The sequence below is a fragment of the Phocoena phocoena genome, chromosome 11, assembly GCF_963924675.1.
Source record: "Phocoena phocoena chromosome 11, mPhoPho1.1, whole genome shotgun sequence".
NCBI classification, from domain to species: Eukaryota; Metazoa; Chordata; class Mammalia; order Artiodactyla; family Phocoenidae; genus Phocoena; species Phocoena phocoena.
In genome coordinates, this window is record NC_089229.1 from 48,158,830 (window position 1) to 48,230,918 (window position 72,089).

The following is a 72,089-nucleotide window of genomic DNA, read 5'->3' on the forward strand; positions in this document are numbered from 1 at the left end:
CCTTTTAATATATGGAACTCTGTGAGTGAAATATGTAAGGAATAAGACATTTTTCTTTTTAAAATGAAAGCTTTTAAATGTCCCATTCAAATATCAAGTATTTACGGGATTAGCAGACATCCCTAAATTAGATGGTATCACTAGTTAATTGCTAATATGCTCAGTGGCTGGAAACTATTTTGATAAAGTTTGAGTTAAGATTCATTTACAGATTTCAAAAAAGAACTGAATTACAGCACATCTAAGACAAACACTCATTATATAAAAAGAAAGTAGTATTTGAGTCCACTTCATTGAAAGATTTTTATGACCACAAGTACAACTGTGCCCTATTGTTTTAAAAATAATCTAAGTGTAACACCTGCCAAAGTATTTTCAATTCTTCCTCCTATACCTCAAACAGCTACTGAACACTGCCCAGAAGGCATACGTTCATAAGTAATATTGCTTGATTTACAAAATTCTTTCCAAAGGAAAAATTCAAAAGATGGTTATGTGGATATTCAAACAATACTAAGAACAATATCTGACTTCTTTCTCTCATCATTTCTGTAATTAATGAGCCTGCCCAAATGTTAAATTATGAAACCACGCTATGCAAAATGCACCCATTCCATTTAAAAAGAAGTTAAACCCATATTTATTTACTAGCACTGTTAAACATTACACAAAACACATTCAAGTGGTAAGTAATTATAATGCAAGCCCTTGCATGGCAATCCAAATTTATTGAACTACTGATGCTAAGTTATACAAAATTGCACCACTTTAATTAAGGCTTTTAGTTTACATTTGGCCACCTCAAAAGTAGTTGTAACATTAGGTTGGTCAATTTAAATACTGTGGCTCCCTGTTGGATAGACACACAATCTTTACACCCAAACGTTAATGCATACAAAGCAACAAGGCATTGTTAAATAAAACAGCAATAGTTACTGCAACTTAGGCCTTGTGACCAATTACACATGATTAAAATTACTTCCCACATTCACATCCACAGTACTCGTCCACCATTTAACATCTCAACCAAAACGTTACACATGTGAAACAATCACTAACAGGCAAAAATACTAAACCTGTATATTTGGTATTGCAAATACACTTATGCATGAGCAAGCAGGGGATTCACAGTGAGAATCTACAGCTGCAGAAGCCTGAAAATGATTTACAAAAATTGTTAAATCATTAAAAAATTGTTTGAAAATATACACTTCTTGTTGTAGACCCCCACTGTACACACAACTATAAACATTGTTCCCTATGTAAACAAAAAAGGAAACATATAATAAAAGATTTGAAGTCTGGACATTTCCTTCCCAACAGATATTAAAGGCAACGTCTTTAATCTAAGACATACTGAAAGGACTATCATATTTTAAAGACAAGATCACTGTCTCCACAGGTTTTTAAAAATTAAAAAAACTATATAGCTGTGTTAATCAAAGCGCTTATTTGTACAATACAATGATAATGACCTTGAATTTCTTAAAAAAAATTACAATAAGCTACAAGTATCAAAGAAGCGAAGTTATCTGGAGTAGTCTATATAGGAGCTCTTTGGACTTTCTTTTATTATGCTAAAATAGTGGTGCTTTTAGGATTTACATTATTGTACTCTCCAATACAAAGTATAGGGCGTGTTAAAGTATACAGTACACCATTTTCATACATGTACAACATTGGTGGATGAAAAATGTCTCTTAGCAGTAATACTGGATTGTAGCCTCTGGTTTTACCAGCTGCATACTCTAGGACTATTATATAAGTAAAAATCTCTCTTGTGATACTGGAAAGTGATTAGAATGTGCAAACTGATGTAGTAGCTTTCATCCGCCTCTTAAAGGGTACCACCACAGAAAGTCCATTTAAGATGTTGGTAGGTTTAACAAAGTTGGAATGCTGGCACTGTTGAATTGGGCAACAGTTCTTCAGACCTGTCAAAATGAGAAAATTAAATTAATTGAAAACATGGGGTGTAAACAGCACACTAAAGATCCAAAGGACATATTAAGACAACAGTGCTGAAGTGTCAGAAATAAATATAATACAGGTTCTTATCCTCGTCATTACATTATGACCAGGTACCACGATTCATGGCAAAGCATGGGTAGACATTTTCATCTTTTTTGGAATGACTTCATCTATTCTGCTGCCTTCTTGAAAGTCAGTCAAATGTAAGTTGAGTGTACCTTAATGCAAATTTCTTTGTATTACCTTCCAAAGATTAAAAGCAAGGAAAAAAAAAAAAAACACCACATTAAAATTTTACATTAGGTCACCTTTACTAGAATTAGGATTATAAAACAGACATCAATATTAACAAAATGGCTGATCTGTAAGTGTTTACAACCCTAGAATTACATGAGGAATACAGAATGCACATCTAACCAGACTTTCTAGTATTAGAAAATCAGGACTTTTCTTCCCTACTCTTCCAATAAAAGTGGCTAAAAAGCTGGTGCAGAGAAGTGAACACGATAGAATTTATTTCACGAAGGCTCTCTACAGTTGACAGCTATATACTTTTTAATTCTACATAAACAGATTCTACCAACTCTAAGATGGATGTCAGAAAAGGCTGTTATTACACTAAAATCATACCAAATTAAACTTAAAAAAATTTGAGTGATGTAAAGAAGGTAAAATCAGAACTCACGGGTCTGTCATTTATTTATTTAACTTTGGATGATTTTCTGCACACATGCCTGGGCTAAAAAGATGTTTCTTTTTTTTTTTTTTAACTGGTTTTCTGGGAATCAGATTTGTTGCAAGCTTCAGAAACGTTGTTAATATAGATGCAGCTGATGAAATAATTTCCACAAATGCTTTGAACTTTAAGCCCTCGTTTGGAGTCTGAATGAGTTTTCTAAGTTTCCTAAATCTTAGCAGGTTGAATGTAGCAAATTGGAAAGGACAGATGGGAGTGTGTGAGCTCAGGCACATGTGTGCTGCTAAGAATGGGCACGTGGTTGGAAATGAGAGGATATAGAAAGTGAGAGGTTGTATCTCTAAACAGAAAGCCTTAAATGGAGAGTAGGAACAAAAACTCTAGAGAGATACAGAATCAGAGTTCTATGGTAGTATAGGGCCATTTAACACAGGAAGCAGCAGAGCTACAAACATTCAAAGTTCCCAAGGATAAGAGTACAGTAAGATATGGTTTAACAATACCTGGCAAACAGCAGCTAATAGGTAAGGGTTTACCGTGTGCCAGGCACTGAACTAACTGCTTTACAAGTATTAACTCATTTAATATGACTGTTTTCAAAAACTATGTTACAGTGTTGTATGCTCAGTTTTCCTTTGCTGTCTCATCTCAGGGTTGTATTTGTGGTTCTCTCTTCCTGGGAACTCTTCATCCCCTACACAATTTCTACTTATCCATCAGATTTCGACTTACATGTATCTCACTCTGACAGACTTTCCCTGAATCCACAGTTCACATCTGACTGGTCTGGTGCCCCAGTTAAATGCTCCAATAGCACCCATAATAGTGACTAATTATGGACTTGGGAGCCAGACCACAGTTCAAATTCTGTGCGATGTACTCAAATCACTAGATTCAATTCTGACTAGGCTATTCACTAATTGCAGGGCTTGAACAAGTAACAATCTTTCTGTGCCTCAGTTCACTCATCTGTAATATGGGAATTATAATAATTCTGCCTCACAGGATTGTTGTGAGGGTGCAATTAACATATATAGGCAGTACTTAAGAGTGCCTGGCACATAATATATAAGGGGTTTTTTATTATCAGTACCATGCTGGACTTATTCTGCAATAGCATTTATCATATTTTGCAATTGTTTGTCTAATTCTCCAACTAGACCTTAGTTAGCTTAAGGCAACAAAGAAGAAAGCAGAGAAGACTGGTTTTCATCACCACTGTATTGTCAACACAAACCAGTGACCCACTGAGGCATGAGTATATACTGGATAAACTCATCTAGAATTCTCACTTATGTGGAATACCTTACTTCTGATGATGATATATAAATGAAATAATTATTTTAATTACTAGGATATCATATTAACTCATATCTTAAAAAGGAAGTAACCATTTCTCTTTTAGAAAAGAAAATCCTATGTTTACTTTCTTAACCCTTAATAAAGTTGAGGTTAAAAATTAGAGGAAACAAACAAACAAAACAGAGGAAAAGATAAATCAACATACCTGGCTCAGAGCTACAATGCATTTAGTATATTAAAGCAGCTGACATGACGACTTTTTGCGGGCCTTCCCAGGCACTGGAGTTTTTCTGTTAATTTGCCGCACTAGGTCATAAAAGATCTGCAAACACATTAAATTAAAAAAAAAATTTACAAGGGAAAAAAGCCCCCAAAGAACTAAAAGTGAAAGAGTAAAATGAAAAAACTGAACTTTCCATGAACTTTTCCCCAGAAAGCAAATATTCTGTTCAGTTAAGGAATGAGAGTAAAGCCAGGTATTCTTATAATCGCCAAGTTCTTTTCTGTTTATTTTTTGGGAGGGCTAAAAATCGTTCTCCTTAAAATAAATATGGAGTTGAAGGAGCTGCAGGGATCTTAGTTCAGACAGAACATTTACTACCATCCAAAGAGAACAATTATGTACTCTTCTTCAACTCTATGTATCCTTAGTCTACAACATTATTTTAAGTCCCTTCAAGGCAACAACCGTTCATGCCTTTTTGAATGTCTTTGCCTTTTACATAACATCCTTCATATACCTGAAGACTTAATCTGTCTTCCCCACCCCTATTATTTTCTGTCCAGTTTTCCTTCATTTTATGGTAAATTCCACTGTACCCAGTATTTAATAAAGAGGCTCAAAGAGCATTATTGCTTATTAACATGCATTTACTTAACACAAGACTTCTGCCTATATGATCAACAAAGCACCCTGAGTACAAATTAACCTGGGGTTGTGTTAATATAGACTCATTATTTTCCATTAATTTTGAATGCTAAATTCCAAATCATGAGTTCTATTTCACCATACCTCATTAACATTTATTTTTGATTTTGCAGAGGATTCTAAGAATGCACAGTTGTTCCATTGTCTTGCTAAATTTTGACCTTGTTCCTTTCCTACAACTCTTTCATCTTCCAAGTCACACTTATTACCAACCAGAATCATTGGAACCTAAAAAGGGTGAAAACAAGTAAACAAATATGCAATATAAATTCAAATCAAAATTCAAATTAAAATATTTCTCAGGATTACTTTTTATACTATGCCAGAAAAAATGCTAAGTTAATAACGTGTAATAAAATTTACAGTTAAATATGAAAGCCTTGACAATGTTAATTTAAGAACTTCTCACATGAAATTTTTTTAGAAAACAAGCTATGATCTACTTATAAAAGAGGGTGAAAAACCCTTAAAATTATAACACAATGGACTTTTATTTTATTTCGGCCATACCGCATAGCATGCGGGATCTTAGTTCCCCAACCAGGGATTGAACCCGTGCCCCCTGCAGTGGAAGCTCAGAGTCTTAACTGATGGACCGCCAAGGAAGTCCCTCACAGTGGACTTTTAACTAATTATAGTAAGCAAAACACAAAACCTTTTTAAAAGGAAGTGCAAAAGGGTATACCATAAAAAGCCAATATATTCCAAAATTTTAAAATGTTTCTCCAAGGGACATAAATCAATTTAAAATTTTCTGGTTTTCTAACATGTATTTATTAAATACTCATTCCCAATTTCATAACACAAAAAGGAGAAATCTGGAAAGCCCCCAAAGCAGAACTTTTAGCTTCTCATACAGTGTATATTAAAAAGCCAAAAAGTAAAATCATCTTAATTTACTAAAAATCTAGACCTTATTAATCACGTGTTTGGATACATGTGATGTTTGTAATTTTAGAAGGACACTACAGGGAAAAATAATACTTATGCTGCAAAACTCCTATTAATCATTTAGAGATTTTGTCTTTCTAAAGAAGTTTTGGAAAAAATCCAAACTAGAAAATCAAGAATTTTGGCTTTTTAAGGAGCAGATATATAGTATTATATTAATAAATACCTGTTTAATGCAACTGACAGAAAACCATAGTAGTTACTAGAGACACTGGTAAACAAACAGCTTTACCGAGGTTGCTGTAAGTATGTCAGGGTCCCCCTAAGTTCTCCTGCTTTAGAAGTCCAGGAAATGGCAGCATTTCCCATAGGTGCCCTCAAGCTCTCGAAATATTTGCTATAATTAAACTATACATAGTACAGTGGTTCTTAAAAGTGAAGTGCTCAGACCAGCAGCATCAACACCATTTGGAAATCTGTTAGAAATACAAATTCTTAAGCCCTATCCCAGACCTACTGAATCAGAAACTCTGAGAGTGGGGCCTGGCAATCTAACCAGCTTTACAGGTGATTCTGATGCAAGATCAATTCGATGCAAGATGAATTTATATATAGTGTGATGAGGAATTAAAATAATCCATTTATAGTTTCCTAAAGGGATTAAACTCCATTATGGTATACTCTGAAGAGGCATGTAAATTTACATTAGAATCGAATATATCTGTTGCCTTTCTTTAAAAATTATTATTATCATTATACTCCTTCTGTCATAGTTGCTTGAGATCTGTTCATATGTTGTTTTGATTCTTGTTAAAAAGGCTCTTAAATCTGCCAGAAATGTGGCCAGAACATCATATGCTCTATTAGTAATATTTGCCACCAACACCTCTCCTTCTTCACCAAATGCATGATTTTCAAACAGGAAGGGTATAAAATTTATTTTACACAGGGGAGAGGAGGGTATTTCTCACTTTTTACATTATATATAGTGTTAAAGATATGTTTTTCCCCATCAAGGAAAAAGCTTTTGAAAAACAAACAAAGCCCCCCAAAATACATTAACTTTAAACTGGATTTAAATTCAAACCTTTAAGTTGGATATCACTATAATAAGGGTTTGAAACAAAAAATATTTATTTATTACGAAGCCAGCTTACATCATCAGTGTCTTTAACTCGAAGAATCTGTTCTCTCAGATCTTGTAAATCGTTAAATGTGGACTGTGCTGTGATGGAATAAACTAATGCAAAGCCTTGTCCGTTTTTCATGTACAAATCCCTCATTGCTGTAAATTGTTCCTACAGTAGAAAGAAAGAATCATTAAAAAGCAATAATGTTAAAAAAATGTTTTGACAGATAATTTGACAATTTTCGAAGTCTATAATTAGAGCTCAAAGAAGAATGCAGTAGTGTTACGTAACATCTCTTAAAATTACAGCCTGTGGCTATTTGAAAAAATCAGTATTTCAAGAAATATGTGTTTTACTTAAAAATAATACACCAGAGCAGATTTATGTGCAGTAAATATACTCAAGTGGAACAGAAATGTCCTGTGTCCAAATGCTACTTAAAGGCAGCTTTTTAATGTATCATAATGTGTAAGGCACCCAAATCAAATCACCACGTTACCCACAGCTAGCTCACAATGCTCTAGTTCTGGGGGCCACCAGCACGTTACCTGTATCTTGCCATTTTCCCACACTTTTCCTCCTTCACTAAACTGTAAGACTTTGAGTGTAAGAATACAATACACAGCACGTATCAGGTACTCAAACATTAGTTGAATGAATACCACATATCCAGAATAAATTTTCCCTTCACCTTCAGATACCAACAAATCTAGTTGGTCTGTAAATATATTGAAGGAGGAAAGATAATATTCAAAATACTTCATACAGCCACTGAGGAATAAATGTATACTCTAATATTATTTTCCACATTATTTAATAAATGGTAATACAGTTTAACTTGTTTTACAAGTACTAGTGGGACTATGAAAACTTTCATACAAAATTTCTACTTATTTCTTCAATAAATGACCCACTGCAATGGCAAAGCACACACACAAGAAAAGAATTCAAGAGGATAAGGAAAACAGCTTTAAGATTTAATGCAAGCAGTACTTTTAAATAAGCTTAACTAATGTTTGTCTACAGAATACTAGCATCTAAAGGTCAATACTGCACAAGCTGTGCATATACTTTGGTACTCTGTTTTACATACCGTTCCTGCAGTATCCAAGATTTCAAGCATACACTGTTGTGCATCTACTTCAACTTGCTTGGGGAAAAATTAAAATAGATGTTCATTTTTTTTAAACGTATACAAGACTACTTTAATATACCCAACAGCTAATATGATATTTAAAACAGAGACACAGATTACAGCAACTTCACAACTAATTTCAAGCAATACTCACTTTAACAAAACAGGAGAAAAAAAATAGCTAGAAAACAGGTCTACTGACCCCCAAACTGCATTAGGTGCAAAAACCATGTGTTCTGAATTTAACACGAGGATATCTATTGATACAAGATACACAAGATCCAACCTCAATATGAATCACTCAGCACTTAAATCTGGAGAGGAAATGATTTCAAAATAGCTCAAAAAATTATTTTAAAACCAGTAATAGTTCCAATAATACCAGAAGTAACTATCTCAATTCTCCCATACTTTAGATATACCTTCATTTCTCTAGATAACCACATCCCCTTCACCATATTGGAACAACAAAATTTCTGGGAGCAAGGAAGCAGAGGAGAGCTATGAAATAAATTATATATCCCTGCTACCCTTTTTACCTAACATTTCCTAGGGAACCAAGTTATATACATGGAAAGAAGAGTAATAGTGCCTCACTGCTGGGGTGCAGAAAGGGGTTTCCAGTTTGTTTTGGTAGACTGTGGACACAGAGGGAGGAACAGAAACACAATGTCTGCACAGCAGCAGGGGCCAGGCTGGTCACTATATCAAGGTGGGGGGTAACTCTCTCCCTGCTAAATAAAAAAATCTCTGCGCATTTATAGTTTTATTGTCACATGTTGTACAAGTGAACATATGGACAGAAATAAACCTTTCTACTATTATGAGCAGTGGAACTTTCTCAAGGAGTTGTAAGTAGGAAGGTTAACAAGACTTTTGTACTTATATCTTTATATTAAAAAGAAGGGAGCCTGAGAGTATTCAGTCTTTGGGGGGCAGGAAGGGGAGAGAAACATGGAGCTACCACTTGAAATGCACGGCCCAGCTCTAAGGTTAGTGTGTCAAATTACAATTTTGTGGTCAATATAAACTTAAAATTCTTTGAGAGAGAGAGATAAGACAGAGAACAAGAGTGACTGTTTAAAATTCTCAAGCTGGGGGGGCTTCCCTGGTGGCGCCGTGGTTGAGAGTCCGCCTGCCGATGCAGGGGACGTGGGTTCATGCTCCGGTCCGGGAGGATCCCGCATGCCACGGAGTGGCTGGGCCCGTAAGCCATGGCCGCTGAGCCTGCGCGTCCGGAGCTTGTGCTCCGCAATGGGAGAGGCCACAACAGTGAGAGGCCCGCGAACCGCAAAAAAAAAAAAATTCTCAAGCTGGTAAACACACAATGCCAGGAAATAATCAGGTGTGATCTTTCCCCACTAATTTTATAAATTAACTCTGCTTCTTCGTTCTACTTTGTAAACAACATTTAATAATTATTAAGCTAAAAACAAGAATTTATATTTATAGTAAAGTCAAAAGCAAAAGGTCTTCTAAAGTTAACATACCTTTCTATAAGAATCTTCTATCGTAGGATCATATTTTTCAACAAAAATTCCTTGAACAAACTGTACAGTCTGAAAAAAATTAACATACCATTATACCCCCCCAAAAGAACACATTCAATTCTGCACATTTTAAAGTATTGACTTCATATAGCTAGTTATACCATTGATTAAAAAAACATAACCGCAACTATATTTGAACATACACATGTGGTGGGAAAATTACTTCAGAAAGCTTTTTTAAAAAAATTAATAATCACCAAGCTCCTTACTGGTTAAGTCTAAATTTAGAGATCATATATTGAAAAATCATTAAATGGCTCCTGTTTCAGTCCTAAGGGCTTAAATTTGAATTTTAGTTAGAAAGTGGCTAATTATCTTGTGTACACACATATGTGCACACTCACACCTCCCCATTACTTTGGATATATTTACAAATGAAAAAGCAGTTCATGCTCCATTGTACACACTTCTCAGTTTGATCCAAGCATGTCAAATTCTGTGCTAGGTGTTTAAGTGGCAAAGTAAGATGGTCAATCTATCTTACTGTGGGGCTTTGCTAAACTCTGAACTGTGCATCAAGTTATTTCCCCTAAGTTTCTCTCCTTCCCCACCCACCACTGTCAAGTTGTGTCTTCTTTCTTGCTTTACTATTTCTTGATACATAAAACATGGTGGGACAGTCAAAGGTAATCTTTGAAAAAGTTTTTTATATAAGGTGTATTTAATTTTTGTAACAAAATTTGTATTGTAAGCCAACTCACAATGAGATGGACCAAAATTTATTCCTGTCTGGCTCTGAAATGCAGACACCCATTTATATGCACTGAAAGTCAGTCAGTTAAAGAACGGACTCACTTTGGCATAATACTTCTTTGTGTTAAATCTCTTTATGTGTTCTTTCCCTTCTGTGCTTAGTCCAAACTGTATTCTAGTCTGGAACCCATGTTCCAGAGAGAATATGATCTACCCAGATACAACTAAAAGTTGACTAAATCACAAGAAAAATATTATATTACTTCTAAAATCATTACGAGATTTCACCTTAACAAATAGATAAAGACAAATAAGCAAAACCTAAAACTCAACAGAAGAAGAACACGTCTTGGAGTAAATAGCTTGGGTACAGTGAGAATGTCTTACCAGAGCAGATTTTCCAACTCCTCCAGAGCCAAGAACGACTAGCTTATACTCACGCATGGTGCAAACCTGTAAAATCTAGTACCTTATTAAAGAAAAAAAAACAAAAGAATTCTTAAGTACTATCTTTGTATTCATGTCCTTCTTATATAAACAAGACATTCAAGCATTTATTTAAAATGACTACTATACCATATTAATATGGAGCATTTCATAAACAGACTTACTAAAGGATGCTACTGGTGGTGCCCTTTACAAAACATCAGAGGAGGAAAGAAACTGCAGAATTATAGACGTGACTTTTAGCCCTATCCTAAATTCGATTACAATAAAATATTTACTCCATCAAGAAAAAAAGGGAGGAAGGCTGAAAAACAACATTAAAGGGCATTCTGTTAGCTATAAGATGGCAGTGATAGACATGTTATCCCCCTTTACTGAACCATCTGCAACCCTGAATCACAAGTAGTTGAGTGCCTACTAAGTACAAGGATATACCCAATGAACAACAAAAAAATTCCTGACCTCAACTGAGCTAACATTCTGGTAAAGATGAACACGATAGGGGAGGGGTCTGCAGACAAATCCAACTCACTACCTGTTTTTGTACATAAAGTTTTACTGAAATACAGCCACACCCATTCATTTGTGTATTGTCAATGGCTGCTATCTTGTAATGGCAGAGCTAAGTCATTATAACAGAGGCTGTCTGGTTCACAAAGCCTAAAATATTTACTATGTGGCATTTATAGAAAAAACTTGCTGGTCTGAGATACATAAACGGTAAGTGAGTTAGCAGAGAAAGCAGACCAAATATATATTCCTGAAGTGGGTGTGGGGTGTGGGGTCGGGGGACAGATGGGGTGGCACAAGGAAACTGAAATGGTCAGGAATCAGAAGATCTCAAGAACACGAAAGCCCAGACTGAAAAAGTCTACTGAGTGTTCAGTATGCCGAAATGGTGGAAATCAAAACAAAATAAAACTGAAAAGAAACAATCCATACCAAGGCTCATCATTAGAAAATTTCAGTACACTAAGGAGAAAGAAAGAAAGATCCCGAAAGTTTCAGGGTGGGGAACAACATGAGAACACAAAGCTCCCACATTCCTAGAGAAAAATAATTGGCCAGTGGCCATGGTGCAAAAGTAGCCACCAGAATAGGTTTTAAACCTTCTTAATCAAGAAATGACAGTTCTTTAGTCATAGTAACACAATACCAGGACTGGTTTAAACACATTTAACCAACCAATAACCATTTGCTTCAGTGAATATGCTTCTGCAAACCAGCCTATTATTGATAGCCCCTTATTTCTGAAAGTCAGTCAGTTAAGAATGGACTCACTTTGGCATAATATTTCTTTGTGTTAAATCTCTTTATACGTTCTTTCCTTCCAGTCCATACTCTTAGAAGATAGCATTTGTTTTACCTATCTCTATATGCCATCTCTTTATTTCTTCTCAGGACGGCATGACTAATTCCAAGGACTTCTTTTCAAAAACTTCTCCTTCACTCCAACCTTTAAATACATGGATTATTTCCTGTGTTTTCTCCATTCCTTAATGGGGGGTGGGGGGGGGGTCAGGGAAGCAAATATAAAAACTACCAAAGAAGTCGGCTGCTGACTTTCTCACTTACTAGTTCCTACATTTCTAAACTTACTGAACCCATTATTTCCATAGACTTTTCTCCAGTTCCGGAACACTGTCTCCATAACTTTTGTGAACTGCATGGTTCTTACCAGATATGATTTTTAGGAAAAAGGATATGAAATAAAAGTGGAATCACCTTTCAGCTTTAAGAATATTCCACATGGTAGTCTGCATTTAATTTGGGACAAATAAATCTTTCTTTGTAAACATGTAACTCCAGTCAGGTTTATTTCTTTTAATGTAAAAAATCATTTAAAAATAGCATTACTGGGCTTCCCTGGTGGCACAGTGGTTGAGAGTCCGCCTGCCGATGCAGGGGACACGGGTTCGTGCCCCGGTCCGGGAAGATCCCACATGCCGCGGAGCGACTAGGCACGTGAGCCATGGCCGCTGAGCCTGCGCGTCCGAAGCCTGTGCTCCGCAACGGGAGAGGCCACAGCAGTGAGAGGCCCGCGTACCGCAAAGAAAAAAAAAGGAATACTTAGGTGATAATTCTACTCAGTTCCATGCACACATTAGCCAACCCCATGGACCTACATTAATATTTGAGAAATATTTAAAAATAAACTTAGGATTTTCATGAAAGATGCCTTCAAATAAATTTTTGTTTCTGAACCCATCTAGAGGGAATATGGTAACTTTGGGGCCAAGAATTTCCTAAACATCCCAAAGAGCAAACCAACTAACTTTAACACAAATAAAATTAGACTCATCTCCCTGCATCTTTTATCCTTTAGGTAGCTGGGCTGTGTCACTTTTTGATGCCTTGTCATTGTTTACCATTAACTTTAAAAAAAAAAAAAAAAGAAAAAAAGACTCACTTCAGTGAACACGCAGCAAAATGCCAACCAATCAGCAATTGCCTCACTTGAGTAACACTGCTTTTACTTGTTGACATTAACTCACTCCTGCCTTTGAAAGTCTGTGAATCTTTGGACTCTGAAATTCCCTAAAAACCCTATAAGACTAGCAATCTGCTCTGCTCAGGGGAGGCAGTATCAGACCAGGATAGCTTTTCCTTAAGTAATCAATAATTTCAGCTTTGTGTTTTCTGTTTATATATTGAATGGTGTCTCTCATTCTTTGGGACAGTCAACCTAAGACCCTCATTTGGCATCATTCCAAATGATGCCCTTAGACAAATAAGTGTACTGAATGGGCTGCCTGTGTCCAACTTCTTTGTTCTTTGATTTTCCTATCAGATGAGTCAATCTCAACAGTGACCGGTGCTCCAATCAGTGCTTGAGCTCACATTGCTAACTTTGTTACCCTAGGATTTGTACCAAGTAGGTTTTTGTATAAGGCAATTAGGCCTTTTGGCTTTGGCTTGGAGTGTCCTATTTGATAAATATTTTTGCCATTAGTTTATAATTCTTCAGCTACTTGCTCAAAATTTTGTCTCACATGTTTTGTTTTGTCCTGTACTGTCTTGCTTCCATTCATTGAATAAGGGAGTGCTCCGTGTGGAATGGATGGACACAGGCCTGAGAGCCTCCAATGCAATTCAAACTGGCCCCAAGCACTAAAGGTTAAAGATGAGTAACATCAGTGACCAACTCAGGCAAAGTTGAGTGATGGGCCAAACATCACCTCGGATCACTTAAACTTTCATGACAGCATTGCAAGGTCAATAACCATGGGGTTTATTATGTGGCACCTTCCTAACTTCTGCTTGATCAGGGAACCTGAGAATCTGTTTGTAAGGACACATTTGTTAAAAAAAATTTTAAGCTCTTTCTGCCATCTTTCTGTGCTGATATAATGGTGCACACGAAAGTCCTAGCTGATGCTCTCAAGAGCATCAATAATGCTGAAAGGAGAGGCAAGTGTCAGGTTCTTATTAGGCCATGCTCCCAAGTCATCATCCAGTTTCTGTGATAATGAAGCATGGTTACATTAGCGAATTTGAAATCAATGATCACAGGGCTGGGAAAACTGTTGTGAACCTCATAGGCAGGTCAAACAAGTGTGAAGTGATCAGTCCCTAGATTTGATGTGCAACTCAAAGATCTAGAAAAATGGCAGAAAAACCTGCTTCTGTCCTATCAGTTGGTTTCACTGAGCTGACAACTTCAGATGGCATCACAGACCATGAAGAAGCAAGATAAAAACACAGAAGAGAAAATCCTGGGATTCTTTTTCTAGGGATGTAATACAAACATGCAAATAAAATGCCTCAATGGGGACTTCCCTGGTGGTCCAGCAGTTAAGAATCTGCCTTCCAACGCAGCGGATGCGGGTTCCATCCCTGGTCGAGGAACTAAGATCCCACATGCCATGGGGCAGCTGAGCCTGCGCGCCGCAACTACTGAGACTGCACGCCACAACTAGAGAGAAGCCTGCACGCCGTAACGAAAGATCCCGTGTGCTGCAACTAAGACCCGACACAGCAAAGTAAGTAAATATTTGAAAATTTATATTAAAAAAAGATTTAAAACACTTCCATTATTACCCAGACAGTTCCCAATGTGCCTCTTCCCACTTAATTACCCCAACACCGTTTTCTTGATTCTAGTGATCTCTTTCTTATTTGCCAAGGCCATACCTCTTCTAGGAAAAACTTCTGTGTCTTTTATAAACTTCCAATCTAATCTCAACTTTTGCACTTACATTGGTAAATTACAAAAATGGTGACTTTGACAACTGCAACATAAACAACAGGACTTACGGCCAACTTTTTTTTTTTTTGCGGTACACGGGCCTCTCACTGTTGCGGCCTCTCCCGTTGCGGAGCACAGGCTCCGGACGCACAGGCCCAGCGGCCACGGCTCACAGGCCCAGCCGCTCCACAGCATGTGGGATCCTCCCGGACTGGGGCACGAACCCGCGTCCCCTGCATCGGCAGGTGGACTCACAACCACTGCGCCACCAGGGAAGCCCACGGCCAACTTTTAAAATGTCAAAATTAATACTTTAAGAGGAATTATAAATATAGAAAAATTATGAGACAAAAATAACATTCAATAATCAACTTCTCTAATTGGTATTCTGAAGCCTCAAAATAAAATGACTAAGATTGTCTCTCTTTACTCCCCTGCTCAAACCTTTGGAAACCTACCCTCCCTGAATCATTGTCTCTTTATACTATCCACAATACCCTTCTATTCCATCTGCTCCTTACCCATACCTCTGAAATGAACTACTTTTCTTGGGGGTTTCTCAGCAAAGGAAAAATTATACTAAACAACCGCCTCTTTAAGTTGCTGAAGTGGAAGTCAGAGCTATAGAAACTGAATTTAAAGACTGGTCTAGAATTTAGTTGGGAGTTATGCTTAAAGATTTTTCTAAATCTCAGGTAGAATGACCGAAATTTGTTGCAGAATCCCAACTTACTTACTAATTACTTAATTTCATCATAGAGGAAAAAGGTTAAAAGCAGCATGATAGGGCTTCCCTGGTGGCACAGTGGTTGAAAGTCCACCTGCCGATGCAGGGGATGCGGGTTTGTGTCCCGGTCCGGGAGGATCCCACATGCCGTGGAACGGCTGGGCCCGTGAGCCATGGCCGCTGAGCCTGCGCTTCTGGAGCCTGTGCTCCGCAACAGGAGAGGTCACAACAGTGAGAGCCTGCGTATCGCAAAAACAAAATAAAACAAAAAAAAACAAAAAAAGCAGCATGATAGTCAAGACCAGATTCAAACAGCCCAGCCTGTTTTAAAAAAAAAAAAAATTGGCCTCGAGAGAACAAGAACCTATTTAGGAAATACACTATTTCAGGGTTAGATTGGTCAACATTTAATATTGTAGACAAAACGAACACTACATGATAGGAAACAAAATAAATATTGACTCCAGGAAATTTTAAAGGGAGACATGTCCCTTCTTTCTGTAAATGGGCTCAGACCTGAATAGGAAACTGAAAATGGAAAATCAGAACATCTACAATAGTTGAGCATTTTCAGAGATCCTCACAGAGTAAACAAGCTAAAAAGAAAAATTAAACCAAAAGGTCTTTGTTTTCTAAGAAATGGGGGCCTATGGGTGAGGAAACTTGCACATACTGACTAAAAAAAGTAAACATTTTTGTGAACTGCATTTCTTAATGCGATGCCTGGGGTCCTACTTCCCAGTTGCTTCATTTACCCATAAATGAGTATTACTTGTTGCTAGAATGAGTCAGGTTCATCCATATTATTGCTTCTATCAGTAATTTGTGTTCCTTCTATCTCTTTATTATTGATAAAAAGCAGATCCACTGTATGGATATAGGTAACATTTTCTTTATCCATTCACCCGCTCATGGACATTTGGTTTGTTTCCAGCTTGTGGATATTATAAATAATGCTTATCAATTTGTTTTAATTTTAGTAACTCAACCAAGAATTTTTACTGCAGATCTCTAAGATCACAGGAAATTGAGAACATTTCAAATTTTGAAGTAGGAAATATGAAAGTCATCAATAGACTTTCAAATTTAAAAACATAGTGACAAACACATCTAACTTCCCAATAAGCAGCTTTCTAACAAGGAACACTGGTAAGTAACAACCACAAATGAACAGTCATTCTCTTTCATTAATTTTTTTGGCCAGTATTTCCTAATATGGACAAATGACCAAAATATTTTTATTTAAATCCTAATAAATACCAATGCTACGGATATTATTTTCCTTAAAAAAAAAAAAAAAGTCTAGCAGTATGAAAGCCAAGATTTGAGCTAATACCTGTTTTTCAAATCTGTGCCTTCTACTACACCAGCTTTGAAAAGCTGTTCACATATTCTAAGCCTGGGATAAAACGTGGATTTCATTATGAATGCCAACTCTGATTGACTGGCAATGACCATTACTTCGGTTTTAAAAATTTCATGCACAATTTTAAGATGGGTAGAGTTATAACAGAATTTCAAAGGGATTTGTGATAACCGCTGTTTGAGACATTGAGAACAATTGTTCTCTTTCACTGAACTCCAAAAGGGGGACAATTTTGACAGCATAGCATAGTGGTTCACAGCACCTAAGTTTTAAATCCTCGTTCTGTATAACCTTGGCAAGTCATGAAACCTTTCAGAGCTTCCCTTTCCTTACAGGGAAAATGGAGACAGTAATGCCTACATGGTAAGGTTGTGAGATGGATACACAAGAGCATAAACTCCACAAAAACAACAATTTTTTTCTGTTTTATAATATCCCCGAACCTCAAACAGTGACTGACTGTATGTGCTCAACTAATTAAAGAATGAAATGCAGTGATTTCCCTCAAGAGTACTTACACATAGTAATAATAAAAGATAGCTTTAAAAATATAACAGCAATGGTCTGGGCTACTGCTCAATACAGTGTAGCAGAACTGATGTTCCCTCAGTTGAGAATCACTGCTCTACCCTTTTACCTACTAGCTTAATAAAACATTAAGAATGCAGGAGAAGGGCTGCTATCCAGCTTCTGTCTAATTTAGAAAGTTTCTTCTAGTTAGGCAAAGAGGTACAATGCATAGCCTAAAACTGTTTTATACATTGCATAGCCTAAAACTATTTTCCAATCATATGTGGGTTTCTATCCTTAATTTAGTCCTCCTGTCACTACAACCAGTTTGGAACATGTTAAAATCAACTGAACTATATTATAATTCTTTAGCTATACTTACTATTTAAGCATCATCTAAGAGGCACTTTTATTTATTTATTTTAAACATCCTTATTGGAGTATAATTACTTTACAATGGTGTGTTAGTTTCTGCTTTATAACAAAGTGAATCAGTTATACATATACTTATGTTCCCATATCTCTTCCCTCTTGCGTCTCCCTCCCTCCCACCCTCCCTATCCCACCCCTCTAGGTGGTCACAAAGCACTGAGCTCATCTCCCTGTGCTATGTGGTTGCTTCCCACTAGCTATCTGTTTTACGTTTGGTAGTGTATATATGTCCATGCCACTCTCTCACTTTGTCACAGCTTACCCTTCCCCCTCCCCATATCCTCAAGTCCAATCTCTAGTAGGTCTGTGTCTTTATTGCCATCTTACCCCTAGGTTCTTCATGACCTTTGTTTTTTCTTTTCCTTAGATTCCATATATATGTGTTAGCATATGGTATTTGTTTTTCTCTTTCTGACTTACTCCACTCTGTATGACAGACAACCACCTCACTACAAATAACTCAAATTCGTTTCTTTTTATGGCTGAGTAATATTCCATTGTATATATGTGCCACATCTTCTTTATCCATTCATCCGATGATGGACATTTAGATTGCTTCCATCTCCTGGCTATTGTAAACAGAGCTGCAATGAACATTTTGGTACATGACTCATTTTGAATTATGGTTTTCTAAGACGCACTTTTAGAATACATTTTAACATCTCTGAAACTGGAATGTACCTTATAGCAAACTCCCTTGTCAATACAAAAAGCAAATTATATATCAGTATTTTTAATCATTTTAAAATGTAGTTTAGGGAGAGAGACTGGGAAATAACTCTCCTGTAAGTCTTTAAAAAACATTACTATGGGGCTTCCCTGGTGGCACAGTGGTTGAGAGTCCGCCTGCCGATGCAGGGGACATGGGTTCATGACTCAGTCCGGGAAGATCCCACATGCTGCTGAGCGGCTGGGCCTGTGAGCCATGGCCGCTGAGCCTGCGCGTCCGGAGCCTGTGCTCCACAATGGGAGAGGCCACAGCAGTGAGAGGCCCGCATACCGCAAAAATTATATAAATAAATAAAAAATAAAAATTACTATGCAAAAATCCTTTACTATTGGTTTTTTCTCTGGCCCTTAATATCAATTACACAAGTCAATATTTATTGCACTTCAAGTTATGCAGACTGTAATTCTGACGACCTGGGAAGAATGTCAGTATTACTACTTTAGGAGTAGTGAGAAAATCTTGAGTTTGTAATGTAAAATGAATTTTAGTTCTCTTGAACTTTATGTATATATATGGTGATGGATTGTCTTTCTTCTTTTGCTTATGTTTTTTCTGACAGTTTTATTACTAATAAACAGTAAATTTTTAAAATACACAACTGGAAGGTGAAAGAGGAGTTGTGGAGTTGTCTTGTAATTACTCCATTTTAATTGTAACTTAAAAGTATTAGTGCGCTTCCCTGGTGGTGCAGTGGTTGAGGGTCCGCCTGCCGATGCAGGGGACACGGGTTCGTGCCCCAGTCCAGGAAGATCCCACATGCCGCGGAGTGGCTGGGCCCATGAGCCATGGCCGCTGAGCCTGCGCGTCCGGAGCCTGTGCTCCGCCAACAGGAGGCCACAGCAGTGAGAGGCCCGCATACAGCAAAAAAAAAAAAAAAATATATATATATATAGGTAACTACTAGCAGTTAAAAAAAGGGGGGGGGATTGGATGAAGGCAGTCAAAAGGTATAAACTTCCAGTTATAAGTGCATAAAAGGGATGTAATGTGTAACATGATAAATATAATTAACACTGCTTATATTACACAAAAGTTCCTAATAGAGTAATAAATCTTAGGAGTTCTCATTACAAGGAAAATATTATTTTCTATTTCTTTAATTTTGTATCTATACGAGATGATGGATGTTCATTAACTTATTGTGGTAAGCGTTTCATGATGTATCTAAGTTCATTATGCTGCACACCTTAAGCTTATACAGCGCTTGTATGTCAACTTTATCTCAATAAAACCAGGAAAAAAAAGTGGCCATTAGAAAATCAAAAATGCCAAGTTTAGCCTGTCACTCAGCTCACAATGAATTATAATTATAAAATATTCATGTTGGCAAAAAAAGGAATTTTTCAGATAAATAACGTGCTGATTGTGATGTATGTTTAAAGAAAAGACAAGCTTAAAAGAACCAATTAAAATTCTTTCAACTCTATTTTTAAACCTTAATAACTAGTATGCCTCTTCTCAAATAGGGCTAAGAGTTAACTACTAAACATTACAAAATTAAACTTATTATTTTAAGTGCTTTATAGAAAAAGAAATACTCTATACAATGTAAATACTGACATTTTAAACATTTTCCTCTCTTATATAAGCTGTATTTGTCTTTTTTATTAATTATCATGCTAAAAAATCTAGAAAGAAAAGATAAATAGGGTAGCAAAGTATTTAAGTTCTAAGTACTTGGATTGTATTCTGAGAAGCCTGCTGATCTGTTGTGCCTTCTTATACATAAGTAGGAAATAAGGATTAAGACACACACAAAGATACAAAGTATCTTAGAAATTATTAGAAGTATACTAGAAATTACTGACAGATGGTAACTAGACATCATGGTGATCATAACTTTCATAATGTATATAAACATTGAATCACTTGAAACTAATATAACATTGTGAGTTATACTTCAGTAAAAAAAATTTACAGAGTTCTGACTATTATGTATTATTGCAGTGGACTGCCATTTAAAGAGATGGGAAGAACAATTAAAACTATTTTATAATCAACAGAAAAACTGACACTGAAAGAGACTTTAACAACCTTCAAGTTAAGGGCAACACCATCAAAAAGTGTTAGATGAAGATGTCAGCAATGGCGGATATCTCAGCTAAACATTTTGCCAAGAATTATGGTGCTATTGGTCAACTAAAACATTCTAGTTTGATTTCCATTGTAGGTGATGGGATTTGATTTTGTTGGCTTATATATGCTCTCTTTTATGGCATTTCTTGTACATAATGGCATTTATCCAAAAAATCTGAATGCAGTTTGGAAGTTATCTGTAATGAATTATAAATTAACAATAACCTGTTTATATATTAATCTGAAATTCCAGAATTATTTGAATCAAGCTTTAATCTATGAATTCACCAATTATATTAACTCATTAGTTAATGAGGGAATCTCAGATGCCCATTTTTTGGGGGGTGGCTAAACAGGCAAGAACATAGAATACGCGCAAAATGAATTTATCTATAATGCCATTTCTCATTTATACTTCTTCATCAGCGAGAAAGTGCATATATACAAGTAGACATTTATCCAGTTATAAATATGAAGCATGATTCACACAGCTTCTCCAACAATCTAACATTCCAGATGAAGAAAATCAATTAAATTTGTAAAGAACTATCAAAACACGGAAAATTCCACTATGGTTATAAACTGGAAGTATTTTCTACACTAATTTTTCAAATGTATAAATATTTCTGCTACTTATCTATGAATAAAAAATTTGGGGGGTAATTTTCGGTATTATATGTCATTTGCATTTAAAGATTCCTAATTTTAGTTACTTATATAGATCCCCTAAAATTTGTAGGACTACAACCAACACCTGGATCAATAAAAGTAAGTGATACATTAGAGACTTATCTTTGCTTTCATTGGTTCTTTTTATCAGTTTAAGCAAGTGTTTAATTCTAGTCTCAGAGAAAATCATAGCAAAGACATGTAATGACAAGAAAATAAAACCCCTATGGTTCCTTCTCAAGTCAAGTTTCAGTGTCGGCTTTGTAATTGCTTGAAATGCAAGTTGAGGAAAGAAGACACAATCATATTCTACACAAAGTTCAGTAAATTTATTTAAGATAATATTTCACAATCAGAAATGATTGGCATTTTTACAAAAATACAAAACAATAATGGATGCTGTAACGATTGTGAGCAGAAAATTCTGAAGACATTTATGAGTCAAAGAAAATAAAAATCAGTAAAGTTTTAGTCTAAATGTATTCACTATATAAAAGTACATATCAAGAAGCAAACAACTGATTGAATTATCTACCATTCTGTATTGCATATTTTTCCTTAACAAGACCTAGGGCACACCCAAGTTCAGATATTACTGTCCCCAATTAAGAACTATAAGAGTAAATCTAAATATCGGGGGAATTTTAAAAAGCATTACAAAATGATAAACAGATGTACTAAAAAAACCTCTTGGCTATTTACTTCATGTTGACATTTACTGAAGACCTACAGTGAACCAAGAATTGTGCTAGAACCTGATGATTAAAAAAGAAAACCTAAGACATGACACCTTCTAATCAAGATTACTGTATTATAGCATTCAATATTCAACATTCATATGTGAGTGCCTTCTGTATGTTAGGCTCTGTTCCAGGCAAAGGGAATAAAGCAGTGAATAAAAGACACTGCCCCAATAATTTACTGCCCCGGGGTGGGGGGGGAACAAATAAAATCAATATAAAATATGTCAATCTGACAAGCACTATGGAGAAAAACATATAAAACAAGTTAAGAGAGATAGTGTGGGAATGGAGAGATTATAGCTCAGTACCCAGTCATTTCAACAAATTGATATTAAATCCTATTTTTAACAAAACACTCTACCATTAGGCTTTGTTCTGTTCAGTATCTTTAATATTTTTGGTGGGATAATGTTCCAACTAATTTGTGGCTGAAGTTAAATGTGGATTGGGGAGAGCCATAGAGATCTGTCTAGGATCCACGAGAGAGCTCATGGCTTCTATGCCCCTTCTTCCTTTGCTAATAGGGGTATAAATGGGATTTCTGGAGGAATCTAAACATTAGCTGGTCTTAGGAGGTACCGTTATTCAACATGTACAAAATGCCCCTCGGTGATTTCCTTTGCCAGCTCTGGACAGGAGGATATTCATGATTCCCCCCATTGTGTAGAAAGAATAACACATAGATCAGGATAGAAGAGAATGCTCCTGACTCGTGAATACTCAGGATGCAGTCCTTAGGAGGGTAGTGTCCAGGAAACATCTCTGAAGTATTCCTTGCACTATCTCAGCCCACATTGATCGTTCCTCTTTCTGACAGGCTGCACCAAATACTTTAGGATTTAATCATACACTATCTTGTCTTCTGAGAAAAAAAGCTGTAGAAAGCAACATTATCTTGTGATTTAAGAGGCTTGGCTCTATTTTAGAAGTTAAATAATTTGAGATAAATAAATTTATTCTCAATTTCCAGGTTCCTTTGTCTGTAAAATGAGGAAATAAGGGAAAGTGAAGTATTGAGCAGAGATGCCTTACTCAGCCAGGTAGGCATGTAAATGCCTCAAGCAGCAGCAAGGTGTTAATATTAGGGAATGGTGTGGATTGCAGCCAAATAGAGCGAATGCTTATACAGCTGAAATCTTTCCAATTCTAAAAACTGTGAATATTGTGAAAACCAACATATCTATTTGAGTTACGGAGATTTGGACACCAGTTTTTTACTTCTGGACTGGATGAACTCTAAGGTCCCTTTCAATTCCAAAATGTACTGTTATATCAAGTTTTGAAGAATTATACACAGATATAATTTTTGAAGTATCCTAATGTTATATTCCCTCTTCTTAATTAATATAAAAAACGATACACAGTTGACCCTCGAACAACATGGGTTTGAACCATGTGGGATCCACTTATACATGAATTTTTAAAAATAAATACGTACTACACAATTGGAGGTTGGTTGACTCCTTGGATGCTCAGGGCTGACTGTAAAGTTATACTTGAATTTTCGACTGCACGTGTATTGGTCCACCTAACCCTCGTGTTGTTCAAGGGTCAATTGTAAAATTCTATGTTTGTAATAAAATTTAATGATAATGTAAATATTCTTTTCCTAACTTCATAATGGAGGTTTAATATTATATAGACATTTTAGAATTATCATCTTTCAAATATAATATAGATAAAACTAAATAAAAGACTGGAAACAATAAGGACAATCTCCCTATTCATAGGCTGTCCTATGGGAAAATCTGTCAACAACTACTGGGCATTCAACCAAGGCAAGATGCAAACGCCTTCTACATTTTCTTCTTCCTTCTGGCATGCTAGTCCAAGATGCTTTGTGCAGTTAAGGCTTCTTTCAAAGTAATTTAAGATTAGGGCATGGGCATGAGAGTCTCCCTCAGGAAATATACTTCTCTTCAACTATCACCCCAAATGAAGAGATTGGTTGTAGAGGGGATTATACATATTGATTATGGGGATTAAGATTGGGAAGTAAAATATAAAAAGAAGTAAAAAGTGGTTGTAAAGGAGAAGTCTATATATAAAATATGCAAAAAATGTGGAGTGGGGAACAAATGTCACCAGGCTGACCCATAAAACATTGAATAATAGATTCTAATTAAAGACTTCTTTGATCCTATCCAGGATAAAATATAATACACCATCAAACCAAAGGAATTAAGGAAACTTTAGTTATATTAATCCAGTAACAAAATTTGTATCCACAAGGTTACCTTGAAAATGCTTGAAATCAAGATTATCTTGAAAAGCAAATACACTGATTCTTTGTTTTTAAATGATGGACCTATGTTTCAATAACACAAAGCAATCCTATATTTTAAGCAAAACAAATAATCAACTGATATTTTTAGAGACATTCCTTAACCAAGTGTGGCTAATTCATTATCAATAAATAAAGAAGCCATTTAGCTAAGTTTGAGGACCAAACTTAGTTTTTCCTTATACCATAAAAGTAAAAATTATACTACCTTTGCAGCCCAGGGTGGTAAAACATGGATTCTAGTAATAAGAAGGCCTAGAACTGGCCACCTATGCAATTTACAAGTGACCTGTCACTTATTTCTAGGCTTGTGTTTTTATGTGTAAAATATGGACAATGATAATATCAATTTCACAGAGTTGATGGGTAGATTAAATAAGAATATATATTATCTATAAAAGCCTCAAGTGTTAGTCATTACCATTATCAATTAGATGCAGAGTAGCCATTATTTATTTATTTTGGTGTTCCCTATTTGGTCTAGAAATGTTTGTTGAATAAAAGAATGACTAAAGACTAATAATTCATTTCCAACAAAGGAAAGAAATACTTAGATTTTTAAAAGACCACTAACAAGTTACATTTTTAGGTAAATTGCCATTTAAGTTCATCAGTTATTGACAGATGTCATGAATTCCAATGGAATTCCTGACATTAAAAAAAAATGAGGGGGACTTCCCTGGTGGCAAAGTGGTTAAGAATCCGCTTGCTAATGCAGGGGACACGGGTTCAAGCCCTGGTCCAGGAAGATTCTCACATGCCACGGAGCAACTAAGCCCGTGCGCCACCACTGCTGAGCCTGCGCTCCAGAGCCTGTGAGACACAACTACTGAGCCAGCGAGCCACCACTACCAAAGCCCGCGCACCTAAAGCCGGTGCTCCACAACAAGTGAAGCCACCGCAATGAGAAGCCCACGCTCTGCAACAAAGAGTAGCCCCCGCTAGCCACAACTAGAGGAAGCCTGAGTGCAGCAACAAAGACCCAATGCAGCCAAAAATAATAAAATAAATAAATAAATAAAAATAATAAAGAAGAGAAGACTTAAAAAAAAAAAAATGAGGGGACTTCCCTGGAGTTCCAGTGGTTAAGACTCCGCACTTCCACTGCAGGGGCATGGGTGTGATCCCTGGTTGGGGAACAAAGATCCAGCATGCCACGTAGCGTGGCCAAAAAAATAAATAAAGAAAAAAAAGAAAAGGCAAAGGGGGGGGAGGGGAGGAGAATAAAGAACGTTTGAGATGCTTTGGGCATATATCTTAAAAAAATGTTTTTTTTAATATTAGTTTCTTATATTTGCCCTGTAGGAATTGTAATTTCAGTAGAAAAGAAAATGCTCTGGGCTTCCCTGGTGGTGCAGTGGTTGGGAGTCTGCCTGCCAGTGAGGGGGGGACACGGGTTTGAGCCCTGGTCCGGGAGGATCCCACGTGCGGCGGAGCAGCTGATCCCGTCCGCCACAACTACTGAGCCTGCGCTCTGGAGCTTGTGTGCCGCAGCTGCTGAAGTCCGGTGCCTAGAGCCCGTGCTCCGCAACAGGAGAGGCCACGGTGATGAGAGGCCTGCGCACCGCAGTGTAAGAGAGGCTCCCGCTCACCGCAGCTAGGGAGAGCCTGCACACAGCAACGAAGACCCAAAGCAGCCAGGAATAAAAAAAAAAAAAAAAAAAAAAAAAAGCTCTACAGCACGAATAGTATTAAAACCAACAACTTTTGGGTTCCAGAGACACCTACTCTCAACCCCATAATCTGACTTATTTATTATTATTTTTAATCTGACTTATTCTTTAAATCAGTCTCATTAATAAATGTAAAAAATAGGTTATAATAAGAAACAATACTTAAAAAGTGATCAGCGACATTTCATAGTTCCTTTCCATTAAAATTCTCCAAATAGCTACAGTCAAATTAAAATTCTTCCAAAACATTGATAACTAGCAATTTTCCTATCCTCAAGTTGTTCAGCTACAACCTCCCTTTCATCCCCCCCAGTTTGAAATTCTGTGGTCTTAAATTATAAAGGGCTAAGTAAAAACACTTAACTACTGGTTCCTGAAGTCAAGTGACACTACTCCCACTAAGCACTTTCTGGGGAGATGATACTTGATTTCCCCTTTCCGCCGCCAACTCCTGAAGTAGTATTTTAGCAGCTAAAGAGGATTACTGTGCTCTCTTCTCACTCCTAAATAAAATTAACTAATTCAAACGTTAAAAGAAACTGGACTAATCTTTTGGACACAATGACAGTGTTCAAAACTTCTGAGCAGATTAAAAAATTATTTTTTGGAGGAAAAATTAAGAGGTCCAAACATTACCTCACACCCTCTTTTAAAAATGTTTCCAATCTTACTAACTTAAATTCTGCCAAGAAAGGTCTTCTCTGTGAACTAGATTTCTAAATCTAGTCGAGCATAGAATTTGTAGACTGTCAAACTGTTTTACAGCATTTTCTCTATTCTGACCATATTTATAACACCTCACAGAGGAATAAAATTCTTCCTTTGCCCTTTTCATGGACTAATGTTGCCAGTAAATGAAGCTTATTCTAACATATACTATGACATGCAATTTAAAGTCATGTTTCCAGTTTTATTATTGGACTTTTCACTGTAGTTACCTTTCAAAGTTCAGTACTTGATCACATCTCTGAGAGAATATATTAACTACAGTATAAAAATTTATCACTAATCTAACAACTGCAGAAAAACCATATAAAGAAACCTTAATAGATTTCTCAGTCAATAATACATGAGCAACATAGTTAAGTGACAAAAAAAACAGAGATCCCCAAAATGTTTCAAAATCAGGCAAGAAGAAATAATGGGGGCTCAAGATCACCATATTAGTTTCTATCAGATCCCTCCAAACAGGTTGGATTTGGAGGGATCTGACAGATTCCTCTCCCCTGCTCCCCAGCTCCTTGGACACGTCCTAAAAATTAACCTGTCAGTTTTTTTCCTCTTGTCAGATCTAGCTGTAAATTCTATAGGCATACATAACTCAAAATCTGCTGTGTCTTCTGAACTGAATTTAGGTAACCCAAGTATGGACATTAACTTTATTATTTGCTATATATCTTAGAATCTGATACACACACACACATACTCACTCACTCACATGGAGGCCTTAGTTAACTGTATTTTAAATTGAAAAAACAAACAAACAAATGGTAAAATAGGAAAATATAACAACAGTTAAGAGCACAGGGCTTCTCTGGTGGTGCAGTGGTTAAGAGTCCGCCTGCCAACGCAGGGGACACGGGTTCGAGCCCTGGTCTGGGAAGATCCCACATGCTGTGGAGCAACTAAGCCCGTGTGCCACAACTACTGAGCCCTCATGCCACAACTACTGAAGCCCGTACGTCTAGAGCCCATGCTCTGCAACGAGAAGCCACCACATGAGAAGCCTGCGCAGTGCAACGAAGAGTAGCCCCCGCTCGCTACAACTAGAGAAAGCCAGCACGCAGCAACAAAGATCCAACACAGCCAAAAATAAATAAATAAATTAAAAAAAAAAAAAGAGCATAGACTTTAGATCTGATTTCCTGGATTAGAATGCCAGTTCTAACACATATTAGCTACGTGACCTTGGTCATGATATTTTAACCTCTCTGTGCCTCATTTCCTCATCTGAAAATGGGAAAAAACAGTACTTCTTAAAATTAAAAAAATTTCAAATAAAATAAATTATTCCATGCAAAATGCTTAACACAAAATAAGCAGTCAGTAAATGGTACTTGAAAATTTTTTTATCCTATCTAGCTGTCTACAGTGCTTAAAACTTGAAGCACCTAAAAGACTTCAAAAGCATACTATAGTATACTACAGAAAATTGTATACCCTAAGGAGTTGTCATTTGTCTCTTCTCCACCCCATTACCAAATCTGATCCATTCTACCCTGATGTTTCTGAAATCAATTCCATTCTCTCCACTCCATTACCTCATAAGAACTCTCATTTCTCATGTGGAAAAAAGGGGGATACAGGATGCAAATATGAAGGGAAAACGTTAATTATACACTTGAATGTCCATGAACAGATTAGAGATGTTAGTTTTAACTGTGAAGACAAAGAGGTAGGGCATTCCAGAAATTTGAGAAAAAACAAATATGACAGCTATATTTCGGTGGCTTTTACATCCCAGAAGATGCTTTGTAAGTATGGAACTTTAAAATGTTTATAGTGTTTGTACTGTGTTAGCTCGCAATCAAGTCAATTTTACAGAACAAAATGCTGTGGGTGCAGAGAAGAGAACTGTCTGACTGTAAGGATATGTCAGGCAAGGTTTCACTAAGTGGATATTTAAGCCAGACCAGTGGATATTTTAAGGGAATAGGGAGGTTCACTGAGAGATAAGGGCATTCCAGGAAAAAGGACTAGCATGAGAGAATTCATTACATCACGAGTGCATGGAGAAGGGGGTTAGGTACAAGAGGAAGGGGAGCCTTGACCTGCATTCTATAAGAAACAGAAACAAAGTTTGCAAGTTGGGAAATGATATGAACATATCTGTGTTTTAGAAAGAATACAGAAGCAGAGTATTAGTTTCCTGAACTCTGGGAATTCAGTAGGAGTTTAATGCAGGTAAGAGATGGTGACCTAAGTCAGGGTAGTGGCAGAAGGAATAAAGAGAAAGGATATTTGAGAAATTTCTAAGTCAGACTCAAGAGAACATGAGGACAGACAACACTGGGTGAGGAAAGGAAGATGAGATGCAGCATGATCAAACAGATGGATAGTGACACCATTAAAACAGACAGGGAGCCTAAGAGGAACACACTTGGTTTAGTAGGTATCTTTTATCTTTTGGAATAGGTCTCAAAGACAATGGAGGAAAAACTGACAACAGTATGGACATGGCAGTAGCATCTTTTATTCTCAAAGCGATTAGAAAGAAGATGCTCAATGCCTGTGTTCAAAAGGCTTCAGGTACAGAACGGACACCGATTTGTTTAGGAAGATTATAAATATACCATGTGTAATTTGTTTCACTCAATATTTCTGGTGTATTAATTTGAAATATACAATTTATTTAGATGATTACAAATCTCAATTTAAGGTTTTATAATTTTAGTTGTAAGCCTTTATCAAATGAACTTTGATGGAGTCTTTTGCCAGTTTATGAGAAAAAGGAATATGAACAGAAAAAATTAGCACTGTACAAAACCAAAAATCTTTCTAGGCTTAATGAGCTTCTCAGTGTAAAATACTCAGTGACTAGCTTGTATTGTATGTACAATAAACCATAACGTATAAAAATCACTTGCCTAGACTGTGTCTTTGGACTTGGTCCTTTTCCTCTTTATCTTAAGCCTTCTGTAAACAGGGCAGAAGTAAGCACCTTACATCCTATTTCTGATTTTTCTAGGAATAAATAGATACTACGGCTATGGTGACACCATGGCTAGTGTTTACTCAACATTCTTTTAAGGTCTAGTCTAAAAATAAAACGTATCTATTAAAAATCAACAAAAACTACTACAAGCAAAGAAATGCAGATTTCCTCCTTCTCTTGTGAAAAGGACACCATTCTTTTTCGACTTTAATCTAAATGTTCCCATTTTCTTGTCTTCTCAAGTCTTTTCATCACCCAAATCCGACCTTTACATTTCTATACAGGAATATAATGTTGGATACACTTGCTTTAAAGGCTCAAGTAATTTTTCTACAACAATGTCCATGATATAAGCTGGCAAGTCTCACAAGGTGGCAAAAAGAACCATAAAAAGCTAAAATAACAAAAGGACTCTATTCACATTCTTAAAACAAAAAAAATAATGAAAGGATAACAACCAAGCACACCATCCCAGAAGAGCCTATTTTAGCCAATAGATTAATCAAATTAAGGACATCTTTTTGGTATAAGTATCAATATTTTTAACGGCTCCTTTCCATCAATACTACTAGGCACAGTGCATGTCTCAGAATAGTTTATGTCCCACAATGGCTCAACTGCTGACAAAATTTGTAAGGATTTTTAGTAGCCACTTTAAGTTATATACCTGCTATTAGAGAGATCTCAGCCATGGTGTTCTCTGATTTACATAACATGAACACATACAAAAGCTAACTGCAGCACAGGAATGACTAGGCACACACTACCCTAGATGTTTCCTTACAAACACCATCTCTGTTAATCTGTGATCAAAGCTTAAACCGCTTTAAGAGGAAAATTTCAAGCTGCCTAGGACTTTGCTATATCTAATAAAGTACATTTAAATAAAGCATTAATCATCCGACAGATGATACAATTTTTCGTTAAGAAAGTTAGTAGCACCACCTTCTGATAAGGACACCATGATGTCATACACAAATATATTCCTAAATAATTAATCAAATGCACTTCTGTATTTTCATTTGAATATTAAAGAACATCTATCCAAAATAAATAATATTCAGAAACTTAAGAAATAAAAGCCCAAGTGTCCCAACACCCCTCTCCCACTAAGCCAACTGTCTAGTTACCAGGCATTTATTAAACTGTGCTAACACAGTGATAAGCAAAAAAGGTAGCCACATCAAAGTGAAATCAGGGTGACCAACAGTCCTGATTTTAGCACTCAGTCTTATGTCCCAAGAAATCCTCAGTCCTGAGAAAAACAAGGTGGCTGGTCGTCTTTTGTGGAATACATATTGATAGGAATTTGCTTCCTCTCATGTTTCATAATTTTAAAGATGTGGAGCTGTGAAGGCTTAGAAAACATCTTGCAGGGACTTCCCTGGTGGCGCAGCAGTTAAGACTCCATGCTCCCGGTGCGGGGGGACTCAGGGTTCGATCCCTGGTCACGGAACTAGATCTCACATGCATGCCGCAACTAAGAGCTCGCATGCCACACCTAAGGGACCCGCCTGCCACAACAAAGGAGCCGGTGAGCCTCAACTAAGGAGCCTGCCTGCCACAACTAAGACCCAGCACAACCAAATAAATAAATAAAAACATCTTCCCGGCAATCAATAAAAAAAAAAAAATCTTGCAAATGTACAACAAGCTTATTTTTTTTCCACAATGTGATCATACTCTTCTCTGAAATAAAACATGGACATTAAAAACCAAACTGTGTACATCACTTAGTGTAAGAGCAAAGTTTGAGTGTGTATGGTAACAAACAATATTTGTATGGCCTTTACAACTTACAATGTATTTTGACACGATTTTTCTCATTTGGATAAAAATTCAAGGAATCTGTCATGAAGGAACACTGTCCCTTAATTAGAAAAGTATAGCTTTCATAGAATTAGTATCTGAATATGCATTAAGTGCAAGTGATCACAAGGGTTACAAAGATGAACAAAACATACTTGCTCTCAAGAAGCTTACAATTTTGTAAGAAAGGTGAGACAAAAATCATGGAAAATATCAAGAGAAAAACAAAAATACTATGGAAATTCAGAAAAAGGTCGGCAGCAAAATGTAGGAATATGATTAGACTACAGTAGAAAGCACGGTCTGAGTGGACCTCAAGGTACAAAGGGACAGGAAAAAAAAATAGCGAGCGTCTACAGTTAAGATAATGAAGATCTCTGCGTATTAGTCAAGAGATTTGACTCATTTTGTAATCAACAGTACTGGATATTTTGAAGAAAAACATACCAATATTGAGAAAAACTAAAGCTACTTTTTAAATAAAAGGAGTTCTAACAGAAATCTGGACAATACATCTAGAAAAGTTAAGCATTTTATTAAATATGATTAATATGTGGCCTACTTTTAAAATGCATGGATTGATTTGCAAGAAAAACCTGTAACAAAATGAAAACCAAAATTAAGAGGTCAGAAACAATATGCTGCATAGAGGAAAGAAGCTGCAAGAGACTGGCAGAAGATAGTTAAGACAACTGGTAATTTCAGTTTTATCGCACAACGCCGTACGAACACTAAATACCTACTATGTTCAGGCAGTACAGATACTAGATCCACACATCTTAAGCCTCCCCCTTTAATAACAGGATGTTCACTTTGATACCACAGCATCTGATATCTAAAGCATACTGAGATTACTTTTAGTTAACACCACTACCACAGAACATGGCACTTAGGGTATTTGCCTAAGATCTCACTTGTACTGACAAATGAGGCAGATGTATGGGCCAGGCCATATTTTTCCTCAAAAAACCCCTTTGGATATGCCTAAAGCATAAAAAATACTCAGTTAAGGCTTAAATATTTCATGGCCAGAGATCTATGTATAATGTTAATTGTTGCATAACCAACACTTAACACAGTGCCTGGAATACAGAAGGCAATTATTTGTTGAATGAATCAAAACCAGTTTCTTGCCCTAGAGCAGGGGTTGGCTAATTCCAGCCCACAGGCTAAACTTCACCACGTCTGTTTTTCGTAAATAATGTTTTGTTGGAACACAGCCATACAACTGCATACTGTCTATGGTTACTCCTACTAACACAGCAGAGTTGAGTGGTTGTGACAGAGAATACGTGGTCCACAAAGCCTAAGATATTTATTAACCGGCCCTTTACAGAAAGTGTGCTGATATGCCCTGGAAGAGATAAGGATAGATCGTGTCCATTAATTCACTGGTGGCAAATGGGTTTTAGCTCAAACAGCAACTCAAAATATTAATGGCTACCTGGAGTGCAGTGTTAATAATGATTCTGGACTCAAAGGGAAAGAGTACAGTTCTCAATTATCAATGTCTACAATGGTTTAGGGAAAGGAGAAACAGGAATGTAACTAAAAAACATCTGAAAATTTCTGCTGTAGAATATTTCACATAGCTAACATGTTGTCTGATAGTTTTAGTTAGCTGCAAAATAATATGCAAAAACCTCTACAACAACAACAAAAACCTTGAAAGGAATCACTGAGGATGGTCCACCTGAATGCTTAAGACTGTCTACCAAAAACAATTTTGGTTCTGGCATAGTTGATGTTGCTCTATTTTATAACATTCAACAGGCGCTTTATACACTTAGTCAACAGATTCAGCTGTCAAGGCCATTTGTGAGGATGATAAAAAAGAGTGTTATTAGGGGAACCGAATGTAAGACCCCAACATATCCCAAAACTCCATCAAGCTTTACAGATAAATCTGAAAAGGGCATCTTGGGTAAAGCACTAAATTTTTACATTTGGAGCTAAATCTGATCTATTAAATCTGCTCACTTTGATTCTGGAAGTAGTTAACATAATAAACAGCTTAAGATTAAGGCATTCATGCCACTAGGGCTCTGCAAAGTTTCCTTTCAGATTTGTTTCAGAAAAATCCTTTGTGTCTCGGTCCTATGTCAAGTACTTGCACCCTAGCTACCAAGGGAGGCTGAAAAACCTACCATTTTCATTTTCTATAAAGCAAGGTTATACATCAAGACTCATTTAGGTCTGTATCTATTCAGATACTGATGAGTCTCTCTAAAGATAATTGTAAACACACACATCTGTATGTCCATATAATAAGACATTTTTCATCAGATATTATGTTTCTGTTAGATGTAGCCTGGCCCATATGGGCCACACCCTGGCATGATAGGAAGTTAAGGAGCCATGCATAGGGTATTTGAGGTGGTGGCAAAACAAAATCACTGATGGGAATGGTGGGAGGGGATGTCTCAAGGTCAGATCAAATTTAAATCTGAAGACCCAGAAGCCTGGGAGAAATTAAAGTGACATTAGAGCAGTGGTTTCTGTGATTATTGTAGGGAGTGGGAGTGTGTGTGTGTGTGTGTAAGTTTTAAAAAGCACCTCTGGAAGACTCCTAACACCTTCCTTCCTCCTTAAGACCCTAAGACCTATATCCTAGCAAAGAAAGATCAGGGTCTATCAGAGCTCATATTATTAGTCTTCTTTGATTCCAAGTAAGTGTCCCCTAATTTAGCACAGAAAAGGAAGGACTCTGTGTTCCTCAGGTCTCCAGAAATCAGTATTTTAAATAATCCTCAGTCATTTAAATAATCCACTCTTAACATCTTAGCTTCCACATGTCACAGAAAAAAAAGACAACACCACTGCAAAGGGTTAAGAAGGTTAACCAGATGTTTTACTATGTTCCTAGGGAAGCCACATTTTCTCCAAGTCTCCTGAATTTGTGATTCCAGAATGTAACACTTACACCGAAGGTGCTCAATAATGTTTGCTGAATAGGTTGCAGAATGAGATGACTACATCAACCACAGAGATATCCCCATTAGTTAGGGAAAATATGTGCTTTCATGCATTTTAAGAAATCAGAAGTGAGGCTCTTTACTACCAGCAGACAGACCAGAATTCAAGTTAAGGGTAAGGACTCCAGAACAAACCACACCCACTTTTATGACTGGAAGAATGCTACAAATATTTCTTTTAACATAGATACTCAGATTTTATAATACACCACCCTCCACAAGGATGGGGGAACATTTTAAAAACAATTTTACAGTCTATTTCAACACTAGGTTGAATTCAAAAATAAACAGAATTAGTTTTTCATGAGAGAAGGAATAAATGACTACAAAAATTTTTTTATTTCATTTTACTGTTACCTTCCTAAGATTAAGACAAAGCTTAATGTGACTGCCCCCAAATGCATTTGAAGCCATAATAAGAATGCCATAATTTCAGATTGTGGGTTTATAATCTGCATTACATTCTAAATGAAATTTCAAGACCAGGACTAGGTAATGGAAAATCCCCTAGTAAATGTGCCACAAGTTCAGAGGAGAAAAATTAACCAACTAACAAAAAACAGTGGAAGCAAAGGTACTTCTCATAGTTTTCTCTAATAATTTTAACATCTTAATCTAAGCAGCAGTTTATGCTAGCTAATGCCCACACTGGCTTGTGCAGCTAGTTGTCTTATAAAGTTGTTTTAGACTAATGTAACAGTTCTTCCTTTTATACTCTAGCCTCTTCAGTTTATTCAAAGAGGCATTAGTACCCAGTATAATAAAGACCACTTAGAAAAATAAAAGGCACGCCACACTTTGTAAGCCATAAATAATGCTTACATTTGGCTTTTCCATACATTATTCCACTTACCTGCATAATTATTAGGTCAGTAAGCACTTTTATTTTTTATAAAGTAGTTTTGAAACATGCCTATCTTGGCAATTCTATAAGATACAAGTCAATATACAAAAATAGCACACACGTCTTCCTTCTTGGACATTAATATACACCAAATGAATGCATAAAGACAATGAGGACTGAATCTGGGTGTTAATTAGGTTGCAAGAATAAGGAGAGCAGTGGGGAAAACACAGAAAGCTAGCAGGCACTTCTTATAATCAATCCTGAGTTTCAAAGTAGCATCTTCAGATATTTACTTCTTTCCTTGTCAATACCAAGTGATTCCATCAAGGATGTTAAAACAGATTACATTAGTCCTACAGTATTCCTATTCTAACCTTCTCTTGCGCTCTTACCTCACAATTATATGTATTATGTAATTCTTACAAATCTATCAATTGGGACACAAACTGCAGGGTTTAAGACTTTAAAAACTGATAAAGAAGAAATCGCATCTAAAATATGAGCTCTCAAGCATTACACTTTTTTTTAACATTTACTATTTTCCAGGCACCTATATACACTGATGAATCTCCACTACTTCCAAACATTTAACCGGACTCTAAGGAATTAGGTGGTTCTCCCATACCTGTAAAGACTCATCACCCTCAGTAGTGCCTTCCACCCTGAGTCTGTGTCAAAAATTCCTTGGCAGAAACTGTTTCTAAGCTAATTGCCTCAAACTAACATTTTCAGACCCTGATGTCCTCCCCAAAGACACAAAGTAATAAAGAGTAAAGCCTTTCCAACTATTTCAGACCCACTTCTCACAGAAATTCTGAAATCAGAAAATCTCTGAAATCTGCAAGTTTAATTTAGCGGCAAAACCTGACCCAACATAAATTTTTTACACAGCAAAACTTCACCCAAGCACTGATGTGCGGCTATTTAGTTTTTACTTATCCCATTAAGCGTAACTATTCATATTTCACTTTAGAAATATTAAGTGCTTGATTACTCTTACTAACATGCAAAATAAATCTTTCCAAAAAGTTCTGAATTCCAAAATATCTGGCTATATAGGTAAGGTATTATAGCCCTATAATCCATTTCACAAATATCTACCAGAGCAAAATACTCTCTTAAACATACCCTGCACTTCTCAATTTCTAAATTGTTGTCTACCCTGATTCACTGTTAGTCTAAAACTTACGTACCCTTTTAACATCGTGTACAGATCCCACCTCATTTTTTTTTAATTAATTAATTTATTTAGGGCTGTGTTGGGTCTTCGTTTCTGTGTGAGGGCTTTCTCTAGTTGTGGCAAGCGGGGGCCACTCTTCATCGCAGTGCGCGGGCCTCTCACTATTGGGGCCTCTCTTGCTGCGGAGCACAGGCTCCAGACGCAAAGGCTCAGTACTTGTGGCTCACAGGCCCAGTTGCTCCGTGGCATGTGGGATCCTCCCAGACCAGGGCTCGAACCCGTGTCCCCTGCATTAGCAGGCAGACTCTCAACGACTGCGCCACCAGGGAAGCCCCCACCTCATTTTTAATGTCTTCTTGGACTACGAAAGCCTAAAGGTTTTCACTTCTTCCTTTGATTCTATAAGCACTCATCTATATCACTCATTTGGGTGTTATTATTATTTTGAACTATTTACATTTCATGATGATTAAACTTTCATGTCTTTGCTAAGAACCTTTTGTGCATAACTACTCAATTTAATCATAACATACAGCAACTGAGATCAACCAGCTCCAATTATAGGCAGTCAGATGAACGACTCAAGAGACAGATGCCCTAAGTAATGAGGGATTATAGTTGGAAATAAATGTAACACTTAAAAAAATTAGTGTAAGAAGTAGCCTATGATGGGAATTGATAAGGACAAACCACCGAACTCTTCATATATTCTTTCAATTAAAATAAAACAAATTTGAGCACTTACTATGTGTGCCAATTACCATTTGAGACTGTGTTGGAAATTTACATGGTGTTTCTTCTCTCTTGAAACATCTGAGGGGAAGAGAGGATAGATGAAAAAATAAATATAATTTTTTGGTAAGAACTGTGAAGGTAATAAAGAGGGGTAGTCCTTTATATAAGATGATCAGGAAAAACTTCTCTGCAGATGAGACATCTGAACTGAGATGTAAGATTCAGACTAAGGCAGAACTGCACACAGCTGAAGAAAGAGCATGACAGAGAGAAAGCAGTTGTAAGCACCAAAAACTCAAAAGGTGGTAAAGGGTTGGTGGGGTCAAGATCAGAAAGAAGTCCAGTATGGCTGGAGCTTAGTGAGCAATGGAAAGAAGATAAAGTTGTGAAGTAAGCAAGAACTGGACCTGGTTTTTATTTTAAGCCACTGGGGTAGGAAATCGGGACTGGAGGGTATTACATGATCTGGTCTACATTTTTAAAGGATGACTTTGTCTTCTGGGTGAAGACTGAGGAATGGCAACAAGTTAGAAAGTTCCTGTAGGAGTCCAGGCAAAGATGACTGCGGCTTTAACAAGGGTGATATCACAGCAACACAGGATTTTAGAGCTCAAAAATACCTTAACAACTGTTAATCAAACTTTGTCTACATAAAGATAAGTTCTAAGAGAGGAGTTAACTTGTTCTAGGCTTCATGGCCTGTGCCAGAGGGAACTGAAGCCTAGATCACGCAGGTCAAAGTTACCACTACTAAACCAAGCTACTTAAACAGGGTAGAATCAAACTACTCAAAACTAGCACATCAGGACTTCCCTAGCGGTCCAGTGGTTAAGAATTTGCCTCTAATGCAGGGGGTGCAGATTCGATCCCTGGTGGGGGAGCTAAGATCCCACATGCCTCGGGGCCAAAAAAACAAAACATAAAACAGAAGCAATATTGTAACAAATTCAATAAAGACTTTAAAAGTGGTCCACATCAAAAAATAAATAAAGCATATTCTAAAAAAAAAAAAAACAAACAAAAAAGCAAAACTAGCACATCATTTCTCAGATTTAGCCCTCAGGCTCAATGGAATCAGTTAAAACTTATGAGAAAAAGTGAAATAAGTGTCCAAACCGAGCACCTGAAAGTTCAGAGAAAAGTGCATAAGGGCCTGTTGGGAGTAAAAAGAGCAAGAGTACTCTCAACTCACACTGCATAATTATGAAACTTCTACTCTAATACCATGATCTCTGACTGATAGAAAATATCAATTTATCCTCTACATAGGACCCACTGGTGGACAAGACGTATCAATCACTAAAGCACCGTAAGTGCTTATCAAAGTGGAGTTTATCATTTTTGCTCAACCAGAACTCTAAAGTGAATAGCAGTAACAGCAGCCCTGCTCATCAGAAAGAGAACCTCTTAATCACCATCTTCACTCTTTTCTGTTCTACTTCCTGCCCTTCCACCTCTTCACTATTATCACCATCATCACTTTCATGGAAACAACAGAAAACTTTTATAAATGCTCTTCCGTCCTTAAAAGCTTGCAAATCCTGTATTCTCTTTGTTCAATGAAGATCAAGTAAGGTGACAGGGCTCTTGGAGGAAAAAAAAGCTTAAGTATAAAAAACCTAAAATACAGGGAATTTCAAACATTTTTCAGCTAGCAACTTAAACTATATAAGCAATAGTGAGTGGCAACTTTGTGACTAATTTGGATGTCCAGGACATAAAATATGATCTCAGTATGTTCCCTAATTCAGAACAGCTGAGCAGTTAATTATTTAATATAGGGAGAACTAAAGCTTCCTATTAAATGAACACCCCCTACTGTGGGATTAGCTCATGGGGGCAGGAATTCTATAGGGCTTATTCCCTGAAGCTATCCTGAAGCTAGTTTTTTACACTTATTTCTTCCCTAAACCACTCCGAATCTTTCTCTTTCTCTGATGCCAACCCTGTTCTTACAAACAGTGGTGTTCAGACTCAATACTCTCTTTATGCACACCCGTTCTATTATTCCTAGGGAAATAACTGGCACTAAATTTCCAAGAAACTGGGTGCAAACTACAAACTACAACTATGAACTACAACTTATGTATCTTACTTCTTTCATAACCTGAAACTTGTTACTTGAACCAAATGCAGGTTGTCCTAAAAATCCTTTAAAATTTGGAATGGTCCTAAGACATGACTTTTATGAAAAGAGTTGTTTAACAAGGATTGCTACAATTATTCTTAAATAAACATGAAAAAGAAAAAACTTTCTCCCAGAAGGTAAAAACTTTCTCATTTGTTTTGGAAAAGTATCTAGACAACATCAAATTCTCAGGTCAAGGACACATGGTTAAACTAGAAGTGGGAAAAAGTACATAGCTTTACTACATGAAAGCTACTACATATCCTAAAATTGTGAAAGTCAACTATTAAAAATCTGTTTAGGGTTATGTCAAAACTTGAACATATAAGCAACCTATCTATGGTTGAGTAATCAGATGTACAAAACAAGTATTAAAACCAAAAATTGACTTAAAAAATAACAATTACCTAATCTCCTACTGCAATCCAAAGTTGAATGGGGGGAATTCCCTGGTGGTCCAATAGTTAGAACTTGGTGCTTTCACTGCCAGGGCCTGGGTTCAATCCCTGGTTGGGGAACTAAGATCCCACACGCCGCACAGCGCAGCAAGTTAAATGGACTGCTCAATGGAAAAAACTGCAAAGAAATTAAACTAAAAATGATTATGTATTAATGAGATTCTAAGATAAAGCACATGAAAACACTGCCTCACATTTATCTATGGTTCCTATTCTTCTCTACTCCTCCAACAAAATTATGTTCAATATATTGCAAAGCATGGAAAAATGAGTAATACACACAAAAAAGGAAATAATAACCAGACAGACATTTGGGAATATTTTAATGGCCTTTCAGATAAATGTGGATATTCTCCTTTGATACTATACCAAAACTCAATTGGCTGAAATATATTGGAATGGGTAACCTTATCAATAAACTCTACATTCACATTAAGACCCACTGGTCTTGGGGGCTTCCCTGGTGGTGAAGTGGTTAAGAATCCACCTGCCAGTGCAGGGGACACAAGTTCGAGTCCTGGTCCGGGAAGATCCCACATGCCGCGGAGCCACTAAGCCCATGTGCCACAACTACTGAAGCCCGCGCGCCTACTAGAGCCTCTGCTCTGCAACAAGAGAGAAGCCACCACAATGGGAAGCTCACACACCGCAACAAAGAGTAGCCCCCACTCGCCGCAACTAAAGAAAGCCCGTGCGCAGCAACGGAGACCCAACGCAGCCAAAAATAAATAAATTAAAAAAAAAAAAAAAGACCCATTGGTCTAGCTAGAACTTTGTTTCTTATCCTTGTGTGATCTTATAATATCATGCACTAGTGACTTGGAAAATATTGGCTTACAGAGTCATGTGGATCTTCAAATATTGACATATTTCATTATACATTATTTTAAAAACCATGTCCATTAACATCACCAATATCATCGGAAAAATCTTCCAAAATTCTAATTTTCCCTTGAAAACTAGAACTTTATCATTGCCTGTAAATACTGTCAATCTTTTCCTTTTAAAGATCCAGGTTCGCTTCTTGAGAAAGTGTCAGTCTAATACCCAAGTCTGAAAAACTTCAGTTTGTCAAGCATTCTTTCAAGTAAAAATGGTGATCATGAAAAAAGTGGCTAATTCAGCTTGCAACTCAAAAATCACACAAATGCTTTCCCTAGAGGCAACCATATTTCAGTATGACAGCAGAAAAAGCGTTTTAAGCATACTTCCTATTTTGTCACAGTACATTAAAATGATATGTACAAAGTTGAGATCTGATAATTTTTTTTTTACTTCTTCATCAAGTGCATTTAGACTTTTTTTTTTTTTAAACTGTGAGTGCATGGCACTGAAGGATATGTACCATGACTGCTAATACAGGGAGGTACTCTCACCTGATTTGTTCTCAGATGTCAAAAGCTTTACCCACCTTTGCTTTTGTACATTGGTATAGATGTCAACACAGAGAAAAGGCAAAGGACATCGCAGTATTATTGTAAACAGTTCTGTACTTGTAGACTCCTTCAAAATGTCTAGGCAATCCCCAGGATTCCTTGAACCATACTTTAAAAACCACTGAGCTACACAATTTATTTGGTCACAATCACAATTATTCTTCCTTACTTCTCATTTATACCTTAACAGGGATCTTAAAAATTAAGCAATCTAATCAACTTCAATTGGCACTAGCGATGCTACAGGTGAACAGAAGCTTTATACGTCATCTTTCCCACTGAGGAAGCAAAGAGGTTCGGAAAGCTTACAAACTTTGCCTAAAAACTCACTGCACTGGTATGATTACAAGCAATACTTATTTTCTTCATTATACTTTTCTGTATTCAAAACACTTTAGTGCAAAGTCTCAAGTTCAACAATTTCAAGAGCAGAATAACAGATGCACATGTTTATATACCTCATTACTATCCCTTGTTATTATCTGTACAGTACAGAATTCAAGGTTCCTGAGGGATTCCCAAGTTTTGCTATAGTTACTGAGGAGCTTAATGATAACTTATAAATCTTAGAAGCAGCAGCTATAACTATGTTAGCATAATGTAGTCTCACTGCAATCTAACAACACGTAGGTAATAGTTGGATGCGATATGCACACCACTTTGACACCTACAAACTATTAATTAAACAAAAAGAGCTTATATTTATAGTCTTCATTCCCAGTAACTAAGAACTTTTAGAAACTCCCCCCCCTTTTTATGGAATACAGTGACTTGAAAAATATATTCTAATAAGGATAAATTATAGAAAACTCAGATAATTAGAATTTTACATAACATTTTCCATTTCCTTTCTAGAAGCTTTTGCCAAAAACTGTTATTAAATGGACAAACAGATTTTCTTTCATCTTTGTGCCCTTCCCACAAGGCAAAGAGGAGGAAAGCAACAGGTAAAGGTGATCCACCAATGGGGCAATTAGTTCACTGTATATTTTCAAAATAAAGTTACTTAACAAAATGCTAAGTTTTAAATAGAGGAGAGAAAACTATTTAATTAAAAGTACATATTTACTGAAATAAATATTCAAGGCAACTACCGAAAAACTCAGCAAGAAGCTCCGTGATGTAGCAAAAGTGATGATTCCAAGAAGTCAATAACTGAAAATGTTCAAAATTACGTATAACTGCTTTTAATGGATGCTCTCTTCCTTTAACATCTTTAGTCTGCCTGTACAACAGTTAAAAACATTCTATCACTGGAAAAGATTACCTAGCAAGTTATCTCATGGGATCAGAATCCAGTTTAAATTTAAAAGGTCTCACTGAAATAAATACATACATACATACGCACGCACATACAACTACAAAATTACAAAACAGCATAACTACAAGAGTTAAGTGTTAGGAACCAGCCCAATATAAAATTCAAAATCAGAATGTTAGATAATTATTCTGTATAGTTAGACTAAGATTATTAATTTAAAAGTGAACACATTTCTAGTACCTGAGCACCTCATATATAATTTTAAGTGTGGTAATACTCCAGAATATTGTTCTGTATAGTAAAAACTAAATGGAAATTCTGCAATCTATGTTGTAATTTTTTTTTTTGGCCGCCGCGCGGCTTGTGGGATCTTAGTTCTCTGACCAGGGATTGAACCCTCGGCCCTCTGCGGTGAAAGTGTGGAGTCCTAACCACTGGACCACCAGGGAATTCCCCAAATATTCATTTCTTTCTTTTATAAGTTTTAAGGTTCCTTGGAAACTTTACAAATTTTGATCCACTATTGATGCAAAGAAAAATTCTTTGTAAATCGCTACTGAAATAATAATCAGTTGCTGTTGTAGCCGTAATTTGACTAACATTGGGAATAAACACACCAGTGTTAGGAAGTATGGAGAAGTGGTATTTTTGTTAGTGGTGTATTTTAAGTGATTTTAATTTTTTAATGGCAGCACAAAAGTTCCTGATAGCCTTTCTTCTCTAAAATACAAATTCTATGACTAAAGGGATTGGTCTTAGAATCCAGTGATCAACTAGGTTCAAACAAAGTACAAGAGATTATACAGCAAGCCAGTCTTTACTGCAAATAGATAAAATTCATCCTATTCCTTGCACCTAATGCTTCCATTGTGTTCATAACATTTTCAAATGACTAATAAATGAAAAGACTTAAGTTCTCAAATGGTAATTAGTACCTTTAAGTAGTATTGCAAAGTATCTTAACACTGAAAAACATCAGGCTTTCAGGACAAGGGTAAGCCACAGTACAGACCTCCTGCTTGCTGAAAAATCTATCCAGTGTTAACAATGAATCATTGCATCAGCCAAAATACCTGTTTCTTAACTTTTTCTAAAAGAAATCCAATTTGAAAAGGGTAACTGTAAAAACTTCAGCCTAATCTCTGACTCTAAGGGTCTCAAAAATTATAGGAGGGGGAAGAAAAATCAAGGCATAAATTTAGTCACAACCCTATATGGTCTTACAGAGTTTAAGATCAATCTTCATCAAGATTTTCTATAGACTGAACATGTGATATTATTGCCATAATAGAAAAGACAGCTTTTGAATATTCAGTTCATAAATACTAAACTATTCCTGGTGCCAGTCAAATCTAAACACTACAGATCAATACCCACCCCTTCTTTACCAATACATAACACAGAAACACGTTATTTTAAGCCTTTGGGAAAATGATGACACATGCATACCAGTAAGACCTTGATATTCAATAATAGAACTCCCTACTTACACTTTTGGAAGAAAAATAAACGACACCTTTGCAAAATCAGCCAAATCCTATTTGTATGAGATCCAGTTTCCCTATTTAATTTCACTGCCTTAATAAATATTGATCAAATACCTACAACAGAAGTCAAAGAAAATTGAACATGGACAGCTTCTCATTCAAATCTTAGACTTTATATTTAAAACAACATGTATAATTAGTTACTATGTTATCAATCTCTGCATAGGTCTTCTATCAATCTTGAATTATATTGGAAGATACACCTGTAAGATCCTACTGTACATGGATCGAAGTTTTTTATGATGAATCCCCTATTACACCTCGCTAGACCCTCCTTACATGGTGGCTCCTTACCATGGGGGCTCACTTTCCCTTTACACAGCTAAGAGAAAATACTGAAATTCCACAGTAAAGGACTGTTTTGAGGATAAAATCGAAATCAATTTGTAAACTTAAAATGGTTCCAAAACCAATGTGGAAATGTTTCTTTTTGAAGGAAGACAAAGTTCTCTTCAAATATCATCTCTTTAAATGTTTATTACAGTTAATCCCTAAATCTAAGTGCTAAACACTTACTATGTGCACAGGCAAGGTTCTAGTAACTAAGATACAGTAGAGAATAAAATGGACCAAGTCCCTACCCTCATGGTGTTTACATTTAACAAACTGGTATTGTCTCTGTGCAAAGAACACATCCTGCCCATGGAGTCTATAATTTAGTGGGATAAGAAAAAACATATAATGATAACAGGAGGTAGGAAGTGACGCTTGTCACAGAAAGGAAGAGAGATGACTTTCATAGGGTGGGGGAGGGTGGGAAGGGGCAGAAAGAGCAATCATTTTCATGAACCCATACCAAAGTTTAAAATTAAGCCAGTTTATTATTGGGTTCTTCAGTTGTATTCCCATACTTGGCACATTAAAACCAAACTGGATACACGTGTTTCAAAGACTTACTTTCCAGCTTCTTCAGATAAGGGCGCTTCACAATTTATTATGAATGACAAAAAGAAAATGCAAGTGAAACTACTTTCCCGTAGTGCAGAGATCAAAAGCATGGATGGGCTCAAATAAGACTATCATTCAGGGCTCTGTGTCCTTAAAGTTAATTCACCATTCTGATATCAACTTCCTCTCTTAAAACCTGGTAATGAAACTACCCAAATGATTCTACACTGTTTGACTAACGTACTCACCTTTTTTGGGGTATGATGGGACGACCATTCTCTGTAAAATGTAATTCACTATAAAAATGTCATATATTTTCCTCCAGGTTCTCTATTATGGTACGTTACTGTCCTACAAGTCAGCAGGACCACTGACTAGTTATCTTATCTTTTCCAGGCCTCAGTTTCCTCCTCCGTAAAATCAGAGGGTGGGACTGGATGATCTAAATAGCCCTTTCCGGCCCTTAAAAAGTCCCATGACTCCATTATGACTCAAACACAATTCAAGGGTCAGCTTTTAGGAGTGATACCAGCCTTAAGTTAAATGAACGTCTACCCTTTTTATGTTACTTCTTGCTAAGCTAAGGTTTTGTTGAACAAGTCCAAATAGCATTCTAATTACAAAAAAGAGGGTTAAAAAATGAATTTACGAATTGGAAGCTTTAAGTTTTATAAGCATGATAAATTATATTTTAGATATTTATATATTAGACGCTGTGCTACTAGCAAAACAAAAATCCAATCAGGCTGAATTAATTTTAAAATATTAAAATCACAATCTTCATTTAGCGTCAACTTTCTACCCCGTTAAAAATGTGATTTCCCGTTACTGTAACACAGAACTGCTTATGTTCACACAAGAGCTGCAGGGCAAAAATGTTGTTCTGAACTAATAAAAGGGGGTGGGGGATCAGGAGAAGGGGAAGAAAATCGTCTGCTTAAACTCAGCAAGGATGATCTTTTCTCCAAAAGCCATCAGGTTTTTTTCTTTTTTCCACAAGAAATATTCGGATGGCCCGATTCACTGGGGGTAGTTTTAAATAAGATTCACGGCGCTGACAGTCAATGTTAGGATTACACACATCGAGATGGCGAAAAAGAGAAGACAAACTTCCTGGATTTTCTCTCCCTCTGTAAGAGAAAGAGATTTCCTCTTGCTGACGAAGGGAAAGGCCCCTTTAACAGTTTTTCTCTACGCGGTGGCCGCTGCCAGACTAGGTGGGGCTCCCTCCGCTGCCTTCCTCCTGCCACTTCCCGCAACAAATGGAGCAAACCAGCCCCGTTTCAGGCAAACTTTTTCCCTGTCAGGCTCGAGCCCGCAGGACGCCGGGGAGTGGTTTCCCCCGAACGCTCCTCGCCCCAGCTCGGGACTGGGGGAAGCTGGGTCTCCTCAAAGGATAACTTTCTGGTTTCCGTTCTAACTTCCACTTACACCCGGGAGGAAAAGAGGCGGCCGGCGAGGGGGCTCCGGGGCAGGGGAGACGAGTCTTACGGGGAGCCGGCGGGGGACCGCGGGCAGCGGGAGAGGCTGCGGCGGCCGCGGGCAGGAGGGAGCAGGCGGGTGGGGGTGGGGGGGGGGGGTCCTCGGGCTCTCACTTCCTCCGCCATATTTCAGACATTTGACCCCTTCCGCAAAGCGCGCTGTTCCCCGGCGGCGGCGGCGGCGGCTCATGCCCGCCGGCCTGGGAGGCAGCGCACTCGCCGGCCGGGCCAGAGCCCTCGCACCACCTGCCGCGCTCTGAGGCCGCCGTCGCCGCCGCCCCGGCCCCCTGACCGCCGCGCGCGCGCCCAGCCCGGCCCGCGCCGCACCCCACCCGCTCCCCTCTGCCGGCGCCCGGCCCCCGCCCCGCGCGGCCACCGCCGCCGCTCCCCTCAGCGGCCACGCACGCACTCTGCGAACCTCTCACGCTGTCACCGGGTCCCCGCAGCCAGCGTCGCTTCGCGCTCCCTCCGGGTCGCTGCTACCGGCGCCACGGCGGTCCTACCGCTACCGCCGCCGCCGCCGCTCCGGCTGGCTTACACGCCTGACTCTGGGCGAGGTTTGGCGGTGTCGCCTTGACGTCAAGCGTTCAGCCTCGCTCTCGCTTCCGCCCGCGGGCGGGGCGCGCGGGTGCGCGGCCGGGAAGGGGCGGGGCCTAGGGGAGGGGCGAGGGGAGCCGGGGGGCGGGGCCTTCCGCGTCCCCGCAGCGCAAACCGGGAGCGCGCGGCGCTCTTCGTGGCGTTTTAACCGCGGTGTTTTTCTTTCCCTCTTACTGCCTCTTCGGCCTTCCCTTGGCTTCCCAAATCCTAGCGGGTTACAACGGTGCGAAGAGCTTAAAAACCGTACGAATTCAAAAGGTGCCTTTCATGCAAACTGTAATTCAGTCACCAACGCCACCAAACATTTGGTGCTCCCGTACTCCTTTGTGCTGGGGAAAGTGGCTGGAGAAGTAACAGCAGCGCTCAATTTCCACACCTAGAGCTCCCGTGAGGGTGCCTTGAATAGGTCACAGTCTTTTTCATTCTTGAAGTGGTTTCTCGTGAATTGTCAAGCGTCTTCACCCAGGACAACTCTTTGCAAATTATCCTGTCAAACTCAGTTAACTAATCCAAGATTCCAAACAACTTAGTACCTAAATCAACTATTTATATGAGTAAAATAAATCGCACATTTAAATGCGTGACTCGAGTACTTTAAAGGGTTACCCATAGGTGGTCTATGATGTAACTACTGGGCAGCAGAAAGGACTTTCTGTTCCAAATGCCTTGTTTCAAAAAGGGTGGGAACTTAACAGTGGAATTTACCATTATTAGAGAAAAGACTAAAATACGACTACCCTTTATACAAGATATTAGCTTTTTTATGAAAACTGGGTTTTGATGGGCAAAAATATTCAAAGATGGGCAAATATGCAGGGAAAGTAGGGGTTGGGGGGTCATTAAAGGCTAATTTTTGCTTAGTTCAGAGTTTAACTGGGCCCTGTGTTATAAGGCATTTTTTTTTTTTTTTTTTTTTGCGGTACGCGGGCCTCTCACTGCTGTGGCCTCTCCCGTTGCGGAGCACAGGCTCCGGACATGCAGGCTCAGCGGCCATGGCTCACGGGCCCAGCCGCTCCGCGGCATGTGGGATCTTCCCAGACTGGGGCACGAACCCATGTCCCCTGCATCGGCAGGCGGACTCTCAACCACTGTGCCACCAGGGAAGCCGTATAAGGCATTCTTGAAATAAATTTTTATGAACTTTTATAAATTTGGAAGATTAGCAAAAAATATGATTAATTTCACTCCTTTTAAGAATACTAGTAATTGAAAACTAAAGGAATAGATAAGAATGAACTATAATTATCCTAAGTTTTCTGTATAAGTGCTTTCTAGTTGTTTCACGATTTAGGTTAACTGAATATGTTGAATATTTTGGTAATTTCTGTTTCCTTAGAAAAACCGTTTTTTGATGGGAATTTCAAAGGCACGTGTCAGAGCAGTTTGTAGGAAATATTGTAAATTCTGAATGAATGAATTTCAAATAAATTGACTTTACTAACTTTTCAATTATTGCATGAAACTTTGAGAAGTCTGAAAGCCTGAAACTGAGTTCATGGGAGAAAATGTTACCTGGGTATACTGTTTTTTCTTTTCTCTCTCTCTCTTTTTTTAACTCTTTGACCTTTGTGCAATTGATTTTCTTTTTTCCCCAGAAAGAGTCAGTTTCAGAAGATTGGAGCTAGGATTATTTAGAATTTGAGAGAATATGTAAAATAGTTAAATTAAAAATACATTTGTTTTCTTCTGTTACAGTGGAAATCGTTTCATTCGTATTAAGCTATTATCTCTATGCAGAGAATGCCAGACTGTACATCTCTTAAGCACCGAACTCACTTATGGGTTTGAGCTCCTCATTCCTATCCCCTTGAAAACTTCACCAGGATATTCCACTGGCAACTTGAACAGGTCATGTGTGCAAACTGAACTCATCACCTTTGTCACCAAACCAGTTTCTTCTCCTTTTGTTAACTGTATTGCCATCTTTTAAATGACCCAGTCTTCAATCCTGATACTCCTTTTTCCGCCTTTCCTGAAACCATCAGTCAATTGGCACATCTATTGGATAGCAATTCATTTCTACTGAGACCACACTTGTTTGGGTTTGCCCTTTTGTACTCAGGGCCAGCTTCATGGGCATGTGACAGGGCCCCGTGCTTAGAAAGTCCCCATGATCCTTTTCATGCTCTGATGGCACCATCTTGAAATTTTTAATGATTTTTGAACAAGAGGTCTGCATTTTCATTTTGCCCTAGGTCCCTCAAATTATGTAGCGGGTCCTACTGGTACTAGGAGATAAAGTCCATAAGATAAGGATATATATTTCTCATGTTTGGTATGGTGGTTTTCATATAATAGGCATTGTTGAATTTTCTGTTCCTAAGGTACTGTGGAATAGTGGAGAACACGAGAGTCAGAGTTCAGCTCCACTGCTTATTAGCTGCATAGTCTTGCACAAATTCCTTAATCGTGTCGAGGCATAGTTTTCTCATCTGCAACGTGGGGATATATAACCTCTGCCTTACAGAACTGTTGTAAGAGAAAGTAGAGGAAATAGCCATGTCTTAGCCCCTGAGACTAGAAGAAGCTCAAAATTAGTTTTTCCCTCTTTAGGGGAAGTGAATTAATAGTGTGCTCACCCATAACTCTTGCTGTATTTAACCTGATATGGTATTTCTGATTTTCCATGTATTTGCCTCTTTAGAAGTTTTACTTCAAATACCATTTATATCTCATTAGTTTCATTTAAAAAGTCCACATAAGTAAAGGTCTTATTGCAACTGCAAAATTAGATTTAAAAAAACCTTCACATTTACAATTTTCCTAATTAATGGTTAATGATTATTTGCATTAACAAGAGTCATGCTGTTTAACTTCCAATTAAGCATGGTTATCAGTAGCATTGAGAGTCATTAACCCTAAATATTATTATGTTATTTCATTCACAAATGAACAATATTGAAATTTGATCCTTCAAGGCACATTGTTACTGGTTTTTCCCTCTGTCGTGTAAGTGTGTGTATGTGTGTGTGTGTGTGTGTGTATAGTATATGATTATACAAATGTAGTTCTATTTCTTTGCAACACCTTGCATAGCTGGGGTTGGAGGTTGAGAAGGATAAGAGGGCTGCTTGTTGATACAAAAGAGGAAAAACAATGACTTAAATCCCAAGTTAGTTTTGTTCTGTTTCCTTGGTCCAAGATTGTTTCAAACGCTATGCAGTTATTTTAGAAATTCTAGCGCTTAATCACGTGAGAGACCAGGTAAGAGCATATTAGATCATTGCTATTATAGGAGAACAACTCAGGACTCATACTCTCCTAGGGTAGTTTGTGTTTCTCTAAGATTTCTGTTTTGGGGAAACCATGTACTTATATATAAGAAAAATGAGGCAGTTTGGCATGTTTTCTACTCTGTGTAATAGCTATAATAACTGCTTATTTGTCTTAAGACATATTTCAAATTCTGTCTGTACTCTTTCAGCAGTTGTAGGCTTGACCGCCAAACCTGCCTACACCACATTAACTCTAACAGTTCTGTAATTTTGTCACTGATAATGTCTATGGTGTAAGGAATAGATTATACTTAAAATTTCCCCCTTTCTTAAGCTGTAGCTGAGAAAAACCATACAAATGAAAATGACATTCCCAGAGCCGTCATGTAAATGAATGTTGAAGTAGAAAACCACTGGAGGAACCAGCTTCATGAAATTCCCCGTCATGAATTTTCAAAAGAAATTTAAATTAAGAAAATCTTCAAAAACCGCATATAAATACTTACAGAATCTGGGCTGTCTCCAAATCAAACAGCTAATAAAATCATACCAAAGATGCTCAAGAGTTAGGCATCCCCTTAGAACTTATCATTATGATAGTCCTGGCTTCTACTCCCAGTCACTCCCAAGTCTTGTATATGAACCACATACCCCAATAATGATGACCAAATTTCAGGAGGTTGGTTTGAATGATCCATTATACAGATGAGAAGCCTAAAGCTTAGGAAGGCTAAGTGACCAAGGCTATATATAAATATGTGGGCAGAGTTGAAATTTGTATCTTAGTTTGCCTGCCTTCCTTTGGCACCATGCTGTGCTATTATTCCTCTGTTAATGCTGTTCTTTCAGCCAGAAAATCTTTCCTGTCTCTTTTGTATTTATCTAAATCTTAGTCATTGTTCTACATCTAGTGGTTTCTTGCTTCTCTGAATCTCCCTAATAATTATTGTTTGTACCACTCATTTGGTACTTATCAGACATTGCCTTACTTAAATTGCTTTTGTCTTCTCTCTATCCTGAGATCCTTGAGAACCAAAAGCATATCTTACACTTCTTTGTATTTACCATACTGCCCGGCATCACATATTATAAATAAAATGTAGTGTGGGGAGTCTTGCTAATCTTGGCGTGATTCTCCAAGCTGATCATAGTGGATTTGTGACCTCTGGCCGTTATTTAACCTTTCAGAGTTTCTTATTAGTAATCTTTAAAAATGTACATAAAAGTATCTAAAGTGTAGGGTTTTAATTTTTTTAAAAATAAGGGACCAGGGGTTTCCCTGGTGGCGCAGTGGTTGAGAGTCCGCCTGCCGATGCAGGGAACACGGGTTCGTGCCCCGGTCCGGGAAGATCCCACATGCCGCGGAGCGGCTGGGCCTGTGAGCCATGGCCACTGAGCCTGTGCGTCCGGAGCCTGTGCTCCGCAACGGGAGAGGCCACAACAGTGAGAGGCCCGCGTACTGCAAAAAAAAAATAATAATAATAAGGGACCAGGTATAAAAACGGAAGTAATACAGGGTAACAGTTAAGTGGATTGGCTCTGGAGTCAGATTGCAAATTCAAATGGAGGCTCCATTCATCTTAGGGAATTTACTTCTGGTGCCTGTTTTCTCATTTGTAAAATGAATACAGTAGAACCTACATTATGGTATTATTGTGAGGATTAAAAGAGTTAACAATACAAATAGAATAGTGTCCACCACAAAGTAAGCACTCTGTAAATGTTAGGTACGTCATCATGAAAAGATTCTCTATAAATATTGGTTCCTACTACATCCTCTGGCACAATAAAACTTTTTACAAACATGGTAAGAGTTCAACAGATGCTTGTTAAACTTTCCTTTTGCTTTGCTTATGACAGTCCTCAGTGAAGGATTGGTTGTGTTCTAAAGTTTCTTTATGTCAGTAGTTTGTAACTCAAAAGTACGTATGCAATGGAAACAATGCTATAAAGTTTATGGTGTGGGTACATTAAAATATTATCTGATTATTAAGAAAGCTGAAAAAGAAAACCTGTTTTAATCCATTGACACTAAAAACACAGTTCCAAAAGTACTATTTCAACTGCTACTAATCAGCATTTATAACACTGTTCCCTTAGTTTTCATGGCACATTATTCTTGGGGTTTTGTTCTTTTCTCTCTAGCTTTTTCATCTCCCCCTCTTTACGCTATCCCTTCTTCCTCCTGACTTTTAAGGGTCGGAGTCCCCAGAGCTTGATTCTGGGTCCTTTTCTTCTTGGATACTTTCTTCTAGGCATTTCTAGTCTTTCCCATGGCTTTATATGCCATTTAAATGCCAGTGGCTCTTAGATCTATATCTGCAGTTCAGACTTCTTTGCCAAGCTCCAGTTGCATAGGGCCAATTGCCTCCTGGAAAGCTTTCCTTGGTTGACCTCTCCAAATATGCTCTTCCTCCAGGAATCCTCCATTCAATAAATGGTACCAGCTCCCCAAAACAGAGAACTATCACTTCCCTCTGCCTTTTCCACATATCAAATTCTTCACCAAATCCTGTTGATTCTACAGTTGACCCTTGAACAATATGGGGGGTTAGGGCCACTGACCCTCCACCCATTTGAAAATCTGAGTATAATTTGTAGTTGGACCTCCTTATGAAGGGGGTCCTCCAGATCCCCAGTTCCTCATCAGCAGATTCACCCAACCTCAGATAGTGTAGAACTGTAGTGTTTACTATTGGAAAAATATCCTCATAATAAGTGGCTCCATGCAGCTCAAACCCATGTTGTTCGAGGGTCAACTGTACTTCCCAAATCACTAAAATATGACCACTTTTCTCCATATTCATTGTCTGATTGGTTTATATACTTTTGCCCTTCTTCCCATCCATTGTCTAAAAGTGGTCTTAATTTTTTAAAAAGCTTTTTATAATGGAAAATTTCAGTTACACATAGAGGAGCCCCTATGTACACAACTCTCAGTTTCAACATTAGCCTAATTTTTGCTACTCTTGTTTCATTTGTCCCCTCCCTTTTTTTTTCTAGTTGGAATAGTTTAAGGAAAATCCTGTAACTAATTTAGTATGCATTTCCCACAGATATGAACATTTAAAAAATATAACCACAATGCTGTTATCATACCTAACAAAATTTTATAAGTTTTAACAAAATATAATACCAGTCCAAATTTAAAATTTCCTGATTATATCAAAGATGGCTCCTTACTGCTGGTTTGTTCAGTTTGCCATCCAAAAAAGTCCAGACATGATATTTAATTGTTATGCCTCTTAAATCTCTTTCAATCTCTAATAGCCCCTCCTCCATTTGCTGAGTGGATGACCATTTGTATTCTACTTTTGTGCTATGCCTTTCCTTATCTTTCACCTTCTCTATAAATGATATCACTTTTGGTGGATATCTGTGGCAAAAATCCTATAGCCTTGATATTACACATCTTTATCTACAAATGCTATATTGAGAAAGTAAGGACCTCCCTTTCACATATTTACATTATGTGAAGAAAATATGGAAGATGGATTGAAAACTATTTATTCATATCAAAATCCAGATAAGAAGTGCATATACTACATACTAAGAACTTATCTCACTCGATCCTTTAAAATATCCTTTGAGTTTTTCATCCCCGTCTTCAGGTTAAGAAACAGATTGAGAGAGGCTAAGTAAAAAATATGGGGCTACGGTGTCAGTCTGAGACAGGGCCAGGCCAGACTTGAAGCCCTGGACTCTTTTTCCCAGGGACTCATTGTCTCTTCAACCAGTCATGCTGCTGTAGTAATAAAGTAATGAAGTAATGAAGGATGGTTTAAATAGGGGAAAAACTACCAAAAGACAATTCTGGTAGATGCTTACCAAGATAAAAATTTAAAAAAAAAAGAGTCCTACCCGAGTCTATATAAGGGGGAGTAGATTATTTTGTTGTAAGGTGAATATATTTGAGAAAATAATTACTCAGTGGGATTCTGATAAAAATTGGTAAAAGTCTGATGAAAGTTGAATAGTGGCAGAAGCAGCCTTCTAAGGGCATTTATCTCTGAGTGCCCTCCTGCTCTATCTGATTCTGTCCATTTCTTTTTTCTTTTTAAATTACATGCTTTTGTCTTTTTAAGACGGACTTTAACATCACTAATGTGCTTATACATTTCCTTCCTGCTTCGCTGTAGGCCTCAGAACCACAGCTTCTTTTCACTAGGATCCCTTTCCTCTCCTAACTGTCTCTATCTAAATTCTTCAGTGGCTTGTTATGTCCTTAATGCCTAAAAAGCTTGTCAAAAGACCACGTTAGCCAAGGGAGAGAAATTATTTTTAAGATATATTGGCCTGAAAAGTTCTGTTTCACCAGTCTGCCTGCATGTGCCTACATCTACCCCAGCTGTGAGTTAGCCCAGCCTCCTCCTGCTCTTCTTCATGCTACTAGCTTAAGATAACACAAGAGTCTCCCTAGCTAATTACATGTTTATAACTGATTCATAAATGGAGACATCCACAAACAACAAACAAAAAGCAAAGAGTAACTGACCAATAGCAAAGAGAAGGAAAGTATTTTAAATGTTTTGGTTAATGGATATATTCCCCCCAAAACTGAAATGTCAGGGAGAGTAGATTACTTTGTTCAGAGCAGCATTGCTCACAGTAGGCAAAAGGTAGAAGCAACCCAAGTGTCCACTGATGCATAAATGGAGAAACAAAATGTGGTGTATACAAACAATGGAATATTATTCAGCCTTTAAAAGGAAGGAAATTCTGATCAGTATTACAACATAGGTGAATCTTGAAGACATTATTATGCTAAGTGAAATAAACCAGCCACTACAAGACAAATTTGCATGATTCCACTTATATGAGGTCCCTAGAGTAGTCAAATTCATAGAGACAGAAAGTAGAATGGTGGTTGTCAGGGACTGGTGGGAATGGGGAGTTAGTGTATAATGGTTACAGAGTTTCAGTTTTGGAAGATGAAAATATTCTGGAGATGGATGGTGGTGATGGTTGCAGAATAACATAAATGTACTTAATGCCACAAAACTGTACACGTAAAGATGGTTAAATTGGTAGATTTTAGGTTTACCTATATTTTACCAAAACTTAAAAAATTGGTTAAGAACCTGGGCTCTGGGTGAGAAAGCCTGAGTTCAAATTCTGACTCCATCACTTATTAGCTGTGAGAATCCACACTATTTCTACATCCTGAGTTTGAGTTGCTTCACCTAAAAAATTGGAATAAGAAGAGTACATACCTAAATGTATGACAGGGAGAGCAACAATTCCTAACCAAACTTGTCTCCTCCCCAAAAAACAAACAGAAGCCTTGTGAGGATTAAATAAAACAGTCTATCTAATATCCTTTGTACATTGCCTTGCACATAGTCAGCACTCAATCAATGTTAGCCACTATAATTTTATGATCATTTATTTACATTTAACTCACTTTTAAAGATTAGATGGGTAGATTTTCTTATGTGTTTTAGAAATTTACTCCAGATTTAGATCTCTTAATTATGTGATTCCAGGAGGGTGATTTCAGTATCTAGATCAGCTACAAGGATAGCTGATCCAGAGATACTAATGAATAGCATGAAGTTCTAATGAGTTTGCCAAGTTTAGTGGAAAAAACAAAGGTATTGGAGTAACGATAAAAGTATCCCTTTATGTTTGGGAAATGAAATTTTCAGCCACTTTCTCTCAGCTCTCCGAAAATAAGTAGCAAGGAAAATAATATCGATTTTTGAGTATCCTGAAACTTGAGATAGTTTTTCAGTTGTCTGGTAACATTTGTTGTGTAATCCAAGAGATACTCTCCAAGTTGCAACCACAGGAAAATTTCCCCCAGCCTAGATCATGGCTCCCTAGGAAGTTGGCCACTGAGTATACATCTGCTAACTTGAATAATTACAGAACCATAATTGTGAAATGTCTCAATTTTACACTCAGCATTATGATCCCTTTGTGAATAATTTTGTGCGTGTGTGTGTGTGTGTGAAGGAGAAACAGTGGAAAAAGCCGTGGAGTTACTGCTTTTGGAAAAGGTAAACCTGAATAATACAGAGGAGATAGCGTGCCAGGCTTTTTGTAAACGAATCCTCAACCCTTCAACATTGCCGCTATCATCACTGCATTTTAAAGACGAGGAAACAGGCTCAGAAGTTACCTGTGTGAGCAGTGAACTGGCATTTGAAAGTATGCTGATTTGACTCCAGGCTGTGTTCTTTCTCTCAAACCACACTCCCCAAACCAGAACTTCTTGCCACTTGTTATTGTCACTGGCGCTAGTGTCACTTTTGGAGCTGCTCAGGTTCTGAAATCACCTTCTGGAGACTGCTGCTGTCCCTGGATGATTGTAATGGTGGCTCTTTGCTCACCAACCCACCCTCTGCTAAGAGGGAGAAGCTGCTCCTCAGAGGAGGTGAAACAGAGGGCACAATAAAGCCCCTACTGCCCAGAAATATTCCTTCTCCTCTTTTCTGACCTGCAGTGGCCACTATTAAAGCCACTCAGTTTGGAAAACAAAAGTGCCATTATCTTCAGAAAGCCCTGTTTCAGTATACACATGCTACCTGGGAGTCAGAAGCAGGCAGAGATTCTTCCAGCTCTATCTCTCTGTCTCTCATTAGCACAGTTTAGTTTATCAGATAAACTCGTTGTCTCCTGGAAAGCCTATCTCAGGGAAGACATACCTGACAAGCAAGTGTCACCAGTGCTCCATGAGGCCAGCAGGTCTGGGTAGGGGTCCTGAAACCCACATAGCGATGGGGCCCTGGGAGTGGGCCTCAGTCACGGCTGCCTGGGGTGGTGATGATCTGTTGGCTGCAAGTAGGAGATACCAACCTGAGCTACCTTAAGCAGAAAGGGAATGGATTAGAAGAATTAGGGAGGTGTCTCAGAGAACCGTGGAATTATGGGACAGCCAGGTCTCAGGAAGGGAGGAGCCAGGGAAAGGCCTGGGGCTGCAGTGGCAGCTGGTAGAAGTCCTAGCCTAGAGCACTCAGTGACTTGACTTGGCTCCTGATTCCAGTATATCTTAAGCCTCAAGTGAGAGTGAGAATATGATACGTTCAGCTGAGCTGATTGTTCACAGTTGGCTTGGCCAGCAATGGTTGCATGGGGGAAGGGGCAGAGATCGGTGCAGTGAGAAGTTCACACAACAGAAAGGGGAACCCTCCCTGTGGGGTGATGAGGCAGTTTCCAGATAGGAGGGGCTGGGCTGACACTGTATTAGACACCTACCACATATTCCTTAGATCTTATATGGGGAGTCATTCTGGAGGGGGAATTGCTTAGAAGAAGTGCAGCGTGGTGGTTAAGATTGCTGGCTTTGGAGCTGGATTGCCTGAGCTTGAATGCCAGCATGGCCACTTCCTGGGCAACTTGCTTAAGTATTCTGTGTGTCTGTTTGCTTCTCTCTAGAGTGGTGATAATAATAGTACTTACTACATGAGAGCATTAGGATTAAATGAGTTAATACCAGCAAAGAGCTTAAAACAGTGCCTGGCACACAGTTAGCCCTGGATAAAATCACTATTATTATCTGACTTTTGAGGCATCATAATATTCATTGAAATTGTCAAACAAGTTCACCTTACTTTAAAAATATCCAGTGGAGCTCTTTTAACATGTAATTTTATGAAAGAAAGAGGAACGCAATGAGATAAACACTTTGTTATGAAATACCTATTTGGCTAAACTCAGGCATAAATACAGATGCAACAAATATCAAATATCAAGAAAAGAAGTAGGACAAAGAAAATAAAAACACTAAAAGAAAAAATATGGTTGCAACATCAAAAGCACAGTCCACAAAGAAAAGAATTGATAAATTGGGCTTCATCAAAATTAAAAACTTTTGCTATTTAAAAGGTGCCATTAGGACTTCCCTGGTGGCACAGTGGTTAAGAATCCGCCTGCCAATGCAGGGGACACGGGTTTGAGCCCTGCTCCGGGAAGATCCCACATGCCATGGAGCAACTAAGCCTGTGTGCCACAACTACTGAGCCTGTGCTCTAGAGCCCATGAGCCACAACTACTGAGCCCGCATGCCGCAACTACTGAAGCCCACGTGCCTACAGCCCGTGCTCCACAAGAGAAGCCACCGCAATGAGAAGCCTGTGCACCGCAACAAAGAGTAGCCCCCACTCGCCACAACTAGAGAAAGCCCGCACGCAGCAACAAAGACCCAACACAGCCAAAAATAAATGAAGAAAAAAAAGAACATAAATACATTTAAAAAAGGTGCCGTTAAAAGAATGAATAGACAAGCCAAATATTTTGAGAAAATATTTGTAAATCATATATCTGATGAAGAAAAGAACACTTACAATTCAATAATAATAATAAGACAAATAATAAGACAAACCAACTAACTGAAAAATGGGCAGAAGATTTGAAAGACATTTCACCAAGAAGCTATCTGAATGGCTAATAAACACACAAAAAGATCCTTGACATTCTTGTTTTGGGAAATGCTGATTAAAAATCACAGTGAGATACCACTATAAACTCTTTGAAATGACTGTGATCCAAAAGATTGACTTTATCAAGTGTAGGAGGTGTGGGGAAACTGGAATGCATACCTACTACTGGTGAGAATATAAAACAATGCGTTCATTTTGGCAAATACTTTGGCAATGTCTTAAAACAGTAAAACATAAATTTAGCATATGACCCATCCATTCCTTTCCTGGGTATATACCCAAGAGAAATAAATAACATATGTTCACACAAAGACTTGTCTAAAAATGTTCATAAAATTATTATTCATAATAGCTAAAAAATGGACAGAATCCAAATGTCCATTGACTGGTTAAATTGAATGTGGTATTATATAATACTATTCAGCAATAAAAAGAAATCATTAATATATGCACAACATAGGTGAATCTCACAAACATCATGCAAAGTGAAGGAAGAAAGACACAAAAGGTTATATCTTGCATATTCCTATTTATATGAAATTTCTGGAAATGGTAAATCTACAGAGACAGAAAAACAGAACAGTAATTGCCTGGGCTGGGCATGGGAGTGGGGATTAACTACAAATGGGAATGACAGAAATTTTGAAGGTGATAGAAATGTCCTAAAACTAGATTGCAGTGACAGTTGTACAACTGCATGAATTTACCAAAATCACTGAAATATATACTTGTTAACAGGTGAATTTTATGACATGTAAGTTAGATCTCAATAAAGCTGCTTCTGTCCTATATTCAGTCATTTTGACTGTTACCAGTGAAAACTACAACTAAAAATAATTAAGAAAGAAATCTCAATTATTAGATTAAGAAATCTAAGAAATCTTAGACTGAGAAATCTCTTAGTCCAACACTATTTGCTGAAGCTCGTTTGTTTTGGTTTCATAATGTTTTATGCCCAGTCCCACCCCATTTCCCCATTGATCCACCCTAGTGTAGTGACTTTCTGTTATCAGGGCTGGTAAATCATGTATAGACAATGGAGTCTAAGAGTACTCTGCATCGAAACTTTAGGGAGGGTATCTTATAAAAACTGTATTTATATAGCTCTAGCTATTCCCATTCCTATTTGCTATTGAACAGATTCAAGCATTACTGGAGTGTAAGAAACCATTCTCCAAGGAAAATTCTGATTTCTACAGCTGCCTGCGAATACCCAGGAATTTTTTTCCTCTGTCTTCAATGTGTCATACTGCCCTAACCATGACAGGAAGAAAACAACTTTTAGGTTGAGTGGGACATCAAAAATGCTTCTCCTATAACTAAAAAAAAAAAAATCATTTGCTTGATAGTTATTTCCTGTGTCAAACTATCAAATGTTTCCCGTGACTGCAGCCATCTGGGGGTTTGTTGTTTGTTTCATGCCAACATGTTAACATAAAGTGCCTGAAGGGAACGACATTCATTCATTTATCTGTTCATCCATCCATCCATCCATCCGTCTATCTATTCGTCCATCGACACATTCGACAATGATTTCTTGAGTACTAGCTATATATCATACACCATGCTATTAAGGATGCAAAAATGAGTAAGAAAGACATGGTCTCCACCCTCACAGAGCTTAAAGTCTGTTTTGGATGACAGCCAAAAGCCAGCACTGAAGACACATTTTTCCACTTTCCAGGTTTTCTTGGGCTGGCCTCAGCTCCTCCAGTGGCGGCACTGGTGGCATGTCAGGTGACCTGGTGACTATGTGGGGCCTCTGGTAGTGGAAGCAAGGAGCTCCCTGCTCCTGGCAGCGGTTTTGATTCATCGGCAGTGGTTACTTTGGCAGGCTTCGGAAGGACAGACTTTGAAGCAGCCTCCTCTTTAATGGCAAGTGGGAAAGTTTTAGGGGGTGGCTACAAGAGGTCTTAGGTGGCATCTGTGGCCTCCAGCACCTCTGCAAATTATATAGAAGTCAAATGCAAGTTAGGAGGTTTTTTTAAAGTGAAAATATGCCTTCTGTACTTGCTTGGAAGCATATCAGATCTGAAGGTAGAGATGAGAATTCATTTGTTTCTCAAATATTTCATATTTTTGTGACTACATAGTAAATCAAGGTTGCTCTACAACTCTTGCAGTATTTTCAGTTCAGTGGTGTGAGGTAGCTACGCAATGTCATTAAATAATGTTGTTTTTAGAAAGGGAAATTAAAACTAATGTGCTCAGTTGGGCCTCTACAGAGAAAGACAGTAAGTAATCAGCCAATTTATAACTAGGACCGAAAGATAGAGTTCCAACCTTTACTTTTGAAGGAAACAATACGAAAAAATACAAAAATGGGACAGTGCTTTAGATAATATGTTAGTTAAAACCTCGTAAGAACACAGAATTTGCTGGATAGCATTTCTGGCCTAAACTGACTCTGCCTATGGTGGAGTTGAGGCTTCTTGAGTTAAATGATTTGCAGAATGCTGTAGTGTCTGATCTACTTAAATATATCAGTCACGTGGAACTGCTATGGTAGTTCCTTTTCTCCTGCCCCTATGGAGATTCCCACTATTGAAAGTACTTCCTGTGAGGTCAGGGATGACAAACACATGGCAGACATGCCCATGCCCAGAGCACCAACTTACTATTACAGGCCTCTCTACCACTGAGCCCAGGTATGGCCTCAGCATCCCAGGTCCCACTACCAACCAGTTGGAATTAACACATGAGATGAAGCCTACTTATCACCCTTGGACTAGAGAATGAAAACAGTGGTGTTAACTTTAAAAGGTTATAGTGGAATGGAAACATACTTCCTGACAAGGAAGAGGTTGCCTTGACCAGGAGTAAGAGTTTCCTTTCTATGAGGTTAAGACTTGGTTCTGAAGAATCAGGACGGAGAGTCTGAGTAAGAGGAAGACAAAGAATGATAGTGAACAGGTCTGGCAGCCTGAGGGGCAGGTGTGGCCAGGGATGCAGCACAGTGAAGAGTGGGAGATGAGAGAAAAGCCAAAAGTGGCTTCTTTCACAATTCCCTGGGGTCATGACGCTCTAGCTCTGTCTTTCCTTAGCGCTATCCTGAGGAGTTCGGTGGAGAATGACTCAGAATGAGGGCTCTGAACAGTGAGTCAACTGCCACTTCCTGCATTACCTGGACTTTTGGGGAAGCTTTCCACCAAATACCTGTTAGAGAGCCTAGCCGCATCCGCCTTGTGACAACTAACAGCATGGTGCTTTGAAGCAAATCTGAATAAATAGTCGAACATCCACGTGCCGATCATTCCAGTAAAAACAGAAATAAAGCTTTTAGTGACTTCAGAGACAGTGAGGTTTGTGGCCTTACAACGAATGGCTTGAAGTCTCGTGAGTGTAGCCAGCCAAATCTGGGAACTTCCACTTAAAGTTCTCTGATAAAGTAACTTAATGATGGGGATAATTTTATTGGCCCATTTAATAGAACGATAAAGACCATAAAGCAATCTCACAAATTGGCACTTTCTTTTTTACTAAATGTGTGGTCTTGGGCAAGTCTTTCTATTTCTCCATTTTCTTACCTATAAAGATGATTCCTTTCATAAAAAGAAAAGTGACAGCAAAATGTATTGAATATATACGGTTTGCAAGACACTGAGGTTGATCCTGGGGAGTCATCAAAGATGGAATAAGCATAGATAGTGGTCTCAAGGAATTTAAGACTTAACAAAGAAGAATAAAGACAAGCAGAGCAGTAACAATACAAGGCAGACCAGGAGATGGGTTTCAAGAGAAATGCAAAAATAGAAGTGGTAGACGATAGATCACTGACCGCTTACCAGTCATTGAATTTATTTGGGTTGGAAAGGTGTTCAGTAAGAGCTGGTAGAGGTGATTTTTCATTTTTAGTTTTGTTTTTGCTAGGGGAGAAATAAAAGGCTGATTCCACGTATTTTATTCTCTTATGCATTATTCATGGAAGAAAAAAACAGTGAGGTGGTAAACAGTTTGAAATTAATACATATGAGGCTGTGGTGTATGTTTCAAAATTATAAAGAGCTCAGCCACAATACATTAACGCTGGGAAACGTCAAACTTCCACCGACATAAGCCAGAGGTTGGGAACTAGTAATGGTGTCGAACACAGGTCTGATGTCTTCAGATCAAACCATCTGCTCATTAGAGGCAGGCTGCCGATGTGAAAAGAAACTTTAACCTTTTGTCACTTTAAGAGACATTTACTCTTCTTTTGACTCCAAGCCGAAAGAAGCACTGAAGAAATTTAGGCAAGCTAAAAATAAACTGGGGATTTCCCTGGTGGCACACTGGTTAAGAATCCGCCTGCCAATGCAGGCGACACGGTGTTCAAGCCCTGGTCCGGGAAGATCCCACATGCCACGGAGCAACTAAGCCTGTGCGCCACAACTACTGAGCCTGCGCTCTAGAGCCCGCGAGCCACAACTACTGAGCCCGTGCACCGCAGTTACTGAAGGCCGCGTACCTAGAGCCCATGCTCTGCAACAAGAGAAGCCACTGCAATGAGAAGCCGGCGCACCGCAACCAAGAGTAGCCCCCGCTCGCCGCAACTAGAGAAAGCCTGCGCAAAGCAACCAAGACCCAATGCAGCCAAATAAATAAATAAATGAATAAATAAACTGGTCTTCTATAGTCCTCTTCCTTTCAACAGTAGGATTCTACTGTTGACTTAGCAAACTTATTTAAATGAAAACAAAATTGTGATCAGTTTCCTTACGTCTTCCTTCTTCTCTCTTCTGTTGAATCCCACTGTAATTTGCTAGAATTTTATTTTGTTGATTAACACACCTCCCATCCAATGGCTTTCATATTTCTACAGTTTTGCACACATTTTTTCCCCTAGAACATGAAGAGTAACCCTAAGAGAAGAGACCCGGTAGCAAGAATTCTCTATCTACATCTCTTCTTATTCACCTTAAACATGGAGCAGATTACCATATTTGAAATACACATGTTTAGCCTCAACTCAGCTGAAATACATTGAAAACGAAGTCAAACAGAAATGGAAGAAATCATGTCACCGATATTTCATTCAAACTGCTTTTCTAAATTAAGAGTTTCAAATGCACTATGATAGCCTAATTGTGGTTGTATCATCATTTCTAATGTATTTAAAAAGTTTAAATAATTTACTGTAAACCACATAATAACTTAAATAGGGCTGAAACAGAGCCCAGAACTGGTGATTTCTAATGAGAAGGGGCACCTCTGCCCTACTACATAAGATGTCACATCACCTGGCTTGTCCAATTGTCCACATTTACAAGCCTGCAGACTCCCTTCCCAATTCCTACTAAGTAATGCATTTTATTGCCAATGAAACCCTTATTTCCTGTTCTCATTTGTAGGATTAGACTGGTTCTTTTGTCATTAGAGCCACAGAATATATATCTGAATTTTAATATATATGATAAATATACGAACAGTATGCTTTTGTCTCAGTAATGTATTTCATTTATTTTTGAAATATTTGATGGACATCTTTATTTATCTTTTAAATTTATTTTTGAAATATTCTCCTATTCATTTGGAGGTTTACAGCTATATCCTTTTGCATTAGTTTGAAGCTGTCTTCCTCCCTTTCTTTTCCTTGCTTCTTTCCTTCCTTTCTTTTGTTCTCTCCTTCTTTCTTTCCCTTCCTTCCTCCCTTCGTGCCTTCCTTCCTTCTTTTCTTTGTGGGATTTCTATTATTTTATAAAAATTAAGTAACAAAAACTTAGAAATCTAATAAGGGTCTCAGATGCCTAAGTATTTTTCCTTAAAATGTGACTAACCTTGCTTAATATTGCATTCAAGAGTCAAGTTCAGACTAAATTATTTGGTGTCAAAGACAAAAACAACAGCAAAAGTCTACTTACCAAATGTCAGGAGGACAAAGCAGTGGGTGAGATGCCTTTTCTCTCTCTCTCTCTCTTTCTCTCTCTCTCTCTCTCACACACACACACACACACACACACACACACACACATACACATAGCTCACTTGATAAATGGTTGGCAATTTTTGTGGTGAATACTCTGGGGCGTGCTATTTAAAACAGACCTTATTCAAAGCTTTTTTACTTGAAGTAGGTCATTCTATACTTTTCAACATTCAGATACAATATTCTCTACAAAATCTAGGACTTTTGAGGCGAGAAATTAAATTCACTTCATCAAATAATGTGTTGACAGTTTCTTATTATAAATATTTAAAAATATTTACAGAGCTGAAAGAAATATATCTTTATCAAGTTTCTGTTTTATGTCAGGCATCTTACATTGAGTCCAGCACCTGAAGATAGACTTTATAGATTGAAAACTGAGCCCTGTCACCCTCCACCTGCATGAACTGGGCAAATTACTTAATCTTACTGTATCTTGGTTTTGCCATCTGTAAACTGGGGATAATGACAGGGCTCAGTTCATCTGTAGTTGTGAGCATTAATTAGATAATACCATACAATATTTAGCACAGTACCTGGTCCTTAATCAGCATTCATTCTTACTGTTGTAGTTAGCTACGTTCACTTAGAGTAGCTCCCGCAGTCCTTACTATCCTGTGAGACAGGCATTATTGCATCTATTTAACAGATGAATAAACACATAACCAGTGAAGTTTAGTAACTGACCCCAAGTCCCAGAGCTTTGCACCAGCAGAGCTGGTATTTGCACTTCATCTATCTAGTTCTAAAGCCTATGCACCTCACTGTACTGAGTTCTGCCTCTGCATATAGATTGTAAATCATTATAGTACATTTTCTATATGATTTTTGACTTTTAGGATAAATTAATAAACTTGAATTTATCAGGTATTCCAACAACCAACTAATTCCAGCAACAGGAATATTTGTGGCCATTCTAAACTTTTATGAGAAAGAAATAGACGATAAAAAAATCAGTTGATAGGGAAATTTAGCTGAAGAAGATGGAGGAGAAAAGAAAGGAAGAGGAAGAGGAGGAAACGGAAACACACACACACACACACACACACCAAGCATGAATTCCAAAGTGCATTTCAAATTTGGGACAGATTCAAACCAATCTCTTGCCCCATTTACATTATGCAAAATTATTTTGAAGGCATCACAATGTGGCTTGAAGAACATAGACTTTGGAACCATATAGAATCCAGTTATTTGAAATCCAGCTCTGCTGACTTTGGGAGCTTCAGCCTCTGTTTTCTTATCTCTAAAATCAGGGCAATAGTATATGCTTCATAGGTTTGTTAAGAAGATTAAATGAGACCAGGTTTGTGAAATGCCTGGGATGGTGCCTAGGAAAGATATGATGCCCAGTGAATGTCAGGCTATCATAGCATACATAGCTTTTATAATAATTTTTTGAGATTGTATAAAGTTCTCAAAAGTCTCCTTAATAATGCTAAAGGATGTTCAATATTAGCATGATCGCAACACTGTGGAATTTTAGAGATGGATGGTAAATTAGAGAGTTTTATAGTTCAATTACTTCCTTTTATGTTTGAGGAAATTGAGACCCAAAGAGACTAAGGGAACTGCCCCAAATCACATAGCTAATTATAACCAGAGTTGGGACTAGAACCTGGCCTCTTAATTAATGGTTCCCCTAATATTTTTAAAGTTTTGAGTGAATGATCATACCACTTGAGCAATAGATTATGAAATATGATTATCTGTGAGCAGAGTTTAGGATTTCAAAGAACAATTTTAATAAAGTTAGACATATATTTAATGATAGCCATACTTATTACTGTGCTGCATGATAACACGGCATAAATGGTAAGTAGTTCATATTAAAGGGTTGTAATTATTTTGTACAACCAAGCCCAGAGAGGGGAAAATAAAACGAAGAAGAGCAGGAAACTGCTCGGAGTGCCTCTTTGCAGGCCTGTGAATCTGGGGCCTTGGTAGCTGTGGTTTTCTGACAAAAGGTAGCGGGGCTGAGAGGTGGTTTTGGAGGAAGGGACAGGAAGTTCTCTTGAACTCTTCTTCTCTTGGGAGCAGGGACAGGCACTCACCTCCTTCTGTATTGATGGAGGAATCAGCCAGTATTCTCCTCTTCTTTCTCCATCAGCTTCTTGCTGGGATCTGGAAGTTTCAGCTACCAGAACCCAGTCCTTAGTCAGCAATGCCAGAGTCAACACCTAGCGTGGAGTGATGGACTAGCTTTGCTTTTAGCAAAACTATCACCTGTTTTCTAGTATCACTGTGTCTGGACTCTCAACACTTCGTAGTCATTGCCCTGATACACTGAGGTATCTTATTGGAGACAAAAATGCCTCCTCACATGATTGTTATGAGAAACAGAGGTACTTTATGAAAGATACCTGGATGGAGCAGAAACTTAGTTAATGGTGACTGAGATCATTATTTAAATGGGCACAGTTCTTTTGGTCAGTATGAGATAGATAGCCCAGAGTTCCTGAGGTGGGCATGGAAACTAGGACACTTCCCATGACCTTCTTATAGTTGATCGGTGATTTATGGATTGTGTCTAGGGTAATCTCTGTCCCCAGCAAATGTAGCTAACTTCAAGATCTTATTTCTAAGGCATTCTGGATAATGGGATTTTATGGAAAAAATTTTTCACCGCTAACAAATTAATAAATCATTGGACTGTTGAGCCTTTTCTTAATGAACCCAGCTTGAGCACAGAAATAGCTGGTATTTTCAGAGCTGGCCTAGTAGTTGTAGGGACCAAAGGCAGTGTGACTGTCTCGCGTATGTTTAGTTCCTTGCCAGTAGGATATCATTGAGAGAGACATATTATTAGTATTGCATGGTCCTATTGCCTGAACCCAAAGACAATGGCACTGGGTCTGTGGCCATGGCTGTATGTAGCCATGGAATTGTTGATTTGGAATTGATCTCTAAAATATGCCCAAAGAAAGACGGTGGGTCCCAGCCCTCATCTTCTTTGAGGAAAGGCAGGAAAGGAGTTCCTCAGAGCAACAGCATATTAAGGAGGGGCTCCTCACCCTGGTGGGTGTTCCAGGATAACATCATATATACTGATATGAATATTGATATCCAAAACAATACAGATGCCCTTACTAATACCAATATTCTATTAATGCTGATGCCAAACACCAATTCCAATATTATTAAACACCAATACTAATGCTCCTACTATTTCTGATACAAACTATCATTTCCTGAGCATTAATATATGCCAGACACTATGCCAAGAACTTTGGAGGTAATATCACATTTAATCCCCACAAGACTTTTTTTTTTTTGCGGTACACGGGCCTCTCACTGTTGTGGCCTCTCCCATTATGGAGCACAGGCTCCGGACACGCAGGCTCAGTGGCCATGGCTCACGGGCCCAGCCACTCCGCGGCATGTGGGATCTTCCCAGACCAGAGCACGAACCCGTGTCCCCTGCATCGGCAGGCGGACTCTCAACCACTGCGCCACCAGGGAAGCCCGTCACAAGACTTTTTTGATGATAAAATATATAGTGCTTGGAATACGCCAGACGTGGTTCTAGGCGTTTTACAGTTATTTACTTACTTAATTCTCCTAACGACTCTAAGAGACAGGTACAATTGTTATCAGGAAACTGAGGATCAGAATGGCTAAGAAACTTGCCCAAGCTCACACAGTTAAGTTAAACATGTGGCAGAGGAAAGATTTACATTAGGTTTCTCTGACTCTAAATCTGTCAGATTTAGTATTGTGTAGTGCATTTCTGTGTTTAGAATTGGCAGGACACATTTATATATTTTCTGTATGATTTCTGTATCTATTAATGAAATTTCTGATAAATTATCTCAACAGAATACATCTTTTTGTTAAAAGATCATTTTATCCTCAAGTTTTGCTCCACTTAAAAATATCTTTTAAAAAAGAAATATTTTCTCTTGGTCTTTCTTAATTTCACTGAACTTAGTGAAATTTAGGCTTCCAAAATTATGCTAAGGCTGGGTTACTGTCCATTTTTATAAATAACACTGAGGCTGTCTTTTCAGATCTCCTGTACTTATTTTCATCTTTATTTTTTTGCGGTATGCAGGCCTCTCACTGTTGTGGCCCCTCCTGTTGCGGAGCACAGGCTCCGGACGTGCAGGCCCAGTGGCCATGGCTCAAGGGCCTAGCCGCTCTGTGGCATGTGGGATCCTCCCGGACTGGGGCACGAACCCGTGTCCCCTGCATCGGCAGGCGGACGCTCAACCACTGCGCCACCAGGGAAGCCCCAGATCTCCTGTATTTTTGAAAAAATTTCAAACATATTCTTTGTGATGAGAACTTGATCATCTCTTACTTGGGTATGTCTCCTTAATAGTAGACAAAGACACCAGAAATATTTTCTTCAACTGTTCTTGTCAAGCACCACTTTATTGTGGAAATTTCTTTCACTAAATTGGAGTTTGGGGAGTAGAGCTTAATGTTTATGGGGAATTTTTGAAAGAATTTGATTTTTATTATTTTTCTTAGTTTCATATTTGACTTTAATGTTCAGAAGGATGCACCAAATAAGGCCTTTGAGACTGAGGTCTCTTATCTGCAGATAAACCAAAACATAATCTGTCCAGGAAAATATATAGCCATTTTCCCTGGGTCTCAATGAGCCACTAAAGAGATCCTCAAGGGGCTGGCTGGTAGTTCACTTTTCCTTTAATCCATGCACTGGCCTATAACTGCAATCTGATGTCATTTGTCATTTGCAGTGGAATTAACATTTTACAACACAGGCCTCTCTGGATGACAGTGACTGGAATCAGACATCCATACATTACGGCTTTCACAAGGTTCTTGAACTGTGAAAGGTAATAAAATCCGGGACCAATCCTGTCAGGCATTAATCGTCTCACAATTGAGAACTCCTATGTGGTCTCTGATGGAATGCAGAAATCACGAGGATTCTTTCATGATCTAAAGTAGGGTTCTTAACCTGGGAGTCATAGACTCCCAAGGCAACTGTGTTAGTATTAAGTGGTCCATGGACCTGACTGGAAAAAAATCCATATATTTATTTTCACTCATCTCTAGCTGAAACTTAGAATTTCCTTTCCTTGTAAAGGTAGGCTACAAACCACAATAGTATTACCTATTGATAATACCTGTGATTCTGTCTTCAATAGAAATCATAGGTATTTTCCCTTTATATTACAGTTGTTACCAATGTCACAAAATATCATTTATCCTCCTCTCTACTTTAAGTCATCGTAATTATTTGACATTATTGTACATCTTAAAATTTAGTGCTTTAATAAAGAAGCACATATATTACAATATCAAATTCAAAAAATATGTTGATAACTGTACTTCGATATTATTGGCTTGCAATCCTATTACTTTAATTTCATAGATTTGAAAACATTTTTCTAAAAGGGCTCTACCAGATAAAAGGGAGCCCTCGTACATGTAGGAATGCAAACTGGTGCTACCGCTAGGGAAAACAGAATGGAGGTTCCTTAAAAAATTAAAAATAGAACTACCATATAATCCAGCAATTCTACTCCTGGGTACATATCTAGAAAAGTCAAAAACTCTAATTAGAAAAGATACATACACCCCAATGTTCATAGCATCACTATTTACAATAGCCAAAACATGGAAGCAACCTAAGTGCCCATCAACAGATGATTGGCTTAAGATGTTGTGTATATATACAATGGAAGATTACTCAGCCGTAAAAAATAATGAAATATTGCTATTTGCAGCAACATGGATGGACCTAGAGAATATTACGCTTAGTGAAATAAGTCAGAGAAAGACAAATACTATATGATATCACTTATATGTGGAATCTAAAAAATAGTACAAATGAATCTATATACAAAACAGAAACAGACTCCCAGACATAGAAACAAACACGGTCATTGAAGAGGAGAGGGAGGGTGGGGAGGGACAAATTAGGAGTATGGGATTAACAGATACAAACTAGTATATATAAAATAGAAAAGCAGCAAAGATTTACTGTATAGCACAGGGAATTATACCTGAGGGCACTCTGGTCAAATGTAGCCTCTAAGCCAAACTCTCTGTGTGGTGTCCAGAACATCTTATGAAAGAGGAAGACAGCCTCATTAACCTTTCCAGCTTTCAGCAAGGATGTTTGACCTTCAGTCTAAGAGATCTGAGTCAGAACTCTTGAACATAAAGAAGACCAGCCAGCCCATGGCCAGGGATGTGAGCAGGTCCCAGGGGTCAATAGCCAAGGTGCTTCTATCTACAATATACCAGGCATGAATCCAGGTGGATTGTGGATTTCTGTATAAGTCCTCCTACACCAAGACTGAGGGGAATACATAACATGTATAATATGCTGACTCAATTTAAGTCCTTATTCTTAAAGATGCATACAGCTTTTACTCTTCCAAATTTCATATGGATCTAACAACATATCCAGAGGTTGACTCTGAACTTGGGACAGCTATTATCTTGAGACAATCACCCCCTTCTCTGATTACTCATTGGTGACAGCATTTATTTTAAAAAAACATAACCTTAAAATAGAAATGATTTAGGAAAAGTATGTGTATCAGTTAGGATTAAGATCTGCTGCATATAATTGGAAACCCCAAATCACAGTAGCTTAAACAAAATAGATATTTATTTTCTCTTGTGTAAAAAAAAGTTCAGAGGTAAGAAGTCTAGGAGTAGCACACCTCTGTAAAGTCACTGTCCCAGGCTCCCTCTGTCTTTTTGCTACTCCATCGTTAGCAAGTGATGTCTAGTCTTATGATTCAATATGGCTAATTGAGTTCTTGCCATAACATCTGCATTCAAGTAGCAGGAAGGGTTTGAGGAGAAAGACGTTCAGTTTGGGACATCTTGGATTGAGGTGCCAGAAGACATCCAAAGGAAAGTGCCAGGGAAATGGTTAGAAATGCTGGCTCAGAGCTCAGAGGAAGTGCCTGGTGAGAGGTACAGGGCCAGGAGCTCACTGTGTGTAAAATGATGGGCACCCAGACCAGGGGTGTGTGAGATGGCCCTGATCTAGCAAATACCATTAAGACAGGGCCAAGGACTTCCCTGGTGGCACAGTGGTTGAGAATCTGCCTGCCAATGCAGGGGACACGGGTCCGAGCCCTGGTCTGGGAAGATCCCACACGCCGTGGAGCAACTAGGCCCGTGAGCCACAACTACTGAGCCTGCGCGTCTGGGGCTTGTGCTCCACAACAAGAGAGGCCACGACAGTGAGAGGCCCGCGTACTGTGATGAAGAGTGGCCCCTGCTTGCCGCAACTAGAGAAAGCCCACGCACGGAAACGAAGACCCAACACACATCCAAAAATAAATAAATAAAATAATTAAAAAAAAAAAAAAAGAGAGGGCCAAGGAGAGAAACTTGGAAACATTAACAAAATAAATTTTTTTTCAAACAGAAAGATAAGAGAGTTCTTCTCTCAGCTAACTTGGCTTCTTTCTAGCAGCCTTCTCAGTAAGTAAGCTATTCAA

General features: G+C 38.0%; 1 protein-coding gene and 1 pseudogene across 4 annotated transcripts; one reads left to right on the forward strand and one right to left on the reverse strand.

Moving 5' to 3' along the window:
- Positions 1 to 708: 708 nt before the first annotated feature.
- On the reverse strand, positions 709 to 47,118 carry RAP1B (RAP1B, member of RAS oncogene family). Of its 4 annotated transcripts, XM_065886572.1 has the most exons (8): positions 46,962 to 47,118; positions 10,685 to 10,766; positions 9,545 to 9,613; positions 8,013 to 8,069; positions 6,947 to 7,087; positions 4,983 to 5,126; positions 4,176 to 4,292; positions 709 to 1,934 (listed from the first exon to the last, which is right to left on the reverse strand). In XM_065886572.1, the coding sequence occupies exons 2-7, from the start codon at positions 10,739 to 10,741 to the stop codon at positions 4,206 to 4,208; spliced, it is 555 nt and encodes a 184-aa protein (XP_065742644.1). In that variant the 5' UTR covers positions 10,742 to 10,766; positions 46,962 to 47,118; the 3' UTR covers positions 709 to 1,934; positions 4,176 to 4,205. The 4 variants fall into 4 exon arrangements, with proteins under 4 accessions (XP_065742644.1, XP_065742645.1, XP_065742647.1 ...); XM_065886573.1 differs by lacking the exons at positions 709 to 1,934; positions 8,013 to 8,069; positions 46,962 to 47,118 and having other exon boundaries at positions 4,206 to 4,292; positions 10,685 to 10,741; XM_065886575.1 differs by lacking the exons at positions 709 to 1,934; positions 6,947 to 7,087; positions 46,962 to 47,118 and having other exon boundaries at positions 4,206 to 4,292; positions 10,685 to 10,741.
- Positions 14,095 to 14,478, forward strand: LOC136130913 (small ribosomal subunit protein uS8-like; annotated as a pseudogene).
- Positions 47,119 to 72,089: the final 24,971 nt, after the last annotated feature.

Coding starts and splice junctions, on each gene's coding strand:
- RAP1B (XM_065886572.1), bottom strand. CDS start 10,741: ATGCGTGAGTATAAGCTAGTCGTTCTTGGCTCTGGAGGAGTTGGAAAA. Junction 7,088..8,012: donor TCTTGGATACTGCAGGAACG/GTATGTAAAACA, acceptor TTTCTACTGTAG/GAACAATTTACAGCAATGAG. Junction 5,127..6,946: donor GAGTTAAAGACACTGATGAT/GTAAGCTGGCTT, acceptor CACCCTTTTTAG/GTTCCAATGATTCTGGTTGG.